Source organism: Dipodomys spectabilis, unplaced genomic scaffold, assembly GCF_019054845.1.
Source record: "Dipodomys spectabilis isolate Male_0828 unplaced genomic scaffold, ASM1905484v1 ptg000003l, whole genome shotgun sequence".
NCBI lineage: Eukaryota > Metazoa > Chordata > Mammalia > Rodentia > Heteromyidae > Dipodomys > Dipodomys spectabilis.
The window spans coordinates 6619999-6692087 of record NW_024870680.1 but is presented as its reverse complement, the minus strand read 5'-3'; the positions used below and the strand labels follow the sequence as shown (position 1 = coordinate 6692087).

Genomic DNA, 72089 nt, shown 5'->3' with positions numbered 1-72089 from the left:
TTCCAAAACTTTTTTTTTTTTTACAAAGCATGAGTAAAATTCCATTGTGAATATACACCACATTTGTCTATTGTGGGGCATGATTCCATACCTTAGCTCTATTGAATAGTGCTGCAATAAACATGGTTCTGCTGGTGGCTTTACTGTATCCTGGTTTATAATCTTTTGGATAATTGTCCAGGAGTGGAATTGCTAGACCATAGAGTAGTTCTATGTTTAGATTTTTTATTTATTTTATTTAATTTTATTTACTTATTTATTGATTTTTTTGGCTGGTCGTGGGGCTTGAACTCTGGGCCTGGGCACTGTCCCTTAGCTCTTCACCTCAAGGCTAATGCCCTACCACTTGAGCCACAGCATCACTTCCGGCTTTTTTCTGCTTATGTGGTGCTGAGGAATCAAACCCAGGGCCTCATGCAAGCAAGGCAAATGATAGAGTTACCACTGAGCCATCTTCCCAGCCTGTATGTTTAGTTTTTTGAACAACCTCCATACTGCTTTCCAGAGGGGTTGAACAAGTTTACATTCTCACCGGCAGTATAGTAGGGTTCCCTTTTAGCCATACCCTTACCAGCATCTATTATTGTTTGTTTTCTTGATAATGGCCATTCTAATTGGTGGAATCTCAGCACCATCTCTTTAAGCAGCCCTTTCCACAATGTGAAGATTTATTGCTTTTGCAATGGACTCAACCCCATGTCCCTGAGCTAGTTACCTCCCTTGCTGGCATAGGCTCTGTCACTGTGTTTCTAGCAATTAGCGTGCTGACTGCCCCTCACTGGCCTTTGGTAAAACTGTGTTGAATGAATGAATAAAGGCTCAGAATATGCTCCTGAGTTTGTGTGGGATTGAGGGGAAACAAAATAACAAAACAGTAGAACAGAAAAGCTAAGAAATGTAGCTTTCATACAACAGACTCACATGAGAATTTGGAAAGTTTTGAGCCAAATGGAAAAAGTTCAGACTGAATTCTTTTCCAGAAAATGCTATCTGCCATTCACTAGCATAGATAAATAAATTCCCCCCCTTCCTCCCTCCTCTCTCTCTCTTTTTCTTTCTTTCTTTTCTTTCTTCTTTTCTCTCTCTCTCTCTCTCTCTCTCCCTCTCTCTCTCTCTCTCTCTCTCTCTCTCTCTCTCTCTCTCTGTGTGTGTGTGTGTGTGTGTGTGTGTGTATGTGTGGCTTGAACTCAGAGCCTGGCTACTGTCCTTGAGCTTTTTTTCCCCTCAAGTCTAGTGCTCTACCACTTGAACCACAGCTCCATTTCTGGATTTTTGGGAGGTAAGAATCTCACAGACTTTCATGCTCCATTTGGCTTTAAGCTGTAATCCTCAGATCTCAGCCTCCTAAGTAGCTAGGATTATAGGAGTGAACAATCAGCACTTGGCAATGAATTATTTTTTTTATCCCAGGGTCATTAGTTGGCCTGGTTATGAAAAACAGTCACACTGAAATTAGCTTAGTTCATCTCTATCTCAGACATTAAAATAGTGAGGGTAGTCAGCTCTAATTTTTTAAAAAATAGAAGCAAGGAATTACTTTTATGATATTTTTAGCCTTATAAACACCAAGTTAGATATATCTTACTTTTTATCAGCCATGTCTGAAGCCATTTCCCATTTTCCTATTTTCAGTTAACTCAAGATAAACTGTCATTAGTGAGTAGGAGAAAAACTGCTGAGCCAATTTCAAGCAGATAAATTTGTAGCAGAAATCAAAGTCAAAGGTTTCTTTTTTCTTTCTTTCTTCTTTCTCTCTCTCTTTTTCCTTTTTTTCTTTCTTATTGGTCGTGAGGCTTGAACTCTGGGCCTTGGCACTGTCCCTGAGCTCTTCAGCTCAAGGTGAGAACTCCACCACTTAAATCACAGTGCCACTTCTGGTTTTCTGGTGGTTAATTGGAGATTAGAGTCTCACTGACTTTTTTGCTTGGGCTGGCTTTGAACCGCTATCCTCAGATCTCAGCCTCCTGAGTAGCTAGGATTACAGGCGTGAGCCACCAGTGCCTGGCCAACACAATTTCTTTATGCATTTGAAATTCCAGAACTCCCCTAAGCACTCTATACTTTTCCCTGTAAGGTCCAGGGTTATAGGAATGAGATAGGGCACAATTGTGTGAGATGGCATTGAGGTTGCCACCCAGTCCTGTTGATTGTAGTTTTAGGTAACTTCAAGAAGAGAGGATATAGCTTGGAGCAGTCCATTTCTCTTAGAATATGTAATGTGAAGGAATCCCCAATGCATTATTAAAAATTTAGTTAAAAAGTGTGTGTGTGTGTGTGTGTGTGTGTGTGTATGTGTGCTGGTCCTCGAGCTTGAACTCAGGACCTGGGCACCGTCCCTGAGCTTTCTTTGCTCTAGGCTAGCACTCTACCATTTGAGCCACATCTCCACTTCTAGCTTTTGGTGTTTAACTAAAGATAAGAGTCTCATAAATTTTCTTGCCTGGGCTGCTTTGAACTGTAATCACCAGATCTCAGCCTCCTGAGCAGCTAGGATTATAGGCACAGGCCACTGATGTTTGTATAAAGTTATCTTTAAGTAGTTATACAAAGGCATTTCAATTCAATATGTCAGTTTATGAGTATCACACATCTTGATTAATATTGTCCCTTTCATCATCTCACCCTAATGCTTTTTCTTTTTTGGTCGGTCATGGGGCCTGAACTCTGGGCCTGGGAGCTGTCCCTCAGCTCTTCAGCTCAAGGCTAGCATGATACTACTTGAGCCACAGTGCCACTTCCGGCTTTTTCTGCTTATATGGTGCTGAGGAGTTGAACCCAGGACCTCATGAATGTGAGGCAAGTACTCTACCACTGAACCACCTTCCCAGCCCCTGCATATATATATATGTATGTATATATCATATATATGTATATATATCATATGTGTATATGTACATATATCATATATATATGTACATAATGTACATATATACTTTTTTTTTAAGCAGCTGAATAAACACTATGAAACAGACAGCTTTGGGCCTTGTGGGCTTTTTCTTCTTTGAGATCTTGACACTAGGGGGAGTCTCTGGGAAAGAATAGGAGAGTTTTGTTCTTCTTTTGAAGATTTTGTGTAATTCCTGAAGCAGAGGAGCCCAAAAGCTTTGGGTAGATTTATGTTAATAACACATTTTTTTTTTTCTTTTCATGGCTTGAAAATGATCACTACTTTCATTTTTTTTTAATTTTAATTTTAATTTTTTGTGAACATACTGTACAGAGGGGTTACAATTACATGGGCAAGATAATGAGTACATGTCTTAGCAAGCATTTCAGCCTCCTCCTTTGTTTACCCTTCACATCCCTTCCCAGCCTCCCCCAGCCTCCCCAATCCCCCCCCACCCCCCGCACCAAAGTTGTAAAGTTCGTTTTTGACATGACGACTTGTACTTCTCATAGTTGCATCAGGTCCACCTGTATCCTTAAACGACTTTTTTTTTCCCATCTCCTCTACAAATTATACCGACATCAAATATAGTGAAAGCAGGGTTTATACTGTGGGGGAGGGACATACAAAGCTACAAAGAAATAATTATATAAACGAGTTAGAAACAAATGCATGAAAGAAAAAAACATTTAAATACTTATCTAAGGGTTCATTTTCCTAACATCACATTATCTGACCTTTCCTGCTTGACTCATACCTATACTAGATATTGCAAATAAGGGAAACCATGGGACCTTTGTTTCTTTGGGCTTGGCTTACTTCACTTAATATAATTTTTTCCAAGCCTTTCCATTTCCTAACAAATGGGGCAATGTCATTCTTTCTGATGGAGGCATAGAATTCTATTGTGTATATATACCACATTTTCTTGATCCATTCATCTACTGAGGGGCATCTGGGTTGGTTCCATATCTTAGCTATGGTAAATAATGCTGCAATAAACATAGTTGTGCTAGTAGCTTTAGTGTGGTCTTGTTTGTAAACATTTGGGTAAATGTCCAAAAGTGGGATTGCTGGGTCATAGGGGAGCTCTATGTGAAGTCTTTTCAGGAACCTCCATACTGCTTTCCAAAGTGGTTGAACAAGTTTATACTCCCACCAACAATGAAGTAAGGTTCCCTCCTGTCCACATCCCCTCCAGCATCTGTTGTTGTTAGAGTTCTTGATTATAGCCATTCTAACTGGGGTGAGGTGGTATCTCAATGTTGTTTTGATTTGCATTTCTTTTATGGCTAGGGAGGTTGAGCATTTCTTCATGTGTCTGTTGGTCATCCTTCTTTCTTCTTCAGAGAAGTTTCTCTTCAAGTCTTTAGCCCACTTATTTATTGGGCAGTTGTTTCTTTGAGCATTTGTTGTTGGGGGATTTAATTTTTTGAGCTCCAAGTATATTTTAGATATGAGACCCTTGTCCGTTGTATGGCTAGTGAAGATCTTTTCCCAATCTGTGGGCTTTCTATTGATCTTGCTAGCTATGTCCTTTGCCATGCAGAAGCTCTGCAATTTCATGCAATCCCATTTGTCCAACCTTTCTTTGATTTGTTGTGTTTTGGGTCTCTATTAAGAAAATTTCGGCCTGAGCCAAGGAGGGCTAGTGTTTCTCCTATTCCATCCTGTAATGTTTTCAGAGTGTCTGCTTTGACTCCGAGGTCTTTGAGAAAATGATCACTACTTTCTACCTCCTGAAAAACTAGGGAAATCTTTTTTTTCCCTGATTGTGTTAGGAAATCACTATTGACAATTACAAGTTTGCAGATTACTGTAATTCAAAGGGAGAATCACTAAATGAAGGAATAGAGCTGTCAAAACATCATTTACTTTATAATATTACATTCACTGATTAGTCTTTCAGACAACTTTATTGAATGAATTTATGGTTAGATACTGTGCTAGTCCAAGACATGGTCCTATCCTCAGTAATAAATACATTATGAAGGGAAGTACAGGTTGTCAAGGGAATGCTGATAGGAAGCTACCCTAAACTGGAAGCCCTGGGAAGGATTTACTTTGGAAGGAAAAGTAAAAGGAAGTTTAGTTAAATGGATTTAATGATAGTGACATGATCTATGTTGTGTGCCAAAGGCAATAGGTCTTGCAAAAGCTGGGAAGTGGGTGAGAAAGCCAGGTTAATTTGACAGGAAAGAAAATGGCTGAAGCAATGGGTTAAGGGTGGATTCAGAAGGTGAGATTGGAAGAGGTGAGGCTGGTTCTCAATATTTCTTCTTTTTTTTTTTTTTGTCAGTAGTGGGGCTTGAACTCTGAGCCTGGGCTCTGTCCCTCAGCTCTTCAGCTCGAGGCTAGTGCTCTACTACTTGAGCCATAGCACCACTTCCGTTTTTTTCTGCTTATGTGGTGCTGAGGAATCTAACCCAGGGCCTCATGCATGCAAGGCAAGCGCTCTACCACTGAGCCATCTTCCCAGGTGCTGCACTTACCTTTTATTAGTTGAAATAGGGTCTGAACTTTTTGCCCGGGCTATCCCTGAACCGTGATCCCCTTGATTTCAGCTTCCTAAGCAGCTGAGTGGCTTATGAGCTACTATGCCCACTCTCCTCTGCTTTGTGTGAAGATGCTCATGTACTTTTGTATGTATACAATTGCTCATTTGAGCTCCATAAACTGAGTTTCATTGCTTTTGTTTTACAGATGGGAAAACTGAAGTTTGGAAAGCTGGACTGACTTGTCCCAGGTCCAAGTACAAGTAAGTAATGCAACTGAGAATTAACCATTGTGCAGCATTGTGTATAAGGAAAGCATCTGGTTTCTTCTATTAGTTTGTATCGGTACTAACATTAGTTGTGAAATCATGTATATGGTTGGGAATACATAACCTCATATCACTGCTCAAACTGTTTTACAGTTTTATTCATTTGTCAGAGCTCTTCAATTCACAGTGGAACAAAGCAATGAATATTGTGAGCCCACAGCTTGGTGCATCACGATTGATTGATAATGTGTGCTGTGAATGCCCGAGAGGGAAGGGACAGCACACATCATTTCTAGCTGATATGTTTGTTCCTTTTCAGCCATCATACGTGTGCACTGGTCATAACCTTTCTGCTTCATTCCTCATATCCATTTGATTCATTTTCTCTTCTTTCTTCCCTTTGCCAGTGGAATTGTCCGTACCTACTTAATAATAACTTCAATTTACTAAGCACATTCTAGGTGTGCATATGTTTTTTCCAATGCTTACAATAATTTTGTAAGGTAGGTTTGTAAGGTAGATTTAGAAAAGGTAACTAACCCAAGGGACATAGAACAAGTAAGTTAGAATTTGAATGTTGAATCATAGAGTAAACTATTTCTATTGTGGGTTATAAGTATCTTTATATTCATTATTTTCAGTGAGCTTTGACAGCGTCATGTAAGCTCACTCACTGGGTTTGTAGCTGAAGAAACTTGATGTTTAGTGAGAGGTGCTGACTTATTAAGTGACAGCATGTCTACTCATTTCCAGGACCTCATACTTGCCCTACCACTTGAGCTGTATCCCCAGACCATGTAGCCAATGTGTTTAAAGAAATAACTTACTGAAGCCCCAGGACTGACAAAAAACAAAAACCTGAAGTAAAATTCACATACAATGAATTATTGTAAAGAGAACAATCCGATGGCCTTTAGTATATTCGCACTGTTGTTCAGTTCACCTCTATCTTGTTCTAAAGTGTTTTAATCACTCTAAACTTAAAGCCTTTACATATTAAACAGCTTTCCCCCTTCCTTGCTCCTTCTAGCCCCTGGCTAACACTCATCTATTGTCTGGCATATCAAGTGAACTATACAGTATGTGATGTTTTGTGTATGGCTTTTTTTTATTGTACAGCAAAATGTTCTAGATGTTTACTTGTGTTGTACAATGTGTCAATATTCCACTGGTTTCTTTGATTAATAATCTGTTATCTGTATATATCCTAGTTTATCTATCATTTATTGATAGGCATTTGAGCTTTCTTTCTTTTAACCTTTCCCCTGTTGTGGATGGGGCTTCTGTGAACATGGATGTCCACACATCCACATACTTATTTGAGCATTTTTTTTTTTTTTTGGTCGGCCGTGGGGCTTGAACTCTGGGCCTGGGTGCTGTCCCTCAGCTCTTCAGCTCAAGGCTAGCGCTCTACCACTCGAGCCACAAAGCCACTTCCGGCTTTTTTGCTTATGTGGTGCTGAGGAATCGAACTTAGGTCCTCATGCATGCAAGGCAGGCACTCTACCACTGAGCCACCTTCCCAGCCCTGAGCATATGTTTTTAGTTGTGTGGATTTGTGTGTAGGAGTAAAATTGGAGGGTCATATAGAAATTGTGTAACTTTTTGAGAAAAGCTTCAATTCTTTTTCTTTGATTCTATTAGAAGTAGGTGTTAATGTTGATAATGAAGAAAGCTAGACTTTTCCTATGCACATAATTTCTATATTTTTAACCTTACCATGGGAATTTGTAAATCAGGTTCAGTGATTTTGGTGACCTACTTGTGGCAAACTCGGAAATAGAGATTTAGTGAATTAGAAACATTTTCTTATCATTAGCATCCCCTGGGGTAGAGGGTATTAGGCACTCTTGAGACATGAACTCTAATCCCCAGGAAACAATGCCTAGTAGCAGTTACTGTTCACACTTTAAGATGTAGAGCTTGACTGGGCACTGGTGGCTCATGCCTGTAATCCTAGCTACTCAGGAGGCTGAGATCTGAGGATCACGGTTCAGAACCAGTCTGGGAAGGACAGACTGTGAGACTCTTATCTCCAATAAACCACTAGAAAACTGGAAATGGTGCTGTGACTCAAGCGGTAGAGCACTCGCCTTGTGCTGAAGAGCGCAGAGACAGCGCTCAAGCTCAGAGTTCAAGCCCCACGACGGTAAAAAAAAAAAAAAAATGTAGAGCTGATGCCCAAAAGGTAATGAACCTGTTGAATGCTATTCAGTTTGTAGTGATTTGATTTGATCCTGTGAATGACCTGAGAGAGTATCTTTCTTTTACACTATACAGCTTTGAAATATGTCCCTAGGAATATTCTTTATTGCTGTTATCAGTGATGTTGTTGAGTTTTTATGAGAAATGAGGAGCAAGCCTTTGTTGTAGATTTTTCACAAGAAGCACAGCATTTATTAGCATGATTTTGACAGGCAAGTGCAGATCTCACAAAAGGGAAATATAAAACATCAGTTAAATATGCATGGCTCAAGAAATCTAAAGGTATCACTGCATCATGATTGAGGGAGATGTCTCAGGAGGATTGGAACTGGGGCCTGGAATGTTTCTGGAAACCAAAACTCTCTTCATCTCTTGTACCCACTTTTTTCTTTGTCTACTATCTTGTTTCTCTATACTAGTTTTCTCAGATACCCAGTTCAGAAGACATGAAATGTCCATACCACAGTGTTTGTGTTTATATCTCCCCTGTGTAAGAGAATGGTCAGCTGAGTCTGGAATCATTTAATTCCAAATCTGTATTGCCAGGGAAGGACTCTGATCAGAGCTGTTCAGATTACTCACCCAACAGAGTCACATTATTCATCCTGAGACTATCTGGAAGGAAATAGATGAAGAATTCTTTATGAAAAGGGTGAAGTGTTTATCCATGGAAGACAGAGATGATGAAGGATATTCTTACTACCTTTTATGAGAATATGGACGAACCATACTTAAGAGAATTAGAAGTAGAGAAACTGAAGTTGTCTTATGTGGGATGAGGTTGGGAGGAGAGTGTTTATGAGATACCAGATGTAGTCTGGGTAGAAGCTCTCTCATGGTGTGGGAGATTCCTGAAGGTGACTCCTCACTTGTGAGTTAAGTTCTCCCTCTAGAAGTGAGAGGATTATGTATCACTGCTCTGTTCTTACCTGTGGGAATGTCAGCAGATAGCAGCTGCAGAGACATTAGCAGTACTGTGAACCTTTTTGACTATTATGTAATCTTTGCATTGGGACATTAGGAATAAGAGCCATTAGGACCATAGAATATTTATATAGTGACCTAGTCACCACTTAAGCTGTGGACTTAGAAAAACAACAGAGGAAATTAATTCTTGAAACCTCAGAAGATAGTCATTAAAAGCAGATGTACGGCACAGAGTCCTTAGGTAGCTCTACAGAAACATCTTAATGTAGAATGGGAAGACCTACAAAGAAATAGAGCAGAAATAGAAATGTCTTTAGGCATCCCTCTTGTTCACACACACACTCAGACATATATGTAGATAGCATAAAATACTTATTTGCATAACCTGAATATGGCTTTTTTTCTGTTTTCAAGGACTTGATAGAGACACTATTTAATTTTCCATGTTAATCAAATAGGTGCCAAGATGTCAGCATGGTTCTGATAAGACAGCCAGCTCTTAAGTCGATAGGCATAGGCAAAGAGTAGTTATAGTTTAGCGGCTCATGTATCGAAGGCTTGTTCCCCAACTGGTGGTGCTGTTTTGGAAAGCTCTGGATACCGTAGGAAGCAGGGCCTAGGTATAGGAAGTAGGTCACTGAGGGGCATGTTTTTGCAGGTCATATTGTTCCCGGGCTCCTCCTACCTGTCTTTTTTCCCCTCTTCTCGGTTGCCATGAGGTGAATGACTCCATTCTACTATACTCTCCTGCCATATGTTCTGTGTCAGTTACCATAAACAGCAGAGCCAGATATCCATGGAATAAAATCTCAAGAATTGGTTTTATCAAGAAAGAACTGATTAACATACTAGTTTTTCGGGCGTTAGTTATTCAAATAATTGCCTTGGCTTACCTTTAAACTTAGTAGCACATTACAAAAATAAAATCTTTGTTGTTCTTTTGGAAATATCTAGAAGATACTTCTATCTTGCTTTGACATTTGAAGCCTAATATCTAGAAGATACTTCTATCTTGCTTTGACATTTGAAGCCTATGGCCCTGGAACATAAGCAGTTGCTCCACATAAACTTCCAACAAGGAGAAGCAAACCTTGGAAGCAATCTTCACTTTGCCTGCAAAGTGATCAAACTATAATTATCCCATTTAAGGAGTAATTGTTCCAATTGTTGCAGAATGGGATGCTCTAGTCCTCTTTCTTCTGCTCACACAAATAGAATTGCTGTGATGATGGAATGTCATAGCAGAGAGCTAACTCTTTTTATAGTGAATCTAGAGTCAGGGAAAGGCGCTGTGTGGCAAGTCTCACTGGACCTGCTGGCTTGTCAACTTCTGGATCTCCGCCTATATCTTATGGCTGGACCCTTTAATAACCTCCTGAAGCCACAGACCTAGAAGAAATAGCACCCACCTTGACTTAAGGCATCAGAACTATTTTTGTCAGATCCCAGTACTAGACAAAAGGCCTGATATGCCATAAAGCAGAGGAGGTAGACAGTCTGGCCTGAGATGCTGCTATGTAGACAGCATGAGGACAATTGCTTTTCAGCAATAGGGTTACCCGGAGAGGAAGACAGGAAGGAAGGAAAATACCAAATAGTGAGCAACAACTATGTTGTAGGCAATGTACTAGGCATTTTCCTGTATATTATTCCAGTTAAGTAGCAGGGTCCCATGTAGTTGAAGTACAATGAAAGGAAATGGAATAGTGTTTAGGAGTCTGCTAGGTCAGACCTTTGTGAGTGTACTGAGGTTTTGAGCTTTAGTGCTTGGCTTTGTGCCTCTGGAGCAGAGAGTGACAACACCCAGCCAGAGTAGCAGGACACAAGGTTATCCCACGAGCCACTGTGAGCAGTTGGGGAAAACTTAGACACAATGGTAGCAGGAAAGTGACAGGCTCATGGAAGTCCAGCAATTTGCTTTTTCCCCTCTAGTTGCAGGGCACCATGGGAAGGCACAGGAATAGTAATACATGAAGAGTGAGACTCCAGAGGACCTTGTTGCATGTTACGCAGAGAATGCACTCTTTCCCTGAGGACACTAGGAGGATATTGGAAAAATGTAAAAATAGGACTTCTTTTGTAATTGGAATCTCATTTTCGCCATCTAGTGGGGATGGGAAGAGTAGGCTGAGAGTAAAAAAGGTGTAGGTGGCCAGCACACTGCATGCTGGGAAGAGGCAGGAGTTATTTCATTGCTCTTATCAGGAACTAACCTTGTAAACCTTGTACAGAGGTGGTTTGCAGATGCAAGTTGGCTTCAGGAACTGCTAAAACCGAGACTTGAACATGACCAGGCTTCTTACTGTCTCTCACATTTCTCTTTCAGCTTACCAGCTCTGCAAGGGATAGAGCAACGGTTGAGACAACGGGCTCTAGAATCAGACAAACTTTGTTACTAGTTGTGTGACATGGAGCAAGTTACTTAACCTTGCTGTGTCCATTCCCTCAACAGTAAATAAGGACTGATGATATCATTAACGTCCTGGGGTGGTTGTGTGTATTCCTTGAGGTAGTGAGCATAGAGGGCTTGGCATAGTGCCTGGTACCTTCAGAAATGTTAGCTGTTATTACTATTAGTTATGTAAGGTCTGAACACCTCCCTCCCTCTTGGCTAAGTTTCCTCTCAGTATCTGTTACCTAGGTAACTGACAGACCTGGAAGCAGTCACCTTCCTTTCCTGCTAGGTCATATCCTGGGCCACCTCTGGTCACATGCCTCCCAAGGAGGGTCCCAGACCCTGAGGTCACATCCAGATCCAGTGTAGCCACACCTTTCCCCCACCTGGCCACACCTCTTCCTGTCCCTGGCCTAGATAAGTCCTGGCCCAGAGGTGGGTCCCCTCTCCCCCCCTTGCCTTTTCAGCCATGCCGCTCCACCATGCATGGCGGGGGCAGCAGTTTGGTAAATAAACTTCTTTTCCCTTCTTTTCCTGCCTGAATAGTGCGTGGTGTTCTCTTCATTGGCTACCTAATGAAACCTACCTATTTAATATACCTTACAACTTATATTATTCAACTACAGAATTTTATTTCCAAAATGGTAGGGAAACAGGCTCTGAAAGCTCCGAATTGTTATATCTGAAAGATATGATTGATATATCTAAAGAGACTGAATTGTCTCTGGTTCCAAGTCCAAAAGCCCAAAGAGAAAAGGCTCAGAGAACAGTTGAGTTTGATTTTACTCCTGTCCCAACCAACATAGTGAAGTGGACTAATGCTGCATTTGCTCCACCTTGATCAACAGTTCCATGTATATTAGGAACATCAGGATGAGCAATTCCTGGCCATGTAGTGTGAAGGAAACAGGACCCCAGCTCCCCAGTGAAGGTGCTAGGGAGAGGGCATTCATGGTATCTAGTAGTTGTATGTGTTCCTGAGAGTGCCTGCCCAGGCCTTTGGACCTCTGCACTTAAGGGTTTCTTTACAGTCTTGTATTTCTGGCATAAAATCTAGGAAATCTGTTATGACTCTACCAGGCTAGCTCAGTAATTATAACTAAAGACTATGGACACAAGAAGCCAAATTCCTGAGTACCCCTCAAGTCTCTAGCTCCAAGATTTCAGCTTCTACCTGACGGTTAAAGCCTGAGTCTTGGCCCTTAACTAGCCCTGCTTCTGACCTGCCCCCTTGTTCCTACCCTCATTGTGGAGCTCTCTTCTTTCCCCTTATGAGCAGGCTGAGCCTGAACCTCCTGATGCCCCTAGACCTTTCTTTTGGGGTTTGGGAACCAGATTCCTGGCCCTACAAATCCCTTTTTCTATCAAGATAAAGAGCTGGGCACTGATGACACACACCTGTAATTCTGGTTCTGAGGACGCTGAGATCAGAGGATTGCTGTTGGAAGCCAGCCCAAGCAGACAAATTCTTGAGACTCATATACTCTATTAACCAGCAAAAAGCTGGAAGGAAAAGTGTGGCTCAGGTGTGGTAGAGTACTACGCTTGCGAGGGAAAAGCCAAGTTAGAATGTAAGGCCCTGAGGAAGCTCCAGCATTCTCTCTTCTTTATGCTCTAAAACCTTGTTCATACCGAAGTTTATCACTCTGTTGGTTCAGTGACATTTTTTCCCGCACATTCGGCCTCACAGGAACTGAGATTCAAATTCCTTCCTCAACAAAATGCCAAATTAGTAAACTCTTGGACATTTAAGGGGGTTTGAAAATGGTCCAAATAAAAAATTTGTAAATATTAAAAAGTACCTTATAAACATATAAGTAAATACATTGAGTATACAAACATATTAACTGAAGTATGATAGAGTCAAGGGAGAACTCCTTCGAAAGGCAAAGTCAAGGTTCAACAAAATAAACACCAGGAAAAGGGTTCTTAAAAGGGGTGGGGTGGAATCAAGGGAAGAAGCAGGGAGGAGGGGGAGAATTCTGTCAAGAATTCAATATATGTTCTACAAAATTAAGAAAAGTGAAGGAGGGGTAGGTTGGGAGGGATGGGTGAGAGAATGTTGAAAGGGGTGATATTGATTAAGAGACATTGTGTTCATAAGCTGCTTTATTAAATGACAACTCCTTTGTACACATGCTTAAAGATAATAAAATTAAAAAAATGCAAATGTCAAAAGATCTGCAGCACAAGTGTGGAACAAATTACTCCTGTCGGTACTGAGCCGTGGAGGGTGGGTAGAATTTTGATAAGGCAGAGGGAGATAAGGCAGTGTGGGGGTTTAGAATGAGGAAGGCACTCTAATGAGGAGGACCAGGTGGGTGATGTTAGAGCAAAGATTAGACATGCCCGAAGTTCTGGGTAGATGGAGTGATTAATGAGAGGTAAAGCAGGAATGCTTCGAAGGCCTCAGAATCCTCCAGATGAGGAGGACTCCCCCTGGAGACAGCATTTTGGTGGTCCCTTGTACTGTGTAAACAATGAATGAAAGCCTTTATTACGAAGAAACTGGATAGACTTGGTGGTGTGTGTGTGTGTGTGTGTGTGTGTGTGTGTGTGTGTGTGTGTGTGTGTGTGTGTGTGTGTGTGTGTGTGTGTTCGTTGCCTTTATAGACTTTAGTTCAACTTTGGTGAGCACTGGTTTTTGTTCATGATATATTTCAAACTTCATTACTTCATAAAGTGCTTACTGATTCTGGGTTTACCTCCCAGGAGATACATGCTCAAATGGTGCTCAATGAAAACTTGTGCCACAGCAATGAGGGATCTTCCCAGAACAAGTGTATGTGTGTTCCAGTTAAAACCTTCTGGATTTGTAAATATCTCCCACTGATGCAGATTTGTTCTCTCTGATTGTTCACTCAATCAGTTGCCTCTTTATGCTGTAACTATAAGCTCCAAAAGATCAGGGATCTAGTCATGTCAATAATTTCAGCATCTTTCCTGGGGCCTAAACAGAAGTTCCTAATTCAGGAATTTAGGTAAACGGAACTGCCAGAAGAATGTGGGAGTGTTAAGTCTGAGGAATAACCTTGGGAGGTGCAAGGCCAGCAGGAATCTAAGAGAGTATGAGGCGTCATTCAGGGCCTGTGGTTGGAAGTAACAGAATCTGGTTTACTTGGCCAAACAGGAAGGAGTTTATGAAAAAACAAAAAAGGGAACTAACCCAAACAAACCAACAATGGGTCACAGAACTTCCTGGAGGGTTGCAGAAATGGAATGTAAATTGTGCTTCCAAAAATAGGTCCCCAAAGTCCCACTGCAGAGTTATGGCTTTTCCACATTGGGGAATCTATGCTATTAGGAGGGTGCTGCTAACATTTTCTGGCTCTGGGACCAAGTCAGTTCAATGCTGATTTACATCATGAAATAATCAATACCTTATTTTTTTTTTAATCTCTTTCCCCAGGAAACTTAGTTCTGAATTTGTATCAGACTAGTGCATTTGACTGAAGAAACCAAATCATACTCATAATCTAGGTGACAAGCCGTTTGGAGACTTGTGTTTTTAGTCTTGCAGCCTTTGTACAGAATGTAAGAGAGTCACCTGGACAAGCCAATTCCTTGTGTCTATCACACTGGAGCTTCCCAAACACATCAGAAACTGGGTGCTTCATATAGGAGCAAATCATACTCCATCTCCCCCACTGGAGGACAAACAGAGAATGAAGCTGGGCATACAGGTGTGCAACTTCACCCATTAAGCAAAAACCATTCTCTCAAAGATTCTGAGAGTTGGAAAGGACCTAGATGTTAGAAAGTTGAACTGTGATAGCTGCATAGACTTTCTCCCTCCCTTCCCACTACCCCCCTTCCCCCTGCAGCGTCTCTGAAGAGTGATTGAAATTATTTTTAGCTTCATCCAGATTCCTAGTTTATTTTTTGAGTTTTCGGGTTCTCACTTTCCAGGTCAATACTCTGTGGCAGGTTGCCTTCCAGATAAAATATGCAAACAGGTGTAAGAGCAGAAAATTTAGTAACAATGAATTTAAAAATGTTAATGAAATCAGGACACAAAGGAATCATAGGAGCTTAGTTAATGTGTCAAGTATTTGAGGCTATGAACGAGAATGTGAGTTCTCTCTCTCTCAAGGAGATAAGATGGGAAAGTAATCATTACAGGAAGAAAAGCCACAGAGGATATAGTTTAAATCACAGGGGAATCTGTGCAAAGGAGCTTCCTTGGCAAAGGCAGTGTGAAAATTGGTCCTACTTATTTTGTTTTGCCTCATTGGTAACTCTATAGAATCTCTGGGTCCTAATCTGCTCTCCTCCTGCTGGATGCATACATCAAGATAATGGTGGCTGCAGTAAAGTGGTTTCACCAAATGGTATGTCAGCTCTTCAGGAAACCAGCAATTGTGAGGCTCGTCTGTTGTCCCCAAGCTATAGGGGGAACAGCAAAAGATCAAGACATTGAAGCTTGTATGCAGTCCAGGCTGGCCTGGAGCTTGCTGTGTAGTCCTGGTTGGAATTCATCTTGTCTCTGCCTCCCAACTGCTGGGATTTTAGGGATGTATTACCACACCCAGTGCAGAATAAGATATTTATAGAAGAGATATGTGGATGGATCATAAAGAACATGAATGTTTGATCCCAGCCGTAGAATCCCAGGAATGGTGAAGGATAAGGACTTACCTTAGGGGAAGAGAGGGATTATTAGGTTGACTTTTGTGTTTCTTTTTGTAAGACTTGGGGTCATTTCAGGTGCAGCAGCATGTAGATGACATTCTCAACCTGGGATTTTTCTTTTTTTTTCTTCCTTTCCTTCCCTCCTTCCCTCCCTCCCTCCTTCCTTCCTTCCTTCCCTCCCTCCTTCCTTCCCTCCCTCCCTCCCTCCCTCCCTCCCTCCTTCCCTCCTTCCTTCCTTCCTTCCTTCCTTCCTTCCTTCCTTCCTTCCTTCCTTCCTTCCTTCCTTCCTTCCTTCCTTCCTTCCTTCCCTTCCCTACCTCCCTTCCTCCATGTTCCCTCCTTCCCTTCCTCCCACGTTCCTTCCTTTTTCCCTCCCTCCCTCTGTTTCTCTTTTCTTTTTCCTTTTGTACTAGTCCTGGGGCTTGACCTCACTTGCTGGGTGCTGTCGAACTTTTATGCTCACAACTAGTACTCTACCATTTGAGCAACAACTCCATTTCTGGCTTTTTGGTACTTAATTGGATATAAGATCTCACAGACTTTTCTGCCAGGCTTCAAACTATGATCATCAGATCTCAGCTGCCTTAGTAGCTAGGATTACAGGCATGAACCATTAATATCTGTCTGTCTGTATCTCTCTCCTTTATATTAGTACCTATTAATTAAACAAGGGGTTTTAATTTTTAAATTAGCTTACATTAGTTATTCAAGGGAAATTTCTTTACATTTCCACACATGTTTATAATGTAATCTGATGAATATTACCCTCTCTATCACTCTTCCTTCCTCCATTCCAAAAACAATTTCAACAAGTTTCTTTGTTTTATCCTCATAGTTGCAAACAATCTATTTGACCTTATTTAATCTATCATTCTTTTTGTGACCCTAATTCCCTCCTGATAGTATTTCTTTCCATGTTCCTCATTCTCTTATAGATTAACAGCTCTCATTGATATTCTTTATGCTGTTCTCATATATATACATACACACATATATATAGTTAGATATCTATTTATCCATATATAGATATAGATTCATTCATTCATGTTTTTATATAGAGATATAGATAGAGGTATATGGCTATATAGCATATATATAACTATATAACTCTCTATCTTGATATATCTATATACCTCTATCTATATCTATCTATATCTAGTTTTTTTTTTTGTGGAGGGCAGTTTTGGGGCTTGAACTGTTTTGGGGCTGAGCACTGTCCCTGAGCTTCTTTTGCTCAAGGCTAGAACTCTACCACTTGAGCCACAGCAGCACTCTGGCTTTTTCTCTTTATGTGGTACTGAGGAATCAAACCCAGGGCTTCAGGCATGCGAGGCAAGCATTCTACAACTAAGCCATATTCCCAGCCCTCTATCTAGTTTTTAAAGTCTGCCCTAGTTTTTATTATTCATGTATATCTTTTTTTTTTTTTTTTTTTTTTTTTTTTTTTTTGTCGGTCGTGGGGCTTGAACTCTGGGCCTGGGCGCTGTCCCTCAGCTCTTCAGCTCAAGGCGAGCGCTCTACCACTTGAGCTACAGCGCCACTTCCGGTTTTCTGGTGGTTTATTGGAGATAGGAGTCTCACGGTCTTTCCTGCCCGGGCTGGCTTTGAACCGCGATCCTCAGATCTCAGCCTCCTGAGTAGCTAGGATTACAGGCGTGAGCCACCAGCGCCCGGCTCATGTATATCTTTTAACTTGTGATAACACTACTTCCTGGGTTTTTTAGGCGTTTTAGGTGTATAAGTAGATTATTTGAGATCTCTCAATCTCTCTCTGTCTCTGTCTCTGTCTCTGTCTGTCACTCACTCTCTCTCTCTCTCACATACACACACACACATTCTCACACATTCTTGTTGGTCCTAGGGTTTGTACTCAGGGTCTGAGTGCTGTCCCTGAGCTTTTGAGCCTTTTTTTTTCTTCTTAAGGCTAGTGCTCTACCACTTAAGCCTCAGGTCCACTTCTAGCTTTTTGGTGCTTCATTGGAGATTAGAGACACACAGGCCTTCCCACCTTTGAACCACAGTCTTCAGATCTCAGCCACCCGAGTAGCTAGGATTACAGGCATGAGTCACCAGCACCGGCTGAAGAGTGCTAATTTGCCAAACTTCCCTACCTATTGTGTTTCTTTCTATTGGGAACCTACAGATTGGAAGAGGCCTGGGATGATAAGGCTGCTACTTGCCCAGCAATTCCTTTTATTTCCAATTCTGAGATGTCATTGAAAATGTGTATCTTTCCTTCTGAATTCTGTATAACATCTTTATAGCCAAGTAGTCGTCTCACTACTTATTGAAACTTAGAGAAGTGAACTTACTTGCTCAGTTATTGTCAGAATTGAGATCAGGGTCCAGGTCTCTCAGATGCAGAGTGTTCTCAATAGTACTGGGAAGTTACTCCTAATAAGGTATTACCCTGGTTGTACTTTTTAAAAATTTTATGTTCTTCAGGTAAAAGCACCCCAGATTTGTAATTAAGACACAAGCTGGATTCCCAAATGAAAACAGCCACGACACGTTTTTCATGAATGCTAGGCAAGCACTCTTCTACTAAATCACATTCCCAGTCCAGGGCACCTTTTTATACAAATTTTTGCACATCCTACACAAACTGATATGAATTTTCAGGCTCCCTATACTAGAGAAAAGTGGCTTTTAAGAACTTTGGTTTTGACATGCTTGTTTTTGAAATAAATGCATTATTATTTTAAAAAATCATATTGATAAATTACTTAGCCAAAGCAAAGAGTCAGTTCTTACTTGAGTTTTCCCAGGAAGATGTTGGATATTTCTTCCCTTGCAGCCATCCTTAGAATACTAGGACACTATGTAAAAATACTGCCTCCATGTATTCTTCCCCAAAGGGGAAGGAAAGTAAAAATAATTCTGCCCTATTGATAAATTGAAAATGTTGGTGTCATTACAGTCTTTTCTTGCATTAGTACTTTTTATTAAAACATAGTTTCAATAAACTATAGTGTATATGGAAATTTATTCTTGTTTTTGGCCAAAATATTAACTGTTTACTGTTTAGATGAATTGTATATTAACTATCATTTTCTTAAGTACCTAGAGATTTAAAAATCATTATATTGAACATTATGGCTCAAATTTATTAAATCACTCTGTTATGGTTGGCCATTTTTGTCTTTTATAAAATGTTTTCTTTTTTTGAAAGATAAATTCCCAGAATTTACTTTATGGGATCAAAGAATGTAAAATATTCATAATTGTTTTAAATAATCAAATTATTTAAAAAAGAAATTGGGATTGGCACTGGTGGCTCATGCCTATAATCTTAGCTGCTTGGAAGGTTGCGATCTGAGGATCACAGTTCAAAGCCAGTCTGAACAGTCTGTGAGACTCATCTCCAATTAACCACTCAAATTCTGGAAGTGGAACAAGATCTCAAGTGGGAGATCTAGCCTTGAGCAAAAAGCTCAGACACAGCACCCAGGCCCTGATTTAAAGCCCCAGGATCAACACACACACACACACACACACACACACACACACACACACACACACACACACACACACACACACACACACACACACACAGAAAATAAAATAAATTAAATTAAATTGGATTAATTTATCCCCGCCTTTGTGTTTTTGCATACCCCAGTTTCTCTGTGCCTTCAGTAGCACTGGGTGTTATTATGACAAAACCATTTTTTTTTTTTCTGTAACACTAGCCCCCTTCCCCCAATGGAGTAGCATCTCATTTTCATTTTAGTCTTTATTCCATTGATGATAATGAGGCTTATTATTTCTGTAGTTTATTTTTCACTAGTTATTTCTTTCCTGTGAATATTAGATTTATATCCTTTCTCCAGCTATCAACAGGGCTTTAAAATTTTTCTTCTACTCCTTGTTGACAGCCTGCCGGCCGGGTGCCGGTGGCTCAAGCCTGTAATCCTAGCTACTTAGGAGGCTGAGATCTGAGGATCCCGGTTCAAAGCCAGCCCGGGCAGGAAAGTCCATGAGACTCTTATCTCCAATAAGCCAGTAGAAAACCGGAAGTGGCATTGTGGCTCAAGTGGTAGAGCGCTTGCCTTGAGCTGAAGAGCGCAAGGACAACGCCCAAACCCAGAGTTCAAGCCCCATGACTGACCAAAAGAAAAAAAAAAGAATTATTTCCCAATTCTAAAATTGTAGAGATAACTGCTTTTTTATGGTTGAGATGGGAGTCTTGTGAACTGTGATCTCCTGATCCCATTTCTCCAAGTAGCTAGGAATTATAGGTATGAGCCTCTGTACTTAGCTCCCACTTGTTTTATCTTTCAGGAATTCATACAAAGTTCTGTTTTCTCATGGATAATTTGTCATGTTTTGTGTGTAGGTATATGTAAGTGTTTATTACTATGATGGATAGAATAATGACATCAAAGATATTTGCATCCTAATTCCTATGATCTATCTAAAATAACTTGCCACTTTTTATGGGAAAAGGGACTTCACAGATGTGAGTGGATGATGTTTCTTGAGATGAAGAGATTATCTTGGATTATTCATGTGGATCCAGGAATATTTAGAAGGCAAAGAACAGGCAAGAGAGTCAAGAGTTAGAGATGGATGTGGTGAGAAAAGTTAGAAAGATGTGATTCTGGTTTTAGGGATGTACTGCATAAGGCAGCTAGAAACTGGAGAAGGCAAAGGTGTAGATGGTCTTTAGAATCTCCACAAGGAGCAAAGCCCTTGACTGTAGCTCAGTCCTGTTTGACACTTCTGACCTCGAAAACTTTGTGTTAATTCATTATAGAACTAATAGGAAACTAATAATATACAACCTATTTTAAAGATGAGGAAACTGAGACTTCGAGAAGTAATTTGCCTGAAGTCACACTGAATGGTTAACTTCATTTTTGAGGCTGTGACCATTTGTTGCTTGTTTAAACAGAAAGGTTAAACCTAAGATAAGCAAATCCTGTGAGCAAACCTAGACCGCCAATTATCTCAGCTAGCAGAGCAACACGTGGTGGTAATCCAAACACCTGCTTGTTTGCCTTTATAAGCCCTGTAAATGTTTAGCTCGGGGCTCTCCTCCTAGGCTCTGCTGTGTCAGAGTGTAGGACGAGGCCCTAGCTGCAGCCTGTCTAAATAAAACCTTGTTTTTGCATTTCGGAATGTCTGACTCTCGGTGGTCTTCTTGGTGGGGGTCCTGCGACTTGGGCACTACAACATCTCTGGTAGATGTTAGATTCAAAAAGAGGAAGAAAGGTGAGTGAAAGAGTAGACAAGGAGACATCTTGACACAAACACAGGCTTATTAGGAAAAAAAAAAATCTGTGATGGGGAGCCTTCAGACAAAGCTAGATTCTACTCCTTGTTGACAGCCTGCAGTATTTGTAGTGGGTCTGAAAGTATGCTAGGCTTGCCTAGTGGAGGTGGTTCGAAAGTAACTAATGGTGGGACTAATGGTGGGAAATAAGGTCACAGTTGGAGGCAGGCAAGGGAGCTGAGCTGGATATCTGCTAAAGATCTGAGCTGGGAGTAAATTTGGGTCTGGTGCCTGCCCCATGAGTTTATCTAGGAAAAGAGGGCAGGTGGGAGCATTAGTGAATCGAGTCTCTTAAGGATATCTTAAGGATATCTGGCCATTTGGACTTAATGGTAGGTGTATAGAGCTGAGATGTGGTCTTACCTGACCTTTGCCTCCCATGTCTATGTGTTTATCCAAGACAGTGAATACTGCTTTTCATGTTATTTGTATTAATATTTTTTTCCAAAATATCTTTCCTATAGTTTTATAGGATTTTAAAGGGAGAGGTAATTTTGTGTGCTCAGTTTATTATTTTGGCTTCATCTTGATATATCCTTTGTGACTCACTCCCAATATTCTACTAGACAAGACACTGTACCAGAGTGGTCAGTATTGTTTACTAATTGAATGACGATATGAAAAAAATTTAATAAATCACTGGTATTCTCATTTATAATTTTCTTCATTAGGAGTCCTCACTTTCACCCAGGCTACAGAAAACATTGGCGAGGATATAGGGGAGATAATGAAAGAGACGGACCAAATCTCTTGAGAAAGAAAAACCAGGAGTTAGGACAGATTTACTCTGGCGTAATAATAGTGCTTCCTATAGGATTGTTTTGAAAGGCAATAATGCCTTTGGCATTTGGCACAGTAATTGATAATCTGTAATATTACTGAGTTATTCATTTATGTAGCTAATAATAATGGTATTATTAAAATGAACAATAAACATTATTAGACTCATTGTTACTTGCCACAAGTGTGTATTTCAGGCCCTCTCAGTGCAATTCACATGCTAGAGCTTACAAGATAGCTTAATCTATTTTCTCAGCTGCTGGGATATGAGTGATGCCAGGCCTCCGTCCTGGTATATAATGAGAACCAACTGTCAACAGTCTCACTCTGGTGCCCTTTTCCACCATTTAAATCGGAGACAAAGTGCACTCAACCAAAGGGAAGGATGAAATTAGACAATTGATATCAAGCGTGGGATCCATCCACCTGTTTCTGTCCTTTGCCTTTCCAAGTAGCTGTGTTCCTTTCTATGTTCTCCAGTCAGTTCCTGGACAGGCCAGCAGATGCATCTGCAGAATTCTCTGCTGGGGGGCATCCTGCCTAGCACCTAGGATGCTCTTGGAAGGGGAGGTGAGGGGCTATACGTGAAGTTAACTGATGCATCTGAAGTTAGTTTCTCTTCTGATTTGGGCCTTGTCAGGGAAAGAAAGAGGCAGAAGCATCTTTTGAGAATTTTCCCACATACTTGTCCCAAGACCTGCTAATGTGGTTCTATTTAGGAGGGTGTGATTGGCACCTGGGAGAGAGCAGCACTCAGATCTGCGGTTCCCTCATGCAGCACCTGCTGAAGAGCAGGTGGTAGATTTTTTAGACTGGGAACAACCTTATCTTTCACAACATCCAGAGGAACAGCTGGATGTTGGGTAGGGATTTGATTTATGCTTTAAAAAAAACCTGTGTGCTTTTTATTATAAATGTATTAACTGGTTAGAAATTTTATAAGCATGTAAACATACAGAGTTCAGTATGAAATTCCTCTGTGTTTTAAAGATAACTACAAGCTGGGCGCCAGTGGCTCATGCCTGTGATCTTAGCCACTCAGGAGGCTGAGATCTGAGGATCGCAGTTCAAAGTCAGCCTGGGCAAGAAAGTCCATGAGACTCTTATCTCCAATTAATCACCAGAAAACCAGAAGTGGCTCTGTGGCTCGCAGTAATAAAGCACTAGCCTTGAGCTGAAGAGCTGAGGGACAGCGCCCAGGCCGAGTTCAAGCCCCACAACTGATTTAAAAAAAAAAAAGATAAATAATATTTTGGTATATTTCATTTCCCTTGTGCCATGGGCTTGATTTTTTTGCACTTATTTTTATATGTTGGACATCTTTCTGAGTTAGTACATGATGGTTTGTGTGTCTTCCCCAAGGGCTCATGTGTTAGGAACTTGGCACAGAATATGTCAGTGTTCAAAGGTGATAGATCCTTTAAGAGGTGAGGCCTGGTGCGAAGTAATTAGGTCACTGGGGACCCTGCCATCAATGTTGTTTTCCTGGGAACCCAGTTAGTTCTCAAGAGAGGGTTCCTACAAATGTATAAGCCTGGATTCTCTCTCGTCTCTCTGGTTTTCTGGCCTCCCTCTTCAACATACTCCTCACACAATTCCATCTTCTACAGATCCTTAGCCAGAACAGTGCTATAGACTTTATGCCTCCTACACTGTGAGTTGAATAAATTCTTTTCTTTCTAAAGTACGCAGCCACAGTAATTTTATTGTTACAGTGGAAAACACACGAATAGAATGCAGTGTTGGTGGAATTCCTTCTTCTTGCTATTAGTCAGCTTGTGTTACTGTAACAAAACATTTGAGATGGAACAAGCTTATAAAGAGGAAAGGTTTATTTTGTCGCACAATTTTAGAAATTTTTACTCCATGGTCAGTTGTCTCCTCTTGCTTTTAGGCTTGTAGTGATGAAGAACATTATGAAAGGAGAGTATATTAGAGAAAGCTGCTTATCTCATGATGGCCAGGAGCAAAAAAGAAAGACAGCAATGGACTAAGGTTCCACCATCCTCACAATAGTACCAAGCTAAAGACCAAGCCTTTAACATATGAGCCTTTGTGTAACATTCCACATTTAAAGCATAGTAGTAAATGTATAATGTCAAATGGTATCAGCATAATATTATTCATTTAACTGCTGCCTCTATCGTGTGTGTGTGTGTGTGTGTGTGTGTGTGTGTGTGTGTGTGTGTGTGTTTTGATACTGGGGCTTGAACTCAGGGCCTTGCATTCTTGCTTGGCTTTTTGCTTCAGGCTGATGCCCTACCACTTCTGCCACACCTAACTTTTAGCTTTCTGTTCATTAATTGGAGATAAGAGTCTCACAGACTTTTCTGCTTGAGCTGATTTTGGTTCTCAGCTCTCATCCTCCTAAGTAGCTAGGATTGTAGGAATGAGCCAGCAGCACCCAGTATTATCTTTTTCAGCTATTATAAACAAGTTGTACTGAACATTCTTCTAGTTATTTTTCAGTGCATATATGTGAGAATGTGTATAAGAAAACTTCTTGAAGCAGAATGCTTAAGTTAAAACTTGCACATTTAAAATGTTGAAATATATCGCTGTGTTGCATTCTAAGATATTTTTTATACTTTACATACTTTGGGGTTGGTATTCTTCTTTTTTTTGGGGGGGTCCGGTCGTGGGGCCTGAACTCTGGGCCTGGGCACTGTCCCTCAGCCCTTCAGCTCAAGGCTAGCGCTCTACCACTTGAACCACAGCGCCACTTCTGGCTTTTTTCTTTTTGCTTATGTGGTGCTGAGGAATCGAACCCAGGGCCTCATGCGTGCAAGGCAAGCACTCTACCATTGAGCCACCTTCCCAGCTCCTGAGTTGGTATTCTTTAATACCCAGCAGGTCCTACCAGAATATGGTAGGTGAATTGCCAAGCTCTTGAGTTCTCCAGGGATTTGGGCAGTTCTCAGTGGTTCTTTTGGAGAAAATATGTACTTTTGTACATGCAAGAGATACTATGTTAGGCATGAGGTATTCAAGGATATCTAAAAGTTGACTAACGTGTCATATCCCTCTTAGACAAGTTTAAAAGTAAGAGAAGAGACAAAAACCAAAAGTTACAAGTAACCAGGATATTGAAAAAAAAATACTGAGTAATCACGGAGAAAGGAACTCCTTTTTGAAGAAAGCCAGAGGACATGAGTCTTGAAAGATGGATAGTGCTCATGATAAAGAAATAGGGAAAGATATTCTAGCTAGGTGGGGAATTCATGTGCTCCCTGGGCAGTGCTTCCACTGATCTATAGCATGACTAGGAGGAGTGGTGAGAAATAATCAGGAGAGGGAGACAAGAATCTTGGATGCCATATGTGTATATGGATGTGGGGAGGATATTCAGATCAGATGAAGCAAAGGCTGGAGCCTGGAGTGTGGAAGGGTGATTAAGAGACTGCATACAAGTTCAAGAAAATGTGATAAAGGTTGGGATCAGGGTGAAGGTGCTTAGGACAGAGTGAAGGGGACAGGAGGGTTGGACAGTCCTTGCTATCCTTTGGTATCTCTCAGTCATCTTGGATTCATCAGAATCAGGCTCAGGTGCTACCATTTGAGGTACCATTTGGATGGCTAATTGATTTTGTTTTTGTTTTGAAACAAGGAATTCCTCTGCTGGGAAAATACCAAATCTGTTGAGTCTGTGGGGAATGAAGAATAGAACTGCTTGGTTTGGTTCAACTTTTGTCCCAAGACAAAAGGGATCAATTTTATTTTATTGGACTATTATTTCTCTTCTTGATTAGGAGCTCTCATAATGACCCAGGCTTCAGAAACATAGGAGAGGAAAAATGAAGAGTGGACAATGGGCCTTGTGAGAGACAAAACCAAGAATTACCAGTCAGGAATGGTCATTTATTCATTCAGTAAAGCTGTAGGGGAATTTACTCTGTGTTCAGTAGGTTGCCGGCTACTAGAGTTATCTTCAAGCAGCACCTACCCTATGACCTGAGGCAAAAAAGAGAGAGCTTGCCAGTGTGTTAGCTCCTTGAAGTTTGGCTTCAATCAAAGTGCTTTATTAGAACATTTCTTTTCTTTTGTAAGAGGAGAGTATAAATGCAGTGTTCCACTACTACAAGTTATGCAGTCAAGTTTCCTGCATTTGGGGCAGTCGCAAAGATGAGCACATCCAGAGTTCAATAGATAAACCTTACCCTGGAAAAATCATCATCATGATCATGGTATCTTCCCCTGTATGTGAAATGGAGGTGAGGATGTTTCCCCTCTGAGTCTTTTCTTTCTACTCTTTTCTCTATCCTACTCTTCAGCTCACTGCCAGCTCACCCTCATTAAAACAGCAACTGATGATCAGAATGTTTTAATAATAGCTTATGCCATGGTCTATACAGAGCTTTCTTTTCTTGTATGTGTGAGAAAATACCTGGGGAAAATATCTGATTGAGGTCCTGGTTCCAGCCTGATTTCTTTCTAGCTTTGTGACTTTGAAAAAAAAAAAGTCATTTAGTCTTTCTGAGCCTCGTTAGTCATAATTCCTTTTCTGCCCTCCTCCTCAGATGGTTGGAAGGCTCAACAGGATGTGGATGAACTTTGAAAAGTAGTTGAACATAATACAAAATCAAGAGCCTATAATAACTCCCTGCGCTCTCTGTTGCTCGGAGACCTAGATGATTATTAGCACAGGGTGCTCACAGTTGAGGCTATTCCTCTTTTGCCCATCTGTTAAGAATATGAACCTACCAAACCTTGAGTCACCTCTTCCCATTCAAAGGTGACATGCTCCCGGGTTAATGAGGCTGAACTAATTTCCCCCTAAAAGGTGTTTGTGGGAGGGCCGGATGAGTGAGATTTTAAAAGGAATCATTAAAGTTTTTTTTTTTTTAAATTTAGGTGGAGAAACTAGGTTAAATATGGGGAGGAATAAGACTACTTTAAAGGGGGACACTGGACTGTGATATCTTGATAATTTATGACTTAAGTGTTGTTCCTTCTGCTCTACTAGATGGCTTTAAGCAAGTTACCAAGATCCCTCTATTATCATTTACATAAGTTATCAAAAGTAGGTCTTTTATAGGTTTGAGGTAGAGCCTTTAGCTCTAGTAAGTTTCCAGGTACTATTGAAGCAGATGACCTGGAGATCCCAGCTTTGGGGAGTAGGGAAAGTAACTTGCTCAAGATTCTCATGTAGTACATAAGAAGTCTTGTTTAAAAGTGGTTTTACAGTGTAGTTCTAAAGTGTGATATTAAACAGATTTGGTTACCCCAAGTGCCAATAGATCACGTGTATAATCCTGGCTACTGGGGGGGGGCTGAGATTTGAGGATTGACGTTCAAAGCCAGCCCAGGCAGACAAGTACATGAGGCTCTTATCTTCCATTAATCCCAAAGGTGGAAGTGGAGCTGTGGCTCAACTGGTAGAATGCTAGCCTTGAGCAAAAAAGGTGAAGGACAGTGCCCAGGCTCTGAGTTCAAGCCCCAGGACTTGCAGAAACACATACATACACACACACACACACACACACACACACACACACACACACACACACACACACACACACGACCAACATACATAACTCACACCATGACCACTACCACCAAACAAAAACCATGGTTCAAGTTAGTTATGTTGCTTATGTAGTTTTTGGTATAGTGCTTGCTTGGAACATGCAAAGCTCTGGGTGTGGGAGGAAGAAAGAAACAAAAGAGAATTGGATGCCCACTTATTGGTTGCCTTTTGTCTGGTAGTCAAGCATCTGGGCTCTTCCTCTTGGTCATGGTCATATTCTGTATGAGTCTATTTTTCTATACAAATTTGGGTTGAATTACATGGCTTTTGAGAGCCCTGAATACTGTGGTAAATTATGAAAAGAAATGTTAAGCAGCTTCTAGATCTTGATGGTAAAATGTTTCTTTGAGACAGGAAAGTTGAAAAGAGTCACCTTAGATCATTTCTAGAACAGTTTCCTGCCTAGTAATAGCGGCAACGACATTTTCTCTCTGAGAAATGATTAATGGTCTTCAGAGCATTGATTTTCTAAGGGATTATTATTTAGTACCAAAAACATGGTTGCTGCCAGGTGAGACTCTGCAAGCTGTTATTTAAACAGTAGGGAGAGTGACTGTGGGCTCTCTGTCATTCATTTCAGGGCTGTCAGGAAAGGGGGATCTTTCCCTCTTTACCATCTAGGTCAAGAAATGTCATATTACATCCAAGAGCCACAGGTGGATGGGAATGTTCGTTGTGGAACACAGTAAGTGCTCAGGTTTTCAAAACTGGTGAATAACATTCAAGAATCAATAATAACTCAAGCAGAGAAATGTTCTTACTAGGGATGCTGGTAGGTAGGGTAGACTTCGTGGGACTGAAGCCAGATGGGGAAAGCATTTACCTGGGCACAGATGCTGATAGTGAGAGGGTAAATGATACTGGAAATAATTACTACTCTTATTTATCTCAATTAATACAAATAATCTTTTGAATAGGATAGATAGTATTAAACCCATTAAGAAACGGCCAGAGAGGGGAGGTCCACAGTGACACAGTTTGTGAGTGGAATTCAAATCATGGTGCTACCATGCTCATTCAATTCTGCTTCATCCCCCAGAGAGCCAAGTCTAAGAGAGATAATGTAGGTCACAGTGGAAAAGTCATTTCTGCTTTTGGGATCTTGGAACTTGAAACAAGGTATAGTCAAAAGGAATTGAAAAGTAAGGCATCTAAGTGAAAATGAGATGTGAGAGCCCAGGGATTTAGCTGTGAATGGAGCTAGAATGTTCAATATTCTGACCAAACAGTTCTGATGTAAAGGGCTTACTACCTTCCAAAGTCACAGAGAGTATTGGGGCTCAATTTGAGCTGTTGTCTTTTCTTTTGGTTTTTGATGCAACTGTGACTTCCTTTTATCTAATTTATGGCAGAGAGCTCTGGTTTCATTTTCTCCCACAGTACATCCATCTTGGACTTTCTTTAGCAGTGGGCTTTCTCCCTCTAACTTTCCTGTCCCTATTTCCATCTGATCACCAGGGTGAAATTACAATCTGCATAGAGAGTATGGGTACATGATTTCCTGGGAAGTATACAGGTTAATCTCAAGAGGCATGTACTCCATCTCTCCGGGGCAGAGTTGACCTTAATTCACTTAGCCTGATTTTCCACAGTCTGCCGTATCACGTCAGGGATAAGTCTGGGCATGAGAAAGGCTCTGATTCAGAGATGAGAATGTGTCAATGTCAGATGTGTTCATCATTTAGTCAACAAGTATAATTGCAGATCTAACATGTACTCAGTGCTGGTTAGGCCCTAGGGTGAGTGAAGACAGGAAGGAATGTACATTTAGCTATGCCAAGGACCTTTATACCTAGCTAAAAACTGCAGTACAAGAAAAATGGAGAAAGATATTGACGTTGAGATGATAAAATTTACTCTGTGTGCGTGTGTATGTGTGTGTGTGTGTGTGTGTATGTGTGTGTGTGTGTGTGTGTGTGGTTTTAGTTTCAAACCCAGTGCCTTGTGCATGCTAGGCAAGCACTCCACCCATGAGCTATATCCCTCACCAAAGATAATAAAATTTAATGGCTGCGATGCTCTTCCAGGTGAAATCTTTAGAAGATCTCTGATATGTTAAGCACTCTGATAAATATCAGGTTAGAACATCAGATATAATTATTCTCCTTATAGAACTTTAGTTTACAAAGAAGTGACAAAGCCATTGTAAATCTTTATGGGGTGTTTGTGAAGTGATGGCATTATCTATACTGGACTTCCTTGTTTTTTTCTTTTTTCTTTAGTGCATGTCCTGGGGCTTGAACTCAGGGCCTGGGTGCTCATTGTCCCTGAGCTTTTGTGCTCAAGGCGAATGCTATTCCCTAAGTGGAACTAAAGCTGCTTATCCTAAATCTAGATACCTACTTGCAACCACGTGTCCAGGTTTAGGATAAACTCAATGGCAATCTGCAGGCTGCTCCCTCATTAGCAGTTTCCTGTCCATCTGGAAAGTACCCACTCCTTCCTCAGCACTTCCCAAATTTCCTTCTTCCCCAACCATACCCACTTTCATCACCCATACTTCGTACAAAAGAAACTTACTTTCTCCTTTTTCTGAGTTCCCATAGTGCTTGGTTCATACCTGTATCAATCACATTTCATATACACATTACAATGTACATATCTACATAGTTGTCATTGCCATTATATATGTTACTAAATATATATATATTACTAAAAGATTGGAATTGTGTCTGTGGTTATCTTTTTACTTTCAGTTCCAAAGAAAAGTCAGCAGCTGGGGACTGGTGGCTCACATTTGTAATCCTAGCTACTCAGGAGGCTGAGATCTAAGGGTTGAGGTATAGTTCAAAACCAACCTGTGTAGGAAAGTCTAAGAGACTCTTATCTCCAATCCTTCATAGGAAAGTCTAAGAGATCTTCTTATCTCCAATTAACCACTAAAAATCCAGAAGTGGAACTATGGCTCAAGTGGTAGAGCATGAGCCTTGAGCAAAAAGGCTCAGAGACAAGATCTAGGACCTAAGTTCAAGCCCCAGGACCAGTAAAAAAAAAAAGGAAGAAAGAAAGAGAAAAAATCTGGAATTGGAGACATGGCTCAAGTGTTTAAGCACCAGTCATGAGCAAAATATCTGAGAAAGAAGCATAAGAACATGAGTCCAAGTCCCAGTATTAGTACAGAAATAAACAAAACAACAACAACAAAACCCACGAATCCTCACTTATCTGTGAAGGCATTTTTAGATTCAATTAATATTTAAATATTCACTCAGTAGAATTTGAAGATAGAAAATTACTCTTCTAGCCGGGCTCTGGTGGCTCACGCCTGTAATCCTAGCTACTCAGGAGGCTGAGATCTGAGGATCACGGTTCAAAGCCAGCCCGGGCAGGAGAGACCGTGAGACTCCTATCTCCAATAAACCACCAGAAAACCGGAAGTGGCGCTGTAGCTCAAGTGGTAGAGTGCTCGCCTTGAGCTGAAGAGCTGAGGGACAGCGCCCAGGCCCAGAGTTCAAGCCCCACAACTGACAAAAAAAAAAAAAAAGAAAATTACCCTTCATAATGTTATGAGTGGGCCTCAACTAATCAGTTGAAGGATAAGGAGAAAAGAGTGTGATCTTCCCTTCAGACTCAGGATTGCTTCATGAACTCTAATTTGAATATACAGACTGCTGGCTTGCTCTGAAGATTTTGGACTAGCCAAATTCCATAATCACACGAATCAATTTCTTATAACAAATATATTTCTTAATTTATGCAAATATATGTTCTCATTTTCTGGAGATTTACTTTTGTTCAAGTCTGTAGTTCAGAAATTCTTGGCTGAAGCACTGGTTCAGGATTTTTTGTTGTTTATTCCAGAAAGTATTAGGGCTCAATATCAATATTGCTTATTTATTCCTTTGATGTTGTGCAATACCTCTTCTAGGCTTTTATTGTTGTATATTAGAGATAATGGAAATACCTGTGTAATTCTCATCAGTAATAAAATTTACCTCACAGAATAATTATTTTATCAAAGTCACGGTTGTTTGGTAGTTTCTTTGGAAGTAATATAGATAAGTTTTAGGAGGTGTTGGAAATGCATCCCAGAAATCTGTCTCACTTGAGGTATCTGTCTAAAAAAAACCCACAATGCGAGACTACTACTTTATTCTCATTTCATTTACTGGTAAAGTCCCTCACAGTTCATGGAGGTGGGAGTTGGAAGTGAGTCTCTTACAGAACTACAAATGAAGAGATCTAGAACAGGAAGAATTTGCTATGATTTCTTGAAGCTATACTATTTCTTTGTTAATTTTATTTCCTCAAGGACAAAAATTCTGAATTAAACAAATCTAGGTCTTCCACCTTCCATTTTTGTAACTTCAGACAGGTGAATGATTGCTTGAGCTTCACTTGTGATATCTGGATTATCAAGGATTTTCCAATGATTCACTAAGATGTTATGGAAGTTATTTATTTATTTTTTATTCTGAAAATAGGGGTTACAATTACATGGACAAGATAATGAGTACATTTCTTATTAAGCATTGTTGCCTCCTCCTTTGTTTCCCCTTCCCATCCCTTCCCATCCCCCCCTCCCCCGCCAAAGTTATAAAGTTCGTTTTTCAACACAATGATTTGTACATCTCATTGTTGCAATGGGCTCACCTGTATCCCTATTTAAATGATTTGTTTTTTCCCTTCCCCTCCACAAATTATACCAACATCAAATGAAGTGAAAGCAGGGGTTATACTGTGGGGGAGGGACATACAAAGCAACAAAGAAGTCATCTTATGAATATGTTAGAAACAATGGCATGAAAGCAAAAACAGTTGAATACTTATTTTGGGGTTCATTTCACCTAACATCAATTTATCTGACCTTTTCTGCTTGTCTCAGACATATATTAGTTATTGCAAATAATGGAAACCATGGGACCTATGTTTCTTTGGGCCTGGTTTACTTTATTAATATAATTTTTTCCAAGTCTTTCCATTTCCTAACAAATGGGGCAATGTTATTCTTTCTGAGGGAGGCATAGAATTTTCTTGATCCATTCATCTACTGAGGGGCATCTGGGTTGGTTCCATATCTTAGCTATGGTAATAGTGCTGCAATAAACATAGTTGTGCTGGTAGCTTTAGTATGGTCTTGTTTGTGATCATTCGGGTACATGCCCAAACTTGGGATTGCTGGGTTGGAAGTTATTTTTTATTACTCTTTAAATGCATCTGTTCCCTTATAGGCTTTCAAATTCTGGATTGTCCAAAATAATTATAGGCACTTCAACTATTAGATCCTTAGAAAATATCCTATCCAAAACTGAGTTTGGTCAACCCTGGACATTTTTTCAAGAATGAGGAATTGGCAGGAAGTAGACATGCCATCTTTATAAAAGAATAAATAACCCTGTTTCACAAGGAAGAAAGCTGTCCACATCTTTGCCCAGTCAGATTCATTCTCTAAAACTTGTGTCTGCATCATCTTTTGCCCCCACCCAGCCCTCTTTGGGATTGTAGCAGTATCCTTAGAACTTATAACACATCCTGAGGGAGTAGTGGTTCACATTTATTGTATGTGTCTGGTCTGTTGCCCCTAGACTTGTCCAGTAGGTGGCTCTTTTTGTTTACTCTATCCTAACATTTATTACATTGCTTCTGATCATCCTTGTTCCTCTCTGCATCCTTTCCTACAGAAAGCTCTTTCAGGAGTAAAGACCACATTCAACTTTTTATTCTCTAGTGCTTAACACAATTCTTGGAATACTGTTGAAATAAAGACTAAGTGGATAGGGGGAATGAGGGATGAAAATCTGTAAGGAATACAACCAGGAACATGTGATAATTATTATTTCACTACCCACTGTTTTCTTATCAATTCTGTGTCTAACTGTAAAACTTAAGACATCTCAGAATTCTGCAGTTCTGTCCTCAGGCTCTTCCCATTACAGTCAGATTTAATGAAGCAGCCTCTATCAGTGGGATCAAGTAGGGGGGTAGCAAGTAGAGATTGTGATTATTTTTTAATGAGGCAAATTCTGAATATCAAGTTGCTTTGCCATCTCATTAGCAATTTTTATAAGTTATTTGATAAGCTTATAAAGTCAGAATTGCAAATTTACAGATGATTCACTTATACTTTGTCTTCCTACTGAGTGGAGATTATTAATTGCATCCTTTCTCATCTGAGCTCCCTGTATAACTGTAGCCTTTATTTTAATCCCACTTCCTATTGACAGTTTTTATCTGAATGAATTCATCCAGTCAGGCTGTGAAGTTAAATCTAGGGCAAAGAAAAGGGAAAGTTAGGCAATGACGTTAGTAGCTGTATTGGACTCTATCAATAATACTGTAACTCTGGGAAGCAGTTGCAGGACTTGAGCAGACTTCCAGTTTAGAGTCTCTCACCCCATCTATCTCCCTCCCCTCCTTGGACTACTCTTTCTGGCCCATGTGGGAAGCTTTCCCTGAAGAAGCCTTAACTATTCTGTGTACCAATGCTCTGCCAAGACACTACTTGCAATATTATTTTCAAGTTGTGGGACTTGGCCTCCTAGAGAGGAATCTGTACTTATGACTTCTTTGTTTGTAGTCACTAATAAAATGTGACATTCCTAAACAGTTTAGTACTGAGTTTGGTAGGATAGGAACTTTTCATAGCAGATGTGATCCTCAACTTTTCCATGTCTGAGTTACTTCGTTTCATTCATAGTTTTTGATAGTCATCCTTGCTTTTGAGATTCACCCATGTTGACATATGAAACTTATTCATTGCTTTTCATTCTTTCATCCTTTTCATTGCTGTGGAAATACACTTATCAAGTAAGTATACAGATTGTTATCCCTTATGTCTTCAGTCCAAATACCTGGTGCCAGATGTATTTCCAACTCTACACATCTTTCACATATTTTCAAAAAGGTATAGGATAATAGTCCATTAATTTCACAGACCTCTTGATTAGGCTCTGAAGAAGCTTTTTTTTTTTTTTTTTGTGGTCGTGGGGGCTGAGCTCTGGGCCTGGGTGCTTTCCTCTTCAGCTCAAGGCTAGCACCCTACCACTGGAGCCACAGCTCACTTTTGGCTTTTTCTGCTTATGTGGTGCTGAGGAATCGAATCCAGGGCCCCATGTGTGCAAGGCAAGCACTCTACCACTGAGCTGACTTCCCAGCCCTGGAGAAGCATTTTGTAAATTAAGCACACAAATATTCCTAAATAAAATGTAGAGAACATCACATTGAGTAACAAGGACACTAACTAGCTTCATGTTAGTGCATCTCAAGCTTTGCTGCCAAATAAGCTATGCAATCATTTTCCATTTTCAGAGTTTAAGGACTGTGAACCTACTCAACAATTATTTTTCTTTAACTCTTTCACAGAGACATTGGCTACTTTCCAGTTTTCTGTTATCACAAATAATGCCACTTTATGCAGCTGCCTCCAATCAAGAAGACTTTTTGATGGTAGGAGGCAATCTTGCACATCTCTTTATCTTCACAGCCCAGAACAGGGCCTTAACAAATAGTTTTTAAAAAATTTTTTTAAATAATTTTTTTTAAATTGTGAGAATACTGTACAGAGGGGTTACAGTCATATGAGCAAGGTAATGAGTACATTTCTTATCAAGCATTGTTGCCTCCTCCTTTTTTCCCCTACCATCCCTTCTCTTCCACCTCCACAACTACATTGCCCCCCCCCTCGCCTAAATTGTAATGTTTGTTTTTCAACATAACGTCTTGTACATCTCATTGTTGCAATGGGTCCACCTGTATCCCTATTTAAACAATTTGTTTTTCCCTTCCACTCCCCAAATTATACTAACATCAAATACAGTGAAAACAGGGGTTATAGCGTGGGGGAGGGACATACAAAGCAACAAAAATATCACATGGTACCTTATGAATACGTTAGAAACAATAGCAAGAAAGAAAAACCATTTGAATCCTTATCTTGAGGTTCATTTTGCTTAACATCATCTTATCTGACCTTTTCTGCTTGTCTCAAACATATACTAGTTATTACAAATAAGGGAAACCATGGGACCTATGTTTCTTTGGGCCTGGCTTACTTTATTAATATAAATTTTTCTAAGTCTTTCCATTTCCTAGCAAATGGGGCAATGTCATTTTTTCTGAGGGAGGCATAGAATTCCATTGTGTATATATACCACATTTTCTTGATCCATTCATCTACTGAGGAGCATCCGGATTGGTTCCATATCTTAGCTATGGTAAATAATGCTGCAATAAACATAGTTGTGCTGGTAGCTTTAGTATGGTCTTGTTTCTGATCATTCAGGTAAATTTCCCAAATTAGAAACTTTGGCAAAGTAGCAGGGTATAAAATTAATCCTCAAAAATCAATGGCTTTTCTGTGTACCAACAATGAGAAAAGTATAGCTGACATCAGGAAAGCAACTCCATTCGTAATAGCCCCACAAAAAATAAAATACCTAGGAATTAACTTAACCAAAGAAGTGAAGGACCTCTATGATGAAAACTTTAAAAACCTGAAAAAGGAAATCAAAGCAGAACTCTGGAAGTGGAAAAAAACCTCCCATACTCCTGGATTGGAAGGATCAACATCGTGAAAATGGCAATACTTCCCAAGGCCATCTACAAATTCACTGTGATACCTATCAATATTCCAACCTCATTCTTCAAGGAAATAGAAGAACAATCCAAAAATTCATATGGAACAATAAAAGACCCGAATAGCAAAAACGATCCTTAACAGAAAGAACAATGCTGGAGGAATATCAATACTAAATTTCAAACTCTACTACCAAGCCATAATAGTCAAAGCAATTTGGTACTGGCACAAGAACAGACCTGAGGACCAATGGAATAGAACTGAAAACCCAGAAACGAACGCACAGACCTATAGCCACCTAATCTTCAATAAGGGAGCTAAAAAAATAAGAATGGAAGAAAACAGCCTCTTTAGTAAATGGTGCTGGCAAAATTAGTTAATCACTTGTAGAAAATGAAAGTTAGATCCTTATATATCACCCTGCAACAGAATTAACTTCAAATGGATCAAAGACCTTGGAGTCAAAGCAGGCACCCTGACAACATTACAGGATGGAATAGGAGAAACCCTAGGTCTCCTTGGCATAGGCTGAAATATTCTTAATAGAGACCCAGAACCACAACAAACCAAAGAAAGGTTGGACAAATGGGATTGCATGAAACTGCAGAACTTCTGCATGACAAAGGACATAGCTAGCAAGATCAATAGAAAGTCCATGGATTGGGAGAAGATCTTCACTAGCCATACAATGGACAAGAGTCTCATATCTGAAATATACTTGGAACTCAAAAAATTAAATCCCCCAACAACAAATCCTCAAAGAAACAGCTGCCCAATAAATAAGTGGCTACAGACTTAAAGAGAAACTTCTCTGAAATAAGAATGGCCAATAGACATATGAAGAAATGCTCAACCTCTCCAGCCATATAGAAATGCAAATCAGGGCTGGGAAGGTGGCTCAGTGGTAGAGCGCTTGCCTTGCATGCCTGAGGCCCTGGGTTCGATTTCTCAGCACCACATAAGCAGAAGAAGCAGGAAGTGGTGCTGTGGCTCAAGTGGTAGAGTGCTAGCCTTGAGCTGAAGAGCTGAGGGACAGCGCCCAGGCCGAGTTCAGGCCCCACTACTGGACGGCCCACAAAAGAAAAAAAGAAATGCAAATCAAAACAACATTGAGATCCCGCCTCACCCCAGTTAGAATGGCTATAATCAGGAACTCTAATAACAACAGATGCTGGAGGGGCATGTGAACAGAAGGGAACCCTACTGCATTGTTGGTGGGAGTGTAAACTTGTTCAACAAATATGTTTTGAGTGAGTGAATATGTATGTGGACACTTTGCCCTTCTTGAAAATTATCAAGATCACAAAAATGACTCCCAGGTTTGGAGCTCAATTCATCAATGCTGTTTTTAATGAGGTCTGCAATGAATCAAATGGATAAAATCCCCAGGTAACTCAAGAGGAATTTTCCTTTATTGCTCATTAGGAGAATGCCCTCACATGTCCCTCTGTTATGACACCCGTAAGGCTTTCAAGCACATTTTATTACTTTTAAGTATAATACTAGAATAATTCATGCTCCTCAAATTCCTCTATTGTTTCACCCTGTCTTCAAGTTTATATGTCAGGTCTGAAGAGCCAAATACAATCCAAGGAATGGGTATGTGGCCTTTCTGAATTTGTTGGACAAATCCCTAGATTCTTTCTGTCTACCTCTGGTTCATGTGGCCTATGAGCCCTGGCTAGATGTAATTTTCCAACCCAGGGCCCAGAGAAGGGGAGGGTCTGTGAGAAATTATCACATCTTCTTAGCTTTTGTGATAGGCACGGCATATCCTTTCTTGGACAGAAGCTTATTTTTCTCTTAACATTTTTGTCTATAGCTATATATTACTCATCAATCTTTAAATAGAAAATTGCTACTATTTAAGAATTTTTGTAATTATCCTGATGAACCAAGAAAGAAAATGTCTAGATCATACTGAACTAGATGTTTTAAGTCTCTAGGACTGTCTATTTATTGAATATTGTTTATGCATTAAGTCTTTGCTGGGTGCTGAGGATGAGAGAAACTAAATCTTTATTATGGTTAATTTCATCTGTCAACTTGTACAGATACTTGGCTAAATTTTATTCTGGATGTTTCTGTAAATATGTTTTTGATAAGATTTACATTTAAATCAGTGACCTTTGAGGAAAGCAGACTGCCCTCTGTAATGGGAATGGACCTCATCAAACAGTTGAAGGTTTGAGTAGGATAAAAGGCTGACCTCTCAGAAGCAAGAAGGAAGCCTGCCAGCACAAAGCTTTTGAACTTGAACTGAATTTGAACTCTCTTCTGTGTTTTCAGCCTGCTGGTGTCCATTAGATTTTGCACACATCAATCCTCCGTAGTGTGTGAGCTAGTTTCTTAACACACACACACATACACACACACACACATACACACACACACAGCATCCAACTTGCTCACAGAATTTCTCAGTCAAACAGTGGGCTGAAATTGATGTTCATTTATTAGAGAATGTTCTTTGAATTTTGAGTTTTGATCTTCTCCCAGACTAGTGGCATTAGTATAACACTTTCATGCAATACTGGGCTGCAGTGGTGACCTGCAGTCCTGGATGTTACAATCACAAGGAAAAATGATAGGTACAGTGGCTCACAACATCCTGTGTGTTTGGAAGGTTTGGTATATTAAATTCATTTTGGGGGCTGGGAAGGTGGCTCAGTGGTAGAGCGCTTGCCTTGCATTCATGAGGCCCTGGGTTCGATTCCTTAGTGCCATATAAGCAGAGAAAAAAAGCTGGAAGTGGCTCTGTGGCTCAAGTGGTAGAGCGCTAGCCTTGAGCTGAAGAGCTGAGGGACAGTGCCCAGGCCCACAGTTCAGGCCCCATGACTGGACCCCCCCAAAAAAAATCATTTTGGACTCACAGAATTTTTCAATGGGCTTATTTGGATATAAAAGCAGAAGTTAAAGAGCATCTCTGTGTGTGTGTGTGTGTGTGTGTTTATATCTATATATATCTATATATCTCATATTGCTTTGCTTTCTCTGGCAGTCCAATTGTAGTCCTTGTTCTTAAGTACCTCTTTTTCAAAATAATCTTATTGGATCTTTTCACTAAAAGGAAGTACTTTACACCTTTTTTTTGGCACATCTCAAAAATAGTGTGGTGTGGGACTGGGAGTGTGGCTTAGTGGTAGAGTGCTTGCCTAGCATGCATGAAGTCCTGGGTTCGATTCCTCAGTACCACATAAACAGAAAAAGCCAGAAGTGATGGCTCAAGTAGTAGAGTGCTAACCTTGAGCATAAAGAGGCTCAGGAACTGAGCCCAGGCCCTGAGTTCAAGCCCCAGGACTGGCAAAAAAATAGTATGGTGTGAGATTTCTTTACCTGGATACTTGAAACAGAGCATGCTTTAAAATTATGAATTCTTTATTTGTGAAAAATTATATATAATAGTATATTGTGGTTAACCCTGACCAAATAGAACTATAGTCTTACAGATAAGGAGGAATTCCTCTATGTGTAGTGTGGTTAGAACATAGGAAAGGAAGCATTAGTAGAGCTGATGGGGGAAAAATGTGATCATAGTATTTTATGGCACATGTGAAAATAACAAAATCTATTGAAATTATAAAAGAGGTGGGAGAACAGTTGAGAAGAGTAATAGAGGGGGTGAATTTGATCAAAGTACATTATGTGCATATATGGAAATAGCGTAATGAAACCTCTGTGTATATAAAAAAATCATTTATATTCCTTTGTGGATATGTACAAAAAGGTTTCCTAAGGTCCATTTCCTCAGAGAGCAGTATAGAAATGTATAGAAAACAATGTAGTTTGAGGACCACATGTGTAGAAAGAAGTATGAAAATAAAATTCAAGGTATAGCAATGGTACAAAATGCTCACAAGTTAAAAAATAACGTATCTGAAACTTATGGACCAACCAAATCTCCTTGAGGCACAAACTAGAAATGAGCTCATTTGAGCCCAGTGAAGAAAATAAGACCCACAAATGCTTAGGCAGTGCTCATGTCAAATTTCAGTAAAACTAGTCTGCCTTCTAGAATGTGAGAGCTCCAGGTATATGCATACAATCATCTGTTATGATGAGGATAGCCACCCTGGGCAGATCTGATGAATATATATATGTATATATATATATGTATATATATAATAGCACTGATTTATATGATTTATGGTGCACTTTGCTTATTGTTTCAAATCCATTGGTGCATGGAAATGGAGTTTTATGCTTACAGCTATGATTATATAATATAAATGACTGGACTTTTCTTTTTATTTTTTTTAAAAGAAAGAGAACCAGGGCTCCATTAAAATACAGTCGCTTCAGACTTCTGCCCCATTTTCTGAAAGATGTTCCAGAGAAAAGGCTAAAAATAGAAGGAAATGATAGAGTTGTGAATAAAAAAAAAATCACATCTCCAGGCTAGAGATTGATTAGGATCGAAAGAAATTACAGTTAGCCTAATTGTGTTGCAATGCCTGTAATTAGGTTAAGAGACATTTAGCGTGTTAGCATTTCAAGGACATGCAGATCTCTGACAGTTTTCCAAGTGGAGTTGTTAGCTAGGAACGAGCAACACATTGATGCGCTTAGCCATTTTAATATAGTTGATAGCAATACGTGTAAGGTAGGAGGAACATTTCTTTTACTGCATCTCTTCTGATCACTTTACCCACCACTCTGGTGTCTATTAGCTCTCCTATATCCTTCTATTTATTTCCTTTTCAAAGCCTTTCCTTGCATTGAGCTCTCTGTCTCACTTGGCTTTTACTCACTTTTATAGCCATGATTGCCCATCATCTCTAGCAACACCCTTATAAACCTGTCTCATTTCCAAAGCTTGCACTCTTGCCAAAATGCATTTTTAATGACATTTCAAAATAAATGGAATGAAATCTGGGACACCAATGTCTCCTGATTCTGCTTCACATGGTTATATTTTCAGAGCCTGTGGCATCTGGGAAAGGGATGTGCTTAGTAAACCACATAAGGTGGAGATACTGAAGGAAAAATTCAGTTTGCCTGCAGTTGTCACTGACAACAGTATCTATCATGCCTATACCATACTTGGGAACATTAAGAATACTCTAATAAGCTGGGTGCCGGTGGCTCACCCCTGTAACCTTAGCTACTCAGAAGGCTGAGATCAGAGGATCATGGTTGAAAGCTAGCCCTGGCAGGAAAGTCCGTGAGACTCAACTCCAATTAACCACCAGAAAACCGGAAGTGGCACTGTGGCTCAAGTGGTAGAGCGCTTGCCTGGAGCGGAAGAGCTGAGGGACAGCGCCCAGGCCCAGAGTTCAAGCCCCACAACTGGGAAAAGAAAAGAATATTCCAATGACTTATACTGATCTTAGAGTAACTCCATGTGTGTGCTGGTGAGGCTGTAAATGTCTTATATAAGGATACCAGTATTCCTGCAACAAGGCAGGAGAAAAAGATAAAAGTATTGGCCAGCTGGGGGCTTCACAGCTACAATCCTAGATAATCAGGAAGCTGGGATCTGAGAATTAATGTGTGCAGCCAGCCCAGACAGACAAATCTGGGACACTTTATCTCCAGTTAACTAGCAAAAAGCTGAAAGTGAGGGTGTGGCTCAGTGGTGGTGTGCAAGTATGAGAGGGCCAGGCCCCTGACCTGCCACACACACACACACTCAAAATTATTGACCATCGGTTTCAAGTTTAGTTCTTCTATATGAAGATTCAAACTTGATATTAGAAGATTTTTGCAACTAACTAGTTATTTAGCCTTAAACAAGTCACTTACTTCATCTCTGGGAGCTTTTGGGTCCTCATATGCGCAAAAGGGGTATAGGAATTGTGTGTCGACAGGGTTTCATGAAGATGTTAAAGGTAACATGTACTATAGTGCCTACTTTGACTTTCAGAGCTCACCATTAAGCCACTAAATAAGCTTTTTGTTGCCTTTTCTTGCACTCTTCCCCTAAACAAACTCTTTCATCCATGAGACACCTCACACAAACCAAGCTGTGGCTAAATCTCATTTGTCCTCCTGGAATTCCAGCCACTGCTGTTCTGCTTGCCTGAGGAATATGAAACTTTCAACACCTAGTTTGAATCCTGTGTACCTCATGTCACCTTCCTGAACTATCTAGGCTTTGATGATTGATTTTCCCTCAAATAGGAGTTTCTTCAGAACTCTCCTAGCACCTGATCAACTATTCAGCACAAGCCCCTCAGACTACTTAATGTTCTCTGAATGAAACAGGCAATATTTTTCAGAATAACTTCTGGTGCATTTTACCTCCTGTTAACTCTGTTTCTTTTCCCCTTGATATCTTTTTTTTTTTTTTTTTTGCTGGTCATGGGGCCTGAACTCTGGGCCTGGGCGCTGTCCCTCAGCTCTTCAGCTCAAGGCTAGTGCTTTACCACTTTAGCCACAGTGCCATTTCTGGCTTTTTTCAGCTTATATGGTGCTGAGGAATCAAACCCAGGGCCTTATGCATACAAAGCAAGCGCTCTACCACACTCTACTACACTGAGCCACCTTCCCAGCCCCCACCCTTGACTTTTCTAATAGGACTAAAGCAGAATGTGAAATGAGGAGAGAAGGCTATGGCGCAGGGAATGCTCCTAGCTGGAGAACAAAGGAAAGATCTTCTGGCCTTGTGGAAAAGATAAGAAGGGAAGGGGAGCAGGAGGAAACAAAGTTCAGATGCAGATGGCCTTTCCTTTTCTCTATGGAATCAGACACTTAAAATGGAGGTGGACTGGTGGGCAGGATATATGCCTTTCTGAGAAAAACTGCTTCTTCAAACTTAAGCCACCTCCTGCCCCAAAATGCAACTAGCAGGGCACCTCCTTATCTCAAGGTTAAGGATCTGTTTTATGGCAGGATTCATTCAGAAAGTAACAACAGGTATGATTAGAGCAAAGACAAAGTACCTATCTTTACACAACTTGGAAGCCGGACCCCCTGCCTTTACCCTATAACTCCCCCAACAGCCCAATGAGCTGTGTGTCTGTCTCTTTGTGTGTCTCTCTGTGCCTCTGTCTCTTTGTCCCTATCTCCCTGTGAAAGTATCCACTCTGTTAGAGTATGCCCCTGCCCTTCTGCTTGTCCTTTTGTCTGCATGTTTGCTTGCCTGCTTGTTTACTTACTCAATTAAGCTCTGCCAAGTTTTCTTACCATTGTGACTTGTCCAGAAATTCATTTTTTTGTCAGTTGTGGGGCTTGAACTCTGGGCCTGGGCGCTGTTGCTCAGCTCTTCAGCTCAAGGCCAGTGCTCTACCCCTTGAGCCACAGTGCTACTTCTGGTTTTCTAGTGGCTCATTGGAGATAAGAACGTCATGGCCTTTCTTTCCCAGGCTAGGTTTGAACTGTGATCCTCAGATCTCAGCCTCCTGAGTAGCTAGTTTTACAGGTGTGAGCCACCAGTGCCCGGCCAGAAATTGTTATTCTCTGATAGAAGTCAAGGATCCTAAATGAAGAGTTCCTACATTTAAAGGGAAGCTTTACTAAACCTCACCTCCGTTCAGTGACAGTCTGAACGTTTTTGACATTTTCAAAGCCTAGATAAAAGAAATTAAAAGTGATAATTTAGAAGGACCAGCTTTCAATCTCTATCAGCACAAAGGATGGCTCAGAGCTTTGTCATCTAGATTTAAATACAACCTTTGCAGTAGCATGGTTAGTACAATTAAGTCTCTAGGGACACATTTAGCCAGCACATCCTTTGAATCAGGAAAATCCAATCAATATACAGTGAGGTTCTGTATTAACATGCAATTTAGGAAGCATTTACGCTGAATTAAAAAAATCTAATTAGTGATTTCCTGTTTAGGGGGTGACTATTCTATTTTCAGTTCACCTGGGTTTGTAATCAGTTTTCATGCTTGATTTCCATTCCAACCTTTCCACAGAAGGGCAGGGAACCAAATGTACCAGAAACAAATGACACCAAGGACTCAAAATGACTTTTAATTGAAATGTTTAAGTTTCTACTTTATTAATAGAAAAGAACTAATGAAGTTCATTATGTTAATAATGAGAGAGGACATTTGAACTCTGTTTTGTCTGGGGACTTCTCTCTTGAAAAGCCTAATTTTATTTCTTAACAAAGGGCTGGCTGTTTCTGTGTGTGGCTCAGTGTTCCTCATCACTGACAGAAACAAACTTGCTATTGTTACTCTTGAGTCATGGAAAGTCTGGGTGCCATAATGCTGGTGTTGCCTAGACTAAGCCCTAAAAAATAAAGCGCTAATGTTCATAGATATTTTAAAGCTTCTGTCTCAACCTGTTTATCTACAGGCAGTCATGTAAGGCTGAGCTTGCTTATATAACTAAGGGGAGAGTCAATGATAACAGGAAACTGTCATTTAAATGGTTCTGGATGTCGTGTGGCTACCCAATAGATAGACATATATGATTACCTGTGAAACACATAAAGTAAGCACATTAAGATTCTGTGCACTCAGATAACTAGACCTTCAGAATATAGGATATATAGATGTATATTGTGTATATATGATATATATGACATATATGTCTATGTATCACACACACACACATATATATATATAATATGTAATTATGTGTTATAGGAAAATGACTTAGTCTTAAAGATTTCCCTCACCTTTGTATTGACAACTTGATACAAAGCAAGTTTAATAGTCTACGTGTGTTTAAATGTTGTATTAATTTTCTATGACTGTAACAAAACACTTGAGAGGATCAATTTAAAGGAAGAGAGGTTTATTTTGGGTTGTGGTTTCAGTCTGTGGTTATTTGGCTTCATTGGTACTAAGCCATATCAAAGCAGAATATTATGGTGAAGCAATGGTGCTCATCTTACAGGGCCAAGAAGGAGGGCAGGAAGGAGGGAAGTGGGGGGGGGGAGAGAGAGAGACAGAGACAGACAGAGAAAGACAGAGGCAGAGACAGACAGAGACAGAAAGGCAGAGACAGAAAGTGACAGAGGGAGTCACAGAAGGAAAGAGAGACCGAGATAGAGGGAGGGAGGGAAGGAGAGCAAAGAAGGAGGAGAAACAGACACAGCCAAGGACAAGATATGCCCTTCAAGGCTTACCCCCAGTAACCTACTTCCTGAAACTAGGCTCTACTTCCTATCCTAATGGCCCATTCAGCCATGAACTCATCAGTGGATTTATCCTTAATGAGGTTAGCACCCTCAGATCCAGTCACCTCTCAGTAGTACCAACCACCAGGGATCAAGCCTTTCATGCATGAGTCTTTGGAGGCATTTTATTTCCAAATCACAACAGTGCTTAAAATCATATTGTCCCAGTCCCTTGGGGACTTAAGCATGTGCTTCATGATTACATTAGTTACAAGGGGCCATTTTTTTGTATTTGAAAGAACATTATTTCTCTTTATTTTTCTATTTTATTTTATTTTAAAGGTGATGTACAGAGGGATTACAGTTACATAAGTAAGGTAGTGAGTACATTTCTTGTCGAACATTGTTACCCCTCTCCCTCATTTTTCTCACACTTTCCTTCCTTGCCTGAATCCCCCACCCCCAAGTTGTAAGGTTCATTTCCAACATAGTGTCTTGTGAGTTTTGCTCTTACATTGGTTCACCCTTTGTCCTTTGTCTCGCCATTTTATTTCCTTTCCCTTCCCCAAAACAGATAAACATACACAGGGTACCAAAATAAAAAACAGTAGCAACAGGGGATAAACAAAAGGGAAAAGAAAGAAAGAAAGAACTTCACACCATACATTAAAACCAACAACAAAAAACCCCAAACCTCTTGTTTCTGTATTTTGGAGTTCATTTTGATTAGCATCATTTTATATGGTCATATGTACATAGCTATTGAACTATTGTGATTCTTTGCTAGGACAAATGAGAGAAATTATGGAGCCTATGTTTTTTTGGGTCTGGCTTACTTCACTTAATATGATTTTTTTTCCAAGTAAATGCCATTCTTTCTGATGGAAGCATAAAATTCCATTGTAGAACACTATTTCTTGTCTCTGTCCTTGTGACTTTGAAAGTCATTGATAACCACTGAGTAGATCATGTGATATTATTTGAAGAAGCAAAGTGATGATTTCTTATTATAATAGCTCTTAATCCATTAGCTGGAATACTTCTATAGAGACATTTCTTATTGATGTTTATTACTTTACGTACAAGGGTGAGCCGAAAAGATCATTCTCCAAAAGTGATTGTTAATTTTGTTTTAAAAGTATCACAGCCCATGACTTTAAGCATCATTTTAACAATTGATTTGTAGATATTGTTTTTATTTAGGCCCCAATTCTCCTATCTTTGTCCTGTGGGAATCTCTTCAAGCAGGCTCCTGAGACCTTTTGCCACAAGCTCATGATAGAGGAACATTCTTTTATCCAAGCCATATAATTTCCTCCAGGCAAAGCCTGCATTACACATTAAAATCCTATTAAGGAAGCACATGAATAACAAGTACATAAACAGCATACTTAGAACCCCAAGAATTTTATAATAGAATAATATGAGAGACTATAGGTATTTCTTAAAAGGTAGTTAAACAAATGCAAAAAAATAAATGGAAACCCTAAAAAAGGAAAAGGACTGTGAAGAAAAAGAATAAGCAGATTTAAAAGTACTAAGCAGCGTTTATAAAGCTACAAAAATGGTTTATACCTTTTAAGAGAAAAGATGTTTACTGTGATATAAAAAAAAATCTTTCAGTACATAGCAAAACATGTGCTTTAAAGCGCTCTCTGTACAGTATTTTCACAATAAAAAACTCAGTATTTTTTTATTTTTCCTTTTCTTTCTTTTTTTTTATTGTGAAAATACTGTACAGAGGGGTTACAATTACATGGGCAAGATAATGAGTACATTTCTTATCAAGCATTGTAGCTTCCTCCTTTGTTTCCCCTTCCCATCCTTTCCCATCCTCCCCCACCCCCCCCACCCCATTCTCCTCCCCCCCCCGCCTCCCAATCCTCCTCCCCCCCAACCAAAGTTGTAAAGTTAGTTTTTCCACATAACGACTTGTACATCTCATTATTTCAATGGATCCAGCTGTATCCCTATTTAAACAATTTGTTTTTTCCCTTCCCCTCCACAAATTATACCAACATCAAATACAGTGAAAGCAGAGGTTATACCGTGGGGGAGGGCTCAGTATTTTTTTAATTTAATTTTATTGTCAAGTTGATGATAAGAGACGGATTACAGTTACAAATGTAAGGTAGTGAGCACATTTCTTGTCGAACATTGTTACTCCCCTCCCTCGTTTTTTTCCCTCTTCCCCTACCCATGAAGTGCTCCACCCCTAAGTTATAAAGTTCATTTCCAACAAACTGTCTTGTGAACAACTCAGTATTTTCTGTAAGCACTAAGAAAATGAGCACTGAGAAGCAAGGATATAAAATACATAGTATAAATAGCAATAAATGGAAAGGCTAAAAGGAGTTGATTTTCATTTTGCTAACACATACACTAGTTAAATTTGCATTGGACTGAAAAAGTTTCTCACTCACGGACCCTCCTTCAGGGACCCTAAAGAGTACACTTAAATTGAACGTAGGAAAAAGGAGTGGGATGAATGAAGTGATAATAAAAAAGGGAAAATGCAAAAACACATGATTGGTTTGTGAATTAAACAAGAAACCATAATAAACTAAACATTTGAAACCAAAAAGACCGTGAAAATATATTTTAATGTCAGATATGCCTAATTAGAAATTTATAGCAATAATTACAGTAAAGGAGAACAACTGCTGAATTAAATGTCTGATTTTAGAATTTGAAAAGGCACAACAGAGAAGAAATAATGAGTATGAAAGTTGTCTGAAATGCAGCAGACGGGATGAGGGTTGTTATTTTGGGTGGCAGGACTGAAAATAAAGGACGTCAAAAAGCTTTTGTTTTGTTTCCAGGTTTAAGTTAATAGAAATTCAGGCCAATGGACTAATAATGCTTCAGGATCCCTAGGAGGCTGCCTTGCTTTCTTGACCATTGTCTTTGTAATACATGCTTGAGAGAGGCAGCTGAGAAACCTGGAGCTTTCTCCAGACTTGGCAGGACTCAGGGTGAGCAAATCACTGAGGTAGAAGTTGGCCAGCTGCAGTTATGTTGATGCACAAAGTCGTGGTTGGTCCTTGGTGAGGGGGAAATGGAAGGTCAAAGCCACTTGAGAGGACATAGAGAGCAGAAGAGTGGCAGTGGTCCTTCTGGTCAGCTTCAGCCACCTTCACGCAGACAGTTTGAGAGACTGTGACAAGCTAATGGCTTGAGTGTTGGCAGAAACGACAGAGCTACTTCCAGGAATGAAAATGCTATAGCCAGCAAGAGTCACAAGAATGTCCACTTTTTGGCTCAAGTGGCGGCATTAGCTAGCAGCTGTTAAAACCCATTATTGTGGATGCTGGTGCCTAATCCAAATTTACAAAATCTGCTCTTCAGAAAGAGTACATTTCTTGATGTTCAGAGGCCTGACATGCTTAGATTGTAAGACCGGGAGTCATGGTAATAAAGGCCAGGGCCACTTACATATCTGAGCAGCCAGGGGCCTGCACTGGCTTCCAGGATTAAGAGAATGCCATTCTTGCTTTCCTCTGCCCAAGCCCCTCCCTGCACAGGCCTGTTCTTAGGCTTGTTCTTTCGCTAGAGAAGTGCACAATCAGGTGTGCTCCCAGAGCCTGAAGAGAAGCTTCAGGGAGGTCTGTTTCCAGAGAGGAGAGAACAGATAGAGCGTCGCCAAGCGGGAGGATGGTCATTGTGAGATGCCCCAGAGAGCTGAATAGAGCCAAGGGTCAGACAATTAAAGAGCTTGGATTAAGGACTTGTTTGGGCGTTTTGCTTTGAATGGATATTAGTTGGTGGATATTTGAGCTTTTCTACCTATGTATATTTTGAATAATGTTTCTATGAACATCCCTGTACTGTTGCTTAGTACTAGGGTATGAATGAACCAAAATATATCTGTTGTTCTACTGAAGGAAACCTAAGTTTTCCCTTTCCTGTTGTTAACTAAAACTTGTGATTAAAGCATGTCTTCTTGGACACATTTTCAGAGTTTTTCTAAAATAGGCAACTTATAAGAAGACGAATAATAGTACTTTTATTGTGGTAAAAGACTTATCACGTAAAATTTGCCCTTTTAGCTGTTTTTATAATTCAGTGACATTTAATACATTTGCAAAGTTATACAATGATCACTACTATCTAATTCAAGAATATATTCATCGCCATAAAAGGAAACCCAGAACCCCTTGGGCTATCATTTCTTACCATTCCCTTCTCCCCAGTGATTACCAATCAAGTTTTTGTTTCTGAGGACCTGCCTGTCTGGACATGTCATATAAAAACAATCATCCATTATGTAACTTCTTTGGGGGGGCTACAAGAATATTATGAGTCCAAGGCTATCCTGGACTACCTAGAGGGACCCTATTTCACCAGCGTCCCCTGCAAAATCCCCTATTCCTCGTTCCTTCCTCCCTCTACCCTGTAACAGTCATCATTCTATTTTCTGTCTCTGAATTTAACTCCACTAGGCAGGCGCCTTATGTACATGGCATACTGTGATATTTGTCTTATTGTGACTGGTTATTTCACCTAGCACATTATCAGAGTTCATCCATATTATAGCATGTATCAATTGCCTTCATTTTAATGGTCAAGCAACACTATATTTGCTTACCTATCAATATGTCTAAAATCAATTCTAATAATTTGGTTTCAGATTCTCTTGGGATTTTTGTGTAGCCGTATCACCATCGGTAGTATGGACAGCTTTGATCTCCAGGTCACTCACCACTCCAGATTCCTTTTAGGTTTAATTAGGTAGCTGAAGAAGAGGACAACACATGGTATTCAGGCAGAGAGAAGTTTATTTCTGAACTGCTGGCCTCACCCAGGGTTGAGAATTGCACCAGGCAGGAAAGGGAAGGGAAGCTGCAGTGCTGGGGCTTATCTAGGGAAGGTGTAGTGAAGGTGTGGCCAGGTGTGTGTGGGGGAAGGTATGGCCCCACTGGATGCAGATGTGACCTCAGAGCCTGGGACCCTCCCACCATCTGATGAGAGGAGTAACCTTGACCAGGGTGATCCAGGATGCGATTTCAGGGAAGAGGGAGGCGACTGCCTCCACGTGTGCCAGTTACCTAGGTAACGCAGGTACTGGGCAGAGACTTATGCAGGAGAGGGAGGCGTCTGTCTGCACAGGGCCTGCACTGGCCCTTCCCAGGTGGACCTTAAAATTCCCTCTCTCCTTTCTACACACACAGTTGGCAAAGCCTCATTCTACTCACCTCATTCAGTGTTGTAGCACCTGGAGCTCTCCCATGAATCTAAGCTGCTTTCCTCCGTTTTGGGTGTGCTGTGTCCCAAGGACATCTCCAGCCTCCTCTCTGCTGCCTGTGTCTCAAACTAATGCCAACCCCGTAGCTCATTGTCCCGGAAACACTTCTGGAACTTTCCTACCTTTTCTCCTGCTGTGTCCTGTCTGGGACCACTTCTGGCAGTTGCAAGCCCCAGCCTTTCCATAGATCCCCTCTATGAAGTTTTTACTCTTTGAAGGTTTACTCAGATTCCTCTTTGCCTAGTTACTTATGGAGGTGAGCTCACAGAAAATGGCACATGGAAAAGAATAGAATAAGCTGAGTTCAAATTCTGGTGCTGATCTTTAATAGCAGTGTAACTTACAGAGTTTAGTCCCCTTATCTGTGGACTCAGACCTTAATGTTTTTCCCTAGAAGGTGTTCTCTCTCTTTCTCTTTTCAGTATTGGAGTTTGAACTCATGGCCTTGAGCTTGCTAGGCAGGCACTCTACTGCTAAGCCACATCTCTAGATTCTTCTAGAAGTTTTTTTTTTCCTCCCTGTCCTGGGCTTGAATTCAGGGCCTGGGTGCTGTCCCTGATCTTCTTTTACCCAAGGTTAGGCTCTATCACTCCAACCTCACCTCCCTTCTGGATTTTTTTGGGTAGTGTGTTGAAGATAAGAGTCTCACAGACTTTCCTGATTGGATTGGCTTTGAACTACAACCCTCAGATCTCAGCCTCCTAAGTGCTAGGACTGTGAGCCACCAATGCCCAGATAGAATGTTTATTTTATTTTCAGGAAGATAGGAAGATTAATTTTTCCTTTCCTTTCCTTTCCTTTCCTTTCAAGATTGTGAGTCCAAGCCAGTCAGAGCTACCCAGAGGGACTCTATCTCAACATTTCCTTCAAAATCCTAATTCCTCATCTCCACTTCCTTTAGTCCCTGACAATCACCATTTTATTTTCTGTCTCTGAATTTAACTCCACTGGATGCCTTATATGAATGAAATACTATAATATTTATGCTGAGGCTTGAACTCAGGGCCTATGAACTGTTCCTTAGTGCTTTTGTTAAAGGCTGGTATTCTACCACTTGAGCCATGGCTCCACTTCCATCTTTTTGATGGTTAACATAGACTTTTCTGTCCAGATTGGCTTCAAACTATTGTCCTCAGATCTCAACTTTCTGAGGAGCTAAGATTTAGAGGCATGAACCATGCATCTGGCTCAAAAGACATGTTTTCAAAGAATGAAAGTTGCTTCAGCTCAGATCCATAAATCACTTACTACTCCATCTCTCCAGGCCTGGGGGAGGTCCATCCTCACCTCCACTTAAAGGAAACAGAACCCAGTTTTATCTTGCAGACAGTTTGCGTATAATAATTTGCACACTGGATTCTTTTCATTGAAGGTAGGGTACAGAGGAGGGTCCAAAGAAGAATATTTGATTGAAGGCTACCACAAGCTGAGAACCGGAGTAGTCTCAAGGTTTATCTTTTAGAGGACTTTCATGTGTGGAAACATCTTGTCATCTTTGAATCTCAGCACAAGGAAGATCCTTGAACATTGTTAAGCAGACTCTTCCCTTGAAGTTGGACTTCCAGCCTTTATTGTAAGTTGAATACTTTGGAATGCATTGTGGGAGAGAACATAATCTGATAAGGTAGCTGGAAAGAACACACAGGCTTCAAAAGCTAGACAGACTCAGGCTTGCATTCTGGCCCTGTACTTTCCAGTTGGAGGACTGGGTAATTTAACTTTAAATTAATTTAATTTGTCCAAGACTTTTGTTTTTAACATTTATCCTATAGAGGAATAATGACAATTTACTATAAAGCTGTGATGAGATTTAGAAATAAGGAATGTGGATCACTTGACAAATAATAATAATAATAATAATCACAACCTCTATAATAATAATAATAATAATAATCACAATCTCTCCTGAGCCCATTAGGCTGGGCTTAGACCTTTAAAGAGCAGAACTTTCAAAGCCCACAGCATCAGGAAGCTGTACCTATCTTATTGAAAGATGTCTGAGCAGCCAGGCACTGGTGGCTCATGCCTGTAATCCTAGCTATTCTAGAAACTGATATCTGATGACTGAAGTTCAAAGCCACCCCAGGCAGATAAATCTGAGAGACTCATCTCCAGTTAACCAGCCAAGAGCTGGAAGTAGAGTTGCCTTGAGCAAAAAGTTGGTCCTGAGTTCCCGTACATGTGTGCTCACATGCACGCACAGCACGCGCACACACACATACACACAATGGCTGAACTATCATTTAGGTTAAGTTTGTATGTAATTTGAAGTCAGATTTTGGCATCCCCTTGCCTGCCTCTTGCCATAGACACAGAAGGGGTTTTAGTAGTTGGCAAGCAGACTCCTGTCCCCAAGAGAGCGCCTGTTTTATAGGCTGTTTCCCCATCTGCTATTCCCCTTGGCAGAAGCTTTTCAGCTGAGATGTTTCTCAACTGGAACAGAGCACATGGTTTGGTAAGTATAATTAGTGCACTCTCAAGGAAACACCATGAGCTCCACAGAATACAAGTGCATTGATAGGCTCCATTCCTTTCCCCCTTAGTGAACAAAATAAAATAAAAAAGCAGATGGGGATTATGGTAATTAAAATGTAGAATCAGTTTTTAAAATGATATTGGTCACATTTTCTGTTTTATGTGCAGTCTCAAACACTTAAATTTCTTAGGTTTAAATACCTGTAAAGAAATCTGCTGATCAGAAGCATGTAAGTAAGAAAACAGTACAAGCCAGGATCTGTGGTTCAAGCCTATATTCCTAGCTACTTTGGAAGGGGTCATGGTTTGAGACTAGCCCAAAATGTATGCAAGACATTTTCTTAACTGATAGCTGGGAATGGTGGTGTGTGTCACCATGAAGCAGGAAAGCACGAACAGGAGGATGGAAGACTGAGTTGGCCCTGGCATAAAAGCAATACCCTATTTCTATAAACTATCTTTACAAGAAGGATTGGTGGAGGGTCTCAGATGGTAGAGCACTTGCCTAGCCATGATAAGGCCCAGAATTCAAGCCTCACTACAAAGAAAGGAAGAAAGAAAGAAGAAAGAGAAAAGAAAAAAAAAAGAAGAATGAAACAACCCAGCAAAACCACATAGGACCTCACATTTATAATCCCTAAAACTTCTGGCATGGAAGTAATTTTGCAAGAAGATGGCACCAGGTACACTGCTGTGTGACCTCTCTTCCAAAGCCCCAGGTGAGAGACACATCTCTAACAGTGTGGTGATCTTGGCAGCTCATTTTTTCTCCTTAGGGTTATACTTATAAAATTGGAATAAAGGATTTAAAAAGTTTAATGGTTCTGACTTTTCTTGACTCAAGAAGGACTTTGAAGACTATGGAGAGTTTTACATCCATGAGCTCACTATTGTCTCTTTAGCAATTTAATGATAAAGGCCCATCACCACAAGAACAAGAAGGTTCCCAGTTATTACCTGATTGGTTTAGGACAATTGGGTCTGCTGTGTCTGTATCACTGAATTATCTGAAAATTTTCATTTTAGGAAATGATGCTTCCTCGAGTCCTAAAGATTAGGAAAGTGGAAATGGTGGTGGTAGCTGTTAATTCTTCCATTATCAGACATTTATGAAGCACCTATAGTTGCCTGACACTAGGGTAGGATATATCAGGCTAACAGTCCCTGGAGGCTTGAAGTGTTAATGTTCTTCCATGTGGCTAGAAAAGAAATGCAGAAGGGAATTTTGGTATCTCTCAAATTTAAACAGTTCCAATCGATGTCAGTTTATTCAATTTCCAGGCTTTTCAAGTTTGTGATCACTTTATGATCTTCACAATAAGTGAGAGAAGTATATTCTATTATTATATTATGCCATTGCTGGAGAAGAAAACTGAGGAACATTATGTAGCAGAATTCAAGGCTTATAGGCCACATTTGGGGCTATTATATTGCACAGAGCAGTTTCTTACATTCAGTAGAAAAGCATAATTACTTTTGAATTCAATCAATAATCTTTTACTTCTTTTTACTATTGTACTTTGAACTCAGGGTTTCACTGTAGTGGGTGTTTACCACTTGAGCCACACCTTTAGCCTATTTTGCTTTGGTTGTACTTCTGTCCTTGTTTTTTTTTTGTTATTGTTGTTTGTTTTATAAATGTCTTCCTTGTAACTGGAATAACAGGCATACAACCACGACTTCCAGCTTTGTCGGTTGAAATGGTGGTCTTGCTAACTTTTTCTGGGCACTGACTTTGAACCTTGATCCTCCCTAGAGGATTGATCACTTCCCCTTAGAGGCTGGGATTATAGCTGCTGGTAACAAGGTACCTGGCTACACACACACACACACACACACACACACACACACACACACACACACACTTATCTCTCTCTCTCTCTCTCTATATATATACACACACACACACAGATATACATACATACATATACACATCTATACATATATGTAGTTTTTCTGTATGGTGCCAAGTAGCTTCAATGGCATTTTTCATTTTCCTTTAGCCTTTGTGGGCCCAGGTAGACCAGCCTGAAATGTCCCTGGCTGAGGCCCACTCAGGCTATTTCCAGGTTGTGAGTGGAGCTTTTGGCTGGTACTTTCTAACCTAGGCAGTGATAATGACCAGTGTCATGCTGCTCAACAAGGTCACTCTGATGTGGAGAGGTCAGACCTGTATCCCATATCAGCCTAGACACAATGGGGGTCAAAATGGATGGTGATTTCTAGGTCCTCATTGAGATTACAGCCATTCTTCAGAGCTGTGTTTGAAAAGAGGCATACGTAAATGGAAATGGAAGTAAAGTGGGGAAGTATGGGAAGCAGGGATGTTTTGCCTGTTCAGAAGGACCCATGGGTAGATAGATGAGGGAGAGGACAGGAAAACAAACATTGATTTAATGTTCATAATGTGTCAGGTTCGGTGCTAGGCTCTGGAGTCTATGCTAAGTACAAAAATAACGACATATTTTTGAAAGCTCATTTTAGCCCAAAGAGAATCTCCTATCAACTGGAACATTTGATTCCAGATTTCTAACAAAATTAATAGAATGTGGACATAGACATATGAGAGGAAATTTGCTAGGGGAGTGGTTCACATGATTATAGCAGCTGACAAGTCTCACAGAGAGTTGTCTGCAGGTTGGGGCCCTAGCAATGACCTCATGGTAGTTGATCCCAGATCCAAAGGCCTGGCAACCAGGGAAGCTGATAGAGTGACTTAGTTCAATACCAAGAGCCTCAAAGAGGGAAAGAGCTGCTGGCATTGAGTCTTAGAGTCAGCCTGAAGGTCTGATGTTCTGGGCAGGATACAAGTGTGCCCCACTTCTGGAGAATAATGTATCTTTGATGCCTGGGCCCCCAGGCAGGTTGGATGGTGCTTCTCCACATTGAAGGTGGATTTTCCCCAGCTGTCCATCCAGACCCACATGCTAACCTAATCTGGAAACACCCTCACGGACACACACACACACACACACACACACACACAAATAATAACACAGTCAAGCTAACACATAAAATTAATCATCCCCGCCCCCAAGCCCCTTCTGATGTAGCAAATACTATCATCATCATTTTGGAGGTAAGAAAACTGAGGCCCAAATTAAGAGACTTGTTCCATGTCTCATCCTCGTAATAGCAGCCGGAGGCTGAGCACATGCTTTCAAGTGGCAGCACCTGTGTGCTCAGCCGTTAAACCCAGTGTCTTTGCAGAGTGGAAGGAAGTGGCTCTGGCACATGAAGTACTTGCATATACATCGTCATTCTGATCTTCACATCAAGGTATGTATGATTGCCAATGTTTTTACAAATGAAGAGTTGGTGGCTTGTGGGGGGGGGAGTGGAGGTAAAGGGGTTTGCTCAGCAGTTTGGTGTCTCAAAGCCTGATCTGAAGGCTCCCAATAGACCGTGCTATGGGATCTCCTTTGTTTTGTAGCTTCAAAGCTCCCTGTGGAGGTCACAGCCCATTGTTATAACTAGAAAACAATATCAAAGCAGAGAAAATGGCTTTTGGGTCCCTATGTTTCCTGTGGTTGCCCTCCGCTGTGAGGGCAAACTGTACTCAGGAGGTGACAGCCAGGATGCTCTGACGGGTTATGGGTCATGTTATCTGGGATGCTCTTTCATTAACAATTTCCTCTGTGTTGATTAAACTCTGGAGAGCTCAGCAGTGAGGTTTTCTAGAGGCACCAAGAACCATCCTGCTTTTCTGCTCAGGAGACACAGACCATCTTTCTGTGTGCCCAGTGAAGTGTGAGAATCTCAGATGACATGTGTTTTTCTTCTTAATTATCCACATGCCTTGGTGCAGGTGGCCTACATTGCAAACAACCTCAGCTAGACCAATCACTAACTCTTCCCACATGCTAGTAATTAACTCCCCAACCATCAGGGAAGCAGATCCAGGTTCTGTGGCTCTTAGAGCTGGAGAAGATGAGAGGCCATTTACACCATCTCTCTTGCTTTACGAGGAAAGGAAGCTGAGCAGTTGGAGAGACCGTGGCTCATTGTTCTAGTGAGTAGTGTCACCTCCTGGTTCCTTCTGTTACCCCCACACCTCTTCTCCCTCCTTTTTAACTCCTATTAGGAGATAGTGAAGGCTGGTACTGTAGCTCAGTGGTGGGGTGCACACTTAACTTAGCATTCACAGGGACCTAGGTTTGATGATGAAATAGACATCCAGAATATGTGATTTGGCTGAGGCCAACAATTAGGTGGTATTAATGAATTTGTAGCTAGGTATTTGAATTCTCAGATCCAGAAGCAGGGGGTTTTCTGGGCAAGGACAAGCTATGTTCATTGTTGCCCTGTTATATGGTACAGCTTAAACACGTGTTTCTTACCATGAATAATCCTGTGTAAAAGATGAGGAAGGCAGGTTTTATTTTCTAAGAGTTGGCTCAATTCCTTTCAGAGAGTCACCATTGGTGGGGAAGCACAGTTGTTTAGAGTAGAATCTGCAGTGTAGATTGGAGCGCTGAAGAGGCCTGTTGGGGAGAAGGGTTTGTAAAGTTTTGCTGGAGCTTATCCCAAAAGCACAAAGTGGGAGGGGACAGAGAGGCAGGGAAGTCAGAAAGCCACTAATGTGTTTCAGAGAGACTTTCCACTGGGAGCAACTAGAGGTCAGCCCCAAAGGCACTGAGGAACTGTAATGAAGTTCTCAAGATTGTTTCATCTCAAATTGGGAGAAAAGGGAATGTGTTTTTGGGTTCTTTATCCTCATTGGTTGATCCTAGCTGGCACTTCTGGGCTTCCCCACATGAGTGGAACGTGATTTCTGTCCTGGAGAAAGCCTACAGGTGGCGAACTGGGGAGGCACGGATGGAAAGCTGGTGTTCCGGACACTACGTCTTGTGGCTGCAGGAGGATTCATGAGAGGATCATGGCTGTGTGTTACGAGGTAGACTCTAGATGCCAGAAGCTTGCACAGTGATGGGATGTCTCCTCCTTGCTTTTTTTTTAGATACACAAAGTGCTTGGCATGTTTGGGCTTTCTTGGAGAAACTGATGAGGAACCAAGGCATGCATCTGGAGCAATCAGGGACAAAACAGGAAGTTGCTCTGCCTCAGGAGTAGCTGCATCAAGAGCAAAAACATCAGGCATTAGCCAAACCTTGACACACTTCATAAACTGCCACAGCACATAGCTTAGGCTTCAGTGGGCGGGCAGGCGCACACACCCACCACGCTTCTTTAGTCATTCCGGGTACTTCAGTGGATGAGTGGGAAGGGATGAGACTTCCCCTGCTGGTCTAGCTGTCCCCTTTCCTCCTGTGGGAATAGAGACTATGTATGGTGCCTCTCAGACCAAGAGAGGCAGCAGATTCCTTCCAACCCTCCTGTGTAGAACCCACTTTCCATTCAGGTGTGAATCCCGCCCCCCCACTACTCCCAGGTGTGGAGCAGGGTACTTGAGGCTTATGCATGACTCTAGCCAAGCAGAGTCCTTCACTGATGACAGCTTTATGTCAAGCAATGGTGTCTCACACTGACAAATAGCTATGAAGTCCAGGAGAAAGGAGGCAGCAAGAGCTACCTCTGATCCAAGCATTGCTTATGGATAATCTCCTCATTATCAGGACAAATATTTTCTGTTTTTTTTGGCCTACAAGAGCATAGGGAACTAAAACAATAACTTTGATACCATCACAGTCTTCATGAGAAATTAAATTTGGTTCAATCTGTCCAAGTGACAGTCATCATGGTGGAACCCTTCATATTCACACCAGTGTGGAAGTCCATAAATGAATCACTTTGGAGATGGTACAGTTTTCTTGTTGCTAATGTAGCTGAAGTAGAATAGCAGAAAGTAAGTAAACTTGAATTGTTTTTTTTTTTTTAAGTCAAGGAAAATCTACTAAGGTTTCAGAGGAGAAGGCTCAGTGAAAAAAATTAAGTTTTGTTCAGTTCAGCATATCCCTCAAGTGCGAGGGTCCAGAGAACGGGCGGCAAGGCTGGGTGGTGAATGCGTGGCTTCTCTGTTCTTCCTGTGTTGACAGGCCCTCAGGTGTGATTGTCAGCTTTCTCCAAGTTTTCACATCATTTCCTTGGCTGTCACTCTGTCACTCTGTCAGTGTTAATATGCAAATGACCCAAGCAACATCCAGATAGAGAAGAGCTTTGTGTGATTAGCACACAAGAGGTTAAGAGGTAAGAAGGAAGAAGAGGTAAGATGAGAGATGGGTTAGGCCTTGGCTCTGCCTATAACTGGATTTTTAGATATTTGTGTCTTCATTGAGAGAGAGAGAGAGAGAGAGAGAGAGAGAGAGAGAGAGAGAGAGTCTGGTATCATTTCCACATTTTAAAATGATGCCTTCTCTCTCTCTCTCTCTTTTTTTTTGGCTGGCTGTGGGTCTTGAACTCTGGGCCTGGATTGTCCCTCAGCTCTTCAACTCAAGGCTAGTGCTCTACCACTTGAGCTACAGCGCCACTTCCATGCCTTCTCATTTTATAAATTTATTTGCTCAGCACTGTCTTTTGAGTTTGGACCTCACACTTGTTTGGCAGGTGTTCTACCACTTGAGCCATGTCCTTAGCCTTTTTACTTTATTTTTCAGGTAGGATCTACTTCTTTTACTCTGGGCTAGCTAGGAACGTGATCCTCTCACTTACTGAAATAACAGGCAGGTGCCTATGCCCAATTTATTGATCAAAATAGAGTCTCACTAATGTTTTGTACAGGCTGACCTGGAGCCTCAATCCTGACAATCTTCACCTCCTAAATAACTGGGATTATATGCATGTGCCATTGCTCCTGGCTTTGTTTGATTTTTTTGAAAATGTGAGATTTCGCCTTTATGAGAAAAGGCTTTGTCAAGTGTACTAGCATACTTTGTATACTAGTATACTTTGGCTTGTGTGACACTTTTTTCTCATCTATGAGAAGTCCTCTTCCTAATTCCCAGAGGTTTTAGGAGGAAATCTAAAATATTTGACTGTAAACACGCTCCATCCATCCACCCATCCATCAGATTAGCAAGCAAATGTATGTATTGGTTCTTGGGAATGTAAGGCTGATACATAGCCCATGCTGCTAAGGCACTGTTAATTTTGTGCAGAGATAGACAAATAAGTACATAATTAAATCTCTGTGACTAGTCATAAAATAGCTATGGGAACATAGAAAATTGGACTCCTCAAGGACAAACTAGCACACATCCTTAACAGGAGAGTAGTACATTAATCTCAACCACAAACATTTACAGAATTCCTGCTCAGTTGTGTGTATCACCTCCTGGTTGAGGTTACGAGCTCCCTTGCCTTTTATGTCATTGGTTTCTCCTCCACCTCCTGTCTCCTGTGACTTGACAGGTAGCATGATTTGACAACCATTTTTCCCATGCCACGGGGATAGAACAGACCTGAAGTCTTTTCTTGGGCAACCGTCTCTTAAAGGGAGTTGGGCCAGCTTCCCAGGGGGCATGGCTGTTCTTGGGCACACAGCCTAGGGAAGTGGTCCACCAAGCCCAGTGCTGCTTTGCATACATAGTTTTTGAAGTGCTGGCATGATGAAAAAATAGTCCAAAGATCCTCACTTTCCCTTTCCCCCCCATAAAAAAAAACCTTATCCCTACCTGTGCATGAACTGGATTCAGCTCTATGGCTGCCACCTCCAACAGATGGCAGGAAAACAAGCCTGCAGGAGATCAGAGGAGCTGCCTGAGTTTGTAGGAATAGTAAGATTGATGGTGACAGGCAGTGAGACTGCCTGCTGATGACTGGTCCAAGGAAGGGTAACAGCCCAGAGAGGAAAGCCACCTCTCTCTCTTCATCCCTGCTACTCTCTGATGAATCTACTCACCAATCCCACTAACGACCCCAAAGGCATTCCTGCATCCTTCAGTTTTTAGTAGACACTCTTAACAGTACTCCTGGTACTGGGTACAGGTAAACTGGGGCTTTCTTTTCTCTGTAAGTGTTTCCATTGGTAACCTGTGAGAGGTGGAGTTCTGGCAGCTGCAGATACTATTCTACTTTACATATAATCTTTCACTCCCAGTAATTGAGTTTCTATTAGTTACTAGTTTTTACTTGCCAAGAGTTACATCTATTTGGTGCTAAACTGTTAATTTCAGTTGTACTTGTAGCTGTTAAATCTGTAATAAAATTCAACATTATGTAAGTTAATGAAATATGAAGTAGAGCTTATTTGCATAAACATCGAGTTACAGTTGTGAAAGCATCAACAAAAGCAGTTTATAAAATTTGCTCTCCAAGCCAGTGGCTCATGTTTGTAATCTTAGTGACTCAGGAGGCTGAGATGTGAGGATTGTGGTTTGAGCTGGCTAGCAGTACTTTTGGATGGTGAGCAGCGTGGTGGTACCATCAATGACTAGCTCAGATGGTTCCTTCAGCTTCTGTATTTCCTAGATATAGTTTTGAGAATGCATAAGTTCTTTGCAATTTAGTCAGTATTGTATTAAGCATCTTACAATCCTTGTAACATAGACACTGTCATGGTCAGCAATGAGCAGAGGTATAGCAGAGAAGATAAAGGATTGATGAAGTGTCCACTAGTAAATGACATAGCCAGGATCTAATCCCAGGGGCCAGGTTAGAGTCTGGGTGCTCAGCCCTTATACCACAGTGATTTTTCTGAATATATGTCATATGCAAACCCCTGTGCTGGGGACTTTACTTTTAATTTCTTTTCATCTTATGTACCTTATCTAATTTCATTCTTAATAATTCTATGAAATTGATATTAGAATACCGTTTCTTTGTAGTATGTGTGTACGCATGTGTCTGTGCATGTGAGCATGTGTGCATGTGTGTGTGTGTGTGTGTGTGTGTGTGTGTGTGTTAGTTTGGGGGCTTGAATGTGTGTGTGTGTGTTAGTATGGGGGCTTGAACTCAGAGCTTTGTACTCTTGGCATTTTTGGTTAAGGCTGGCACCATGCCACTTGAGCCATACTTTGACTTTTGGCTTTTTGCTGGTTCGTGGGATGAAATTCTCATGGAATTTTCTGCCAAGTCTGGCTTTGAACTATGATCCACAGATCTCAGTTGCTAGCATTACAGCACCAAAATACCTCTTCTGCAGATGAGAAAATGGAGGCTCAAATAAGTTAGATGTCCAATCCAACAGCTGACATGCCTTCCTGGGATGGTAAAGAAATATCACTTGGCAATTCCCTTCTGAATGGTGGGGAAGGCTAAGCTCCCTTTCTATGCATCTGTCATTCACAGTGACAACCTGTGCACTAGCTGTCATTTCAAGAACTGTGAAATGAAACAGAGACTCCATATGTTGAAAATTCACAGGCTTCAATTTCTAGAGGCTGCACCTGAACTGAAGTCTGGGGGAAGGGAAGTGATAACAAAGAATATAGAGTGCATTAGTTGGCAGTGAGCTATTTTTTTCCTCTCTTCTTTTCTGCCTTCTGTTTAATTGCCTTATGGAGATGAATAAAGCTGGGGAAAATTATGTTTGTCAGGCCCTAGAAGGGCTTGGATTCATTGTTCTTTCTCCATCACTGCTCAAGACAGAGACAACTACTTAGCTAATGGTAAAGTTTTTAGCTGAGCTTTTTCTTCTTTTTTAGTTATATCCGTATTATGTAACAAAATGACATCTAGCCCCAAGCAAACAAATATATGCACAAACATAAGCATTTAATGGCCTAACTAGCCTTGTTGTTTGAAGTCATTAATTTAACCTTCTTGGGACTTTGTTATATCATTCATAAATCAGGAAAGAAGAAATCCAGGCAAAAACATCATAGTTGCTGGGAAATTTCAGTAAGATAATAATAGATATTATATAGGCTGTTTTGTTTTCAGATTCACTTCTTACATGCTTTCACAGGCTCTGGGAGGTTGATAGCTTCATTCCCTAATTACCAGTGAATGAGTAACCTTTGAGATGTCAGGTGACTGGGTTGTCACCATTTGGTCAATACGTGGCAGTATCAGGTCTTCCAAGTGTACTCTGCCCAGAGACAAGGAGTTGATAAAACAATATTACAAGCAGAGAGGTGGATAACATTGTTGATAATTTTTTTCCTCTTGTTTAGTTTTCAGGCATGAAGTTAGTGTAAGTTCATTCTTTTATGTCCAACACCATAGAAATGCATATCCAAGAACATACCTTTTCACCTTGCAAACATAAAGTTAATAGTTCGCCCAATTTTCTTATAGTTTTTTAATGGCACATCACTGTTAGCCATAATAGAAAAGATATTCTGATGGCACTTTATGGTTGCAGAGTGCTTTTACGTAAGTGGTCTCAAGGCATATTTTACCACAAGTAATTTGCATTTCCTGCAATTAGAGACGATGTGGATGGAGCCTATGCCTTTCAGTCACTGAAAACCCAGCCAGTGGGACTTGTATCAGCCTGAGGTCATAGAGAAAGCATTTAAACTAAGCCAACTGTTCCTGCAGAGTGAGGAGTTGGAGGCCCTTCCTTTCCTCAGTACTGATGGGCTGCTTGACAGAGCTCAGTGGTTGTTTTGGCATTTCACAGACACAGCCTCAGCCTCTGCAGACAGAAGGAAATCAGCCATCTACCAAAGTCTCAACAGCTGGTATCTGCAGACTTATCATTAGTTTGCAAAAATTTGAATGAGTCTTTGATTTGTGAGATAGAGTCCTAGGATGTCAGCACCAGCAGGGACCACAGACATTATTTTCTCTAGTCTATACTAATTAATTAATTAATTAATGCCTGTCTTGGGTGGGGCTTGAATTCAGGCCTGGGTACTGTCCCTGAGTTTTTTGTTCAAGGCTGTTACTCTACCACTTGAGCCACACATGTACCTCTGTTTTTTGTTTTTTTTTGCTTTTTGTTTTTGGTGGTTCCTTGGAGATGTCTTTTTTTTTTTGTTTGTTTCTTATTCATTTATTCATTGTGACATACAGAGAAAGAAGGAAGGTGTGAGTGATAGCTATTATCATCATGTACAGGTCCACCTTAAACTCATTCAGTTTCTCTAGAATGCCATAGAACTATAGCAAGCATATTGCTTTAAAAAGAGAGCTCAATAGAATAAAGCAGTACTGTGTTTATACTATAACTCAAGCTATCTATGTATACATACATAATTTAGAATCTCTGTATAATTTTTTTTATTGTGAAAATACTGTACAGAGGGGTTACAATTACATGGGCAAGGTAATGAGTACATTTCTTATCAAGCATTGTTGCCTCTTCCTTTGTTTCCCCTTCCCATCCCGTCCCATCTTCCTCGCCCCCACCCCTTTCCCGCTCCCCCCCGCCCCCTTCCCCACTCCCCCCCAACCCCCAAAGTTATAAAGTTCGTTTTTCAACATAATGTCTTGTACATCTCATTGTTGCAATGGGTCCACCTGTATCCCTATTTAAACGATTTGTTTTTTCCCTTCCCTTCCACAAAGTCTACCAACATCAAATACAGTGAAAACAGGGATTATAGTATGGGGGAGGAACATACAAAGCAACAAAGAAATCATCTTATAAATGTGTTAGAAACAATCACAGGAAAGAAAGAACATTTGAATCCTTATCTTGGGGTTCATTTCACCTAATATCAACTTATCTGACTGTTTCTGCTTGTCTCAGACATATACTAGTTATTGCAAATAAGGGAAACCATGGGACCTATGTTTCTTTGCGCCTGGCTTACTTCACTTAATATAATTTTTTCCAAGTCTTTCCATTTCCTAACAAATGGGGCAATGTCATTCTTTCTGATGGAAGCATAGAATTCCACTGTGTATATATACCACATGTTCTTGATCCATTATCTACTGAGGGGCATCTGGGTTGGTTCCATATCTTAGCTATGGTAAATAATGCTGCAATAAACATAGTTGTGCTGGTAGCTTTAGTATGGTCTTGTTTGTGATCATTTGGTTAAATGCCCAGAAGTGGGATTGCTGGGTCATAAGGGAGCTCTATGTGGAGTCTTTTGAGGAACCCCTTGGAGATAAATCTTAAAGACTTTTTTTGTATGTGCTGGCTTTGAACCATAATCCTCAGATCCCAGCCTCTTGAGTAGCTAGGATTACAGGCATAAGCCACCAGTGCCTGGCTTTATAACTTTTTATTTTATAGTGAAAAAAATTGAGCTCCCAAAACTAGGAAGAGTATTAACATATAAGTAGTTTCATCTGTTTGACAAATATGTTTTAGAAAGTGGTAGGTAGCTTGCAGGGAAATGTCCTGAATCTTTTCATAAAGTTTGTTTTGTTTGGGCTGCTGTACAGTAAACCAAATGGCCTATTAAAAATTATTTCCTTTAGGGGGCTGGGAAGGTGGCTCAGTGGTAGAGCGCTTGCCTTGCATGCCTGAGGCCCTGGGTTCGATTCTTCAGCACCACATAAGCAAAAAGAAAAAAGCCGGAAGTGGTGCTGTGGCTCAAGTGGTAGAGCGCAAGCCTTGAACTGAAGAGCTGAGGGACAGCGCCCAGGCCCAGAGTTCAAGCCCCACGACCAGACCCCCCCAAAAAAATTATTTCCTTTAGTTCTAGAGGCTGTGAAGTCTAAGATCAAAATGCTGGTGAAGTTGGGCACTGGTAGGACATGCCTGTAATCCTAGCTACTTGGTAGGCTGATAACTGAAGATCATGATTTGAAGCTGGCCTAGGTAGCAAAGTTCATGAAGCTCTTATCCCCAATTAACCAGCAAAAAGCTGGAAGCAGAGGAATGGCTCAGCTGGCATAGCCCAGCCTTGAGCAACAAAGCTATGAAAGGGGAAAAGGCCCTGTGTTGAAGCCCAGTACCAGCTAAAAAGTATGATGAGAGCCTGCTTCCGGGTTCAAAGCCATAGATTTTGCTATACCCTCACATAGTGAAAAATGCTGAAGGAGTTCCATGTGGTTTCTTCTATAATGGCAATAGTCTCATTCCTGAGTTCCTCCATATCATGGACTATGACATCACCTTCACATACCCTCATATGGGAAGGGGTTAAGTTTCAATATATGAATTTGGGGGGAGGGACATAGCTCTTCAGTGTATGGCAGATATAAGTCCTACCATGGTGCCTATCCTTGATGTATATGCTGTAGTGAAAGAACCAGTTCGAAACCTGCCTCCTGGTACAGGTTTCTTTAGCTCCTGTGGCTCTCAGATCTCTTACCTGGTAACCTTCCCCCTAGGCCTTTTCTTTGGATCTTTACCTGTAGCAATGAACTCTGCTCCTCACATCATAGTGTCTCTCATCCGACTAACTTCTCCCTAAGCAAAGCCTGTGTCATGCTGATATTTTTATTTCTAGTGCTTATCATGCATCAAATAAATAGTTGTCAGTTACTGATGGAATTTCTGCTTCTTTTAAGACAGATTGCTGTTTTCATGGTGTTAACATGTGGCTTCCAATCTCTATGTTTCTGGAGTGTTAGATAGGTGTGCAGACTTGAGAATATAAACTCAAAATTGTTTTTATTTTTTAACAATGTAGACATATGGCCTCACAATACGTTCTCCTTTCAAGGCCGTAACCCATATGTCTATGCTTTGATTGTTGGCAATGGAGTTGTTGTCATTTACCAACCTCAAACCTGGTATTCTTCTTCCTTTGTGGAAAACCTATAGAGGAAGTATTTTCCTTATGATCTCTTTTGACCATCACTGAACCTCTTAGCAATGCTATTTATGCTGTCTCATATCAAAACACCCCTCCTGTCTTTGTTCCCTAGACTTGAAGCTAAGTGACAGATTGTCCAGCTCCTCCTGATGCAGTGTATGAAGTGGCCCACACTAGGCAGATGCCTTAGCCTGGGGTTGCAAACCTTAAACAAGTGATAGAAAGAAGCAAGGTTCTGAATTAAGGGAATGATAGGGACAGGAGCATCCAAGGTACATAGGTGATGGGTGGCCCAAGTGTCAGCATTATCTACTAGGGTCTAGCACCAATGGTTGTTGGCAAGGTTATGACACTAGCATCTCCGGGCATCATTCTAAGCATCATTTTGCTGCTTAGCTTTCTTTGCTTCTGCTTTATTTTCTGATCCCTATTGTTTAGCTTCCTTATCAGATCTGTGAGCTTGTCAATTCTCTTCTACTGAATTTTTCCTTTTCTCTTAATTTAACCCAGATTCTTTTTGGTTGAGCTGAGGCTGTTCACCATTATACTCATGAAATGATAATCTGTGGTTGGAATAGTGTGACTATTTCGTAACTGATTTTATGCTGCAGATTCTTGGTTTCATTTATGTGTTGTGACTACTTTTAGTAGAGAAAGTTAAATTTTATGGGACGATAAAAAGTTTTCCTAGCTTCTAAGCTGTGCCCTGATAATTACCAAATGAATAGCATTTTTATGTGTGGTGATATTGAGGCTTGAACTCAGGGCCTGGGGGCTTTCCTTAGCTTTTTCCCCTGAGGCTAGTGGCCTTCTACTTGAACTCCACTTCCGGCTCTATGCTAGTTAATTGAAGATACCAGTCTCATGAACATTTCTGCCCAGGCTTGTTTTGAACCTCAATCCTCAGATCTCCCCCGCTGAGTAGCTAGGATTCCAGGTCCTAGCCATCAGCACCAATGACCTGAATGAATTTTGAGGCATGTTTTGACTTCTCTGTGCCCTCATTTTCTCATCTACATAGCAACTATGACCGACTATTTTGTATCCCTTCCTCCAGTGTGTGTGAAGTCCTGCCCTCTTGCATCTCAGATGTGGCTGATAGCCTTATAGGAATAGGAAATTTGGGTATAGATCGGCACAGAAGGGAGCCTTTGAGAAGACACAGTGAGAGGCAGTGAGGATGAAACCAATCCTGCTGATATCTGGGCCCTGGACATCTAGCCTTTAGAACAGTGAGACTATGAATTTCTGCAGAATCTCCTCTGGAATCCTGTTATAGCAGCCTTGGTAAACTGGTGCAGAAACAGTAATATTTACCTCATAGGGATGCTGTGAAGATTCAAAGAGATAATGTGGAAAACGTGTAGAGAACTATTTAGTCAGGCCAATTGGCCCTGATTAACAGCTTATGCCAACTAAGTAAAGCACTGGATTCCAAACCTTCAAAGTACCAGAAGATCTGAAACTACAGTCTTTACTGAAAATATAAATGTCAGTATTGGTAAGATGTATAAATCTCAGGTGTTCCAAATAATGTTCACTATCTCTTTTTTTTTCTATGTGTCTTTTCTTGTTAACCTCTTTCATTTCTTCCAAGTTTACTATATTGTAGGCTTAAATTTTTAAGGGAATTTAAACTTACGTAAATCTAAAAATCACTTCAGAGACATAGGACTTTTATTTAAGTAAAAGATAAGAGATATAAGAACCAACATTGTAATCCCTCTATATGTCATCTTTATAATAACAACAAAAAATTTTAAAAATGATCTACTTTGAAATATTTCAAAGACAATATTAAATGTATTTGTATGCATGCATGCAAGGGTATGCTAATATTAGTGCCTTACACTCTCCTTTGGCCTTTTCATTCATGGCTGGTGCTCTACAACTTGAGCCATACTCCCAATTCAAGCTTTTTGCTGGTTAATTGAAGATAAGATTATCTTGAGTTTTCTCAGACTGACTTTGAACCTTGATCCTTAGGACTCAGCCTCCTGAGTAGATAGGATTATGGTGTAAGCACCAGTACCTGTCTAAATATTAAATTTTAAAAGAACATTACATATCCTGAAGCCTTTACTTTAATATCTAATGTCTGACTGATAACCTTCTTCATGATTCCTACTTATTTCTGAATGCAAAATGTGTTTTTCTGACTTTGAGTCTCATTGCAGGGAGCCTAACCGAGTGAAAACCAATAAATAAGATATCTCAAGCTGACTATTAAGAGGAATTTATCTACAGCAACAGAGGTCAAAACCTTGCTATAAAGTGTTTTTTTGGGGGAGGGGGTCGGTTGTGGGGCTTGAACTCTGGGCCTAGGCACTCTCCCAGAGCTCTTCAGCTCAAGGCAAGCACTCTACCATTTGAGCCACAGTGCCATACTGGTGGTTAATTGGAGATAATAGTCTCACAGTCTTTCCTGCCCAGGCTGGCTTTGAACTGCACTCCTCAGATCTCAGCCTCTTGAGTAGCTAGGATTATAGATGTGAGCCACCAGCACCTGGCTGTGTGGATTTTTAAAATTTTATTTTAGAAGTGTCTCTATCATGGACTACGTGTTGACTCAGAGATAAAGATCCACAGAATTAGTTGTGCCTCTGTCTCCTATATAGCTGGAACTGGAGGAATTAAACACTATGCGTGGCTTGTTTTCGAGATAGGGTCTTGCTAATTTTTACCCAGTTTGGCCTCAGACTGTGATCTTCCCAATCTCTGCCTCCTAAGTAGCTGAGATTACATGCATGTACCACCATACTCAACTGAAGATTTTTCTCAATTGCGCATTAGCATTTATATTAGTGTTCTCCAGGGAAATAGTCACTCTCGTATTCAGAGGCTAAAAAGTTCTAGAATTTGCTGGCTAACTTAGGTGGCATAATTCAGTCCAAGTCAGAAGGCTTGAGAACTGGAGTAAATCCCAGTATGAGGGCAGAAAACTGATATCACCATTAAGCAGACAGGCATAAAACAAGAGGGGTACATTCCTCCTTCAGCATTTTTCCCCCTACTGAAATCAGGATTGATGCTTACCTACTGTGCTGAAGGCCATGTACATTTCTGGGCCCATTGATTCAAATATTAACCTCATCTGGTGACGCTCTCCTAGATACATGCGAAGATAATGTTTAAACTGGCACCATGTGGCATAGTCAAATTAACCGAGGCCCACAAAATTAATTATCACAGCATCCCACACCCCATAATTCCTCATCCTGTTCTATTTTTATCAGTAGCATTTATCACCAACTGACATTTGTTTCTCATATTTTGTGCCATTTCTTTTCTAGAATGCAAACTTGCTGAGAGTGAGGGATTTCCCCCATTTTGTTCATTATAATATTCCCAGTGCTTGCAGAAGTATAGGTTCTGTGTATATAAACATGCTATATGAATAGGTTCAAGCCTTTGTAGTCATTGAGTAGACACATATTTTCAAACTATATATTTATATATTCTCATATATATTCATATATATATATATATAGTGTTTGTGTGTGTGTACACACACGTGCACGCATGCCTGTTAGCACTGGGACTTGAACTCAGGATTTCATACTCTTGCTTAGCTTTTTTCGCTGAAGGCTGGCACTCTGCCACTTGAGCTACTCCTCCACTTCTGCCTTTAGGCTAATTCATTGGAGATCAGAATCTCTGGGATTTTTCTGTCCAGGCTGGCTTCAAACTGTGATCCTCAGACATCAGTTTCCAAAGTAGCTAGGATTACAGTCATGAGCCATCAGTGCCCAGCTGTGTTGTTGTTGTAATTAGGTGGTTGTACAAAGAGGTTACAATACCACGTCAGGTTATAAGTTCAATGCAACTTGATCAGTCAACCCTTCCATCTTTCTCCCCCATTTTCCCCTCTCATTCCTGCCTTTAAGTTTCATAGTTTAATTTTTACATAATGATATTGAATATAATTACTGCATTTGCTCACCTTCACTCCTTTCATTCGTGTGCCCCTCCTTATTGCCCCCAACATGGTTCTGCTTCCTAGTAGCTAGTATTCATTATGTTAAACAGTTCCTTAGTTCCAGGAGGTACTCCATTGGATTCCTCTCCTAAGCGTACCATCCTTTGTGTGTATATGCATAAAACTATATATGTTATATATATGTTTGTATGTTATATATGTTTGTATTTTAGATCTAGCTTCTACATATAAGGCTAGATCTAAAATACATATGAAAGAAACATGTCTTTCTTTTTTAATATATATTTTTATTGTAAAGATACTGTACAGAGGGGTTACAGTTACATGAGTAAGGTAATGAGTCCATTTCTTATTGAGCATTGTTACTCCTCCTTTGTTCTTCCCCCACCATCCCTTCCCCTCCCAACTCCTCCCTCCACCTCCCCAAGTTGTAAAGTATGTTTTCCACATAGTGTCTTGTACATCTCATTGTTATAATGTGTCAATGTGTATCCTTGTTTCAGCATTTTGTTATTTCCCTTCCTCACATTAGAAAAATGTATATACAAGATGCAGGGTACTGGAATCAAATACAGTGAAAACAGGGGTTATACCATGGGGAAAGACCATACAAAAGAAACAAAAAAAATACATAGTACATCATAAGTACATTAAAAACAACAGCAACAAAGAAAAAAATCTCTTGTGTCCCTATCTTGGGGTTCATTTTGCTTAGCATCTTATATGGTCATATGTGCATAGATTTTGACCTTTTCTACTTGTCTGGTAAGACAAGTAGTACTTGTTATTTGCAACAAGTTATTGCAAATAAGGAAAACCATGGGACCTATGTTTCTTTGGGCCTGGCTTACTTCACTTAATATAATTTATTCCAAGTCTTTTCATTTCCTAACAAGTGGGGCAGTGTCATTCTTTCTGATGGAGGCATAGAATTCATATATATATATATATATATATATATATATATATATAATATTTTCTTGATTCATTCATCTATTGAGGGACATCTGGGTTGGTTCCATATCTTAGCTATGGTGAATAATGCTGTGAGAAACAGAGTTGTGCTGGTAGCTTTAGTATACCCTTGTTTGTGATTGTTTGGGTAACTGCCCAAAAGTGGGATTGCTGGGTTATAGGGGAACTCTATGTGGAGTCTTTTTTTGGGGGGGGGGTCCGGTCGTGGGGCCTGAACTCTGGGCCTGGGTGCTGTCCCTCAGCTCTTCAGCTCAAGGCTAGCGCTCTACCACTTGAGCCACAGCGCCACTTCCGGCTTTTTTCTTTTTGCTTATGTGATGCTGAGGAATCGAACCCAGGGCCTCAGGCATGCAAGGCAAGCACTCTACCACTGAGCCACCTTCCCAGCCCTATGTGGAGTCTTTTGAGGAACCTCCATACTGCTTTCCAGAGTGGTTGAACAAGTTTACACTCCCACCAACAATGCAGTAGGGTTCCCTTCTGTCCACATCCCCTCCAGCCTCTGTTGTTACTGTCCCTGAGTTTTGTGCTAAAGGCTAGTGTCCTACCACTTGAATCACAGCTCATTTCTGGTGTTTTGGTGGTTAATTGCAGATAAGAGTTTCACAACCTTCCTGCCAGGGCTGGCTTCAAACTATAGTCCTTTGATTTCAGCCTCCTGACTAGCTAGGCTTACAAGTGTGAGACATAGGTGCCTGGCCATAATATTCTTTCTGATGAGTAAAATTCCATTATATAAATAAACCACATTCTTTTGATCTACTCATCTGTTGTAGGACATCTGGGCTGTTTCCATAACTTGGCTATTGTAAGTAGGGCAGCAATGAACATGGATATGCAAGTGTCTTTACCATATTGCGACTTGTAGCATTCTGGATAGATATGCAAGAGTGCTATCGCTGGATTATATGGTAGTTCTATGTTTAGTTTTGTGAGGCATCTCCAAACTACCTTCCAGAGTGGTTGTACTAGTTTATATTCCTACCAGCAGTGCAATAGGGTTCCTCCCCACCCCCT

At 40.6% G+C, this 72089-nt stretch overlaps 1 non-coding gene across 1 annotated transcript; it reads right to left on the bottom strand.

The window, feature by feature from the left end:
* Nucleotides 1–25912: 25912 nt before the first annotated feature.
* On the bottom strand, nt 25913–26072 carry LOC122117033. The gene has a single exon (XR_006149060.1). It is a non-coding gene; the product is annotated as a U1 spliceosomal RNA (small nuclear RNA).
* Between the last annotated feature and the right edge of the window lie 46017 nt (nt 26073–72089).